General features: G+C 35.2%; 6 protein-coding genes across 7 annotated transcripts; 1 reads left to right on the top strand and 5 right to left on the bottom strand.

Annotated features, from left to right (window-relative positions):
- Positions 1–1,004: 1,004 nt before the first annotated feature.
- Positions 1,005–2,932, bottom strand: LOC115962180 (serpin-ZX-like). Its single transcript, XM_031081071.1, has 2 exons — positions 2,503–2,932; positions 1,005–1,824 (listed from the first exon to the last, which is right to left on the bottom strand). The coding sequence occupies exons 1-2, from the start codon at positions 2,911–2,913 to the stop codon at positions 1,024–1,026; spliced, it is 1,212 nt and encodes a 403-aa protein (XP_030936931.1). The 5' UTR covers positions 2,914–2,932; the 3' UTR covers positions 1,005–1,023.
- A 12,195-nt stretch (positions 2,933–15,127) lies between these two features.
- On the bottom strand, positions 15,128–17,093 carry LOC115962269 (serpin-ZX-like). The gene is made up of 2 exons (XM_031081174.1): positions 16,674–17,093; positions 15,128–16,023 (listed from the first exon to the last, which is right to left on the bottom strand). The coding sequence occupies exons 1-2, from the start codon at positions 17,055–17,057 to the stop codon at positions 15,223–15,225; spliced, it is 1,185 nt and encodes a 394-aa protein (XP_030937034.1). The 5' UTR covers positions 17,058–17,093; the 3' UTR covers positions 15,128–15,222.
- Positions 17,094–19,834: 2,741 nt separating this feature from the next.
- LOC115960633 (protein HSH49) lies at positions 19,835–23,307 on the bottom strand. 2 transcript variants are annotated; one of them, XM_031079572.1, is made up of 4 exons: positions 23,126–23,307; positions 22,058–22,269; positions 21,440–21,608; positions 19,835–21,339 (listed from the first exon to the last, which is right to left on the bottom strand). In XM_031079572.1, the coding sequence occupies exons 1-4, from the start codon at positions 23,157–23,159 to the stop codon at positions 21,170–21,172; spliced, it is 585 nt and encodes a 194-aa protein (XP_030935432.1). In that variant the 5' UTR covers positions 23,160–23,307; the 3' UTR covers positions 19,835–21,169. The 2 variants fall into 2 exon arrangements, with proteins under 2 accessions (XP_030935432.1, XP_030935433.1); XM_031079573.1 differs by having other exon boundaries at positions 22,058–22,143; positions 23,126–23,291.
- A 2,098-nt stretch (positions 23,308–25,405) lies between these two features.
- On the bottom strand, positions 25,406–41,388 carry LOC115959457 (TMV resistance protein N-like). The gene is made up of 7 exons (XM_031077863.1): positions 40,596–41,388; positions 34,356–35,454; positions 33,946–34,221; positions 30,873–33,854; positions 29,700–29,836; positions 26,336–26,421; positions 25,406–25,834 (listed from the first exon to the last, which is right to left on the bottom strand). Exons 1-4 carry the CDS (start codon positions 41,141–41,143, stop codon positions 30,966–30,968), a joined length of 4,812 nt encoding a protein of 1,603 aa, XP_030933723.1. The 5' UTR covers positions 41,144–41,388; the 3' UTR covers positions 25,406–25,834; positions 26,336–26,421; positions 29,700–29,836; positions 30,873–30,965.
- A 2,485-nt stretch (positions 41,389–43,873) lies between these two features.
- On the top strand, positions 43,874–47,549 carry LOC115960002. The gene is made up of 2 exons (XM_031078695.1): positions 43,874–43,892; positions 44,788–47,549. The coding sequence occupies exons 1-2, from the start codon at positions 43,886–43,888 to the stop codon at positions 47,547–47,549; spliced, it is 2,769 nt and encodes a 922-aa protein (XP_030934555.1). The 5' UTR covers positions 43,874–43,885.
- A 1,581-nt stretch (positions 47,550–49,130) lies between these two features.
- On the bottom strand, positions 49,131–49,933 carry LOC115959455 (26S proteasome regulatory subunit 8 homolog A-like). The gene is made up of 2 exons (XM_031077862.1): positions 49,854–49,933; positions 49,131–49,398 (listed from the first exon to the last, which is right to left on the bottom strand). The coding sequence occupies exons 1-2, from the start codon at positions 49,917–49,919 to the stop codon at positions 49,138–49,140; spliced, it is 327 nt and encodes a 108-aa protein (XP_030933722.1). The 5' UTR covers positions 49,920–49,933; the 3' UTR covers positions 49,131–49,137.
- Between the last annotated feature and the right edge of the window lie 22,156 nt (positions 49,934–72,089).

Below are 72,089 nucleotides of genomic sequence, written 5' to 3'. Positions count from 1 at the left end.
CCAATTTTAATCAAGGTACTACAAAATTCATATAAATCTAATTAAGGATAAAAAACACTCATGGCCAAAGTCGATGTTTAAAAAATTAGTGCTCTAACAACATTATCTGCTAGCACTAGATCCACAGGTTTCCAACTCGAATATATATAAATATATCTACTTTCTGCCGTTTTTGCACAACCATTTTTGGGTTCTAAATAATTAATTTATCACTTTTTTGCTAAATTCTCTAATGGCATACATCCATGAGAGGAGCTGCTAGTTTTACAAAAGATTAGAATTTACTCCCTTCTTAAAAATCTTTCCAGGACAACACACATAACCAACCAAATATCCTCATCTTATTCTTTCTTGGACTACTTTAAATAATTGATAATTTAAAGGGCAACGCAAATTGACAACAACATGCAAAAAAAAAAAAAAAAAAAACAACATGCGGGATATGGCCATGGAACAGAGGCTCCAGTACTCCATAATTAATCTCACAACGAAGTTATTGCTTCTCATAATTAAGGGAAAAAAATAAATCAAATAAACTTAGATTGCTGTTGGGAAGATGATGACAAGTGAGAAGAGAAAGAATACGGTAAAAATGGAAAGTGGGGAGAGTTAATGCTTTTTATTTATTTAATAAGAACAATTAATGGCTTAGATCACTAATTTCTAGGAAAAAATAAAGATATTATAATAAGTATTTTTTATCGCTTAGATCTAATATAAATTATCAATGGTTCAAAAGAAGTGTAACTATTATAAAATTACTTAAAGTGTAACTTGAATCCAACTAGTTATAATTGGTATAATTATAAGCAATATTACACTAATATTACACAAAGATAATATATTCTAGCGGTGGATTTATCAAAATTCATAGTTAATTAAAATATATTAGGTGCATCAAATGTAATTTGAACTTAACCAATAAAAATCACAAAATAATGTATCTAAAATTTGAACTTACAAATCCAAATAAAATTAAATTTGAGGAGACTCAATAAGCCCCTTAACACAAACAAATATCAATTATCCTAAAAGGGGGTTAAGTACAACTCCAACAAAGAATATGATCCCAGATATCTCTTCTCTAACCATGAAGATGAATGGATGGTTTGCCACAAAACTTGGTCGTGGAGGTGAGGGTGAAACTGAATACCATGTACAAGCAGAGACACAAGTAACAGCAGCAGCCTCTGTACCTTCCTCATTGACTTCAATACAAGATTTTTGAAATATTTTGGATACAAAAACTTTGTCACTTTCAAGAGAATAATCAATCATTTCTGTGAAGTCTGCAACCATCGTATCAAAAGGCAAGGTCAATTCTAGATGTTTTATGATTTCTGAAGCTTCAAACTCGTATGAAAACTTAAACTTTGGAATCAACATCTTGGAGAGATATACTTCTTTTAGTTTGAAGCAATTATCTAATAACTTTGGGGAGGAATTGAACTTTTGAATTAGATCTTGTAACCCATCTATCATGTTGGGGAGGAAAACATACATAGAGAATTGCCTATTGTCTTGTCCTCCATGATATGGGATCTTAAGAACCTTAAAATCCTTAAAGCATCCATAAAAATGTTTCTCCTTTGTGTCTCCGTTCATAAAGGGAACTTGAATTGGTTCTCCATCATGGGGATAAAAATATTTATGTCGAGTCAATTTCGCATCAAAAGCATTTAACCAAGCTCCCTTGAAGTAGAGTGCATTGGCAAGGATGAATACTGTTTTATGGTCAATAGTGTCAGGTGGGAGAACCTTTTCGATGAGTCCCTTTGTCGCATTCTTAGCCCATAAGTTCACTTTATTCGTTACTATCTCAGCCTACAAAAGTATTTCAAAGTCAAGAAATTGCGAATTATAAAAAAGGACACCAATAATGTACGGATAGATAATGCATCATAGGCAGCTAAACCTTAATTCTCATGCATATGTCTCGTATTATTTGGTATGTAAAAATAATTAGATACTAATGAGAAAACTGAAAGCAAGCCATGATCCCTAGAGGCTCAATATATTTTGAACTACATTAAGAGTTTATTTGGCAAGCTATAATACTCACTTTTTCTTTTTATTGGTGCACCTACACGAAAAATAAAAAAGAAGGGAGTTTTCTTCTTTTTCAATACTTTCAAGTTTCATCAAATAAACACTTAAGAACTCATCCAAACACACGTTAATTATTAGACTTGACACAAGCGATATGAACTAGAGATATATACTATTTTCAACTATTATGAATGAATGGTAATCAACATGCAGTTTCCTATTGTAATTCCAAAAGTACAAAACAAAACGTTTTATAATAATAAAACTATTTCAAACAGTATATATCCTAAACTCAGAAAACCCTAAAAGTCTAAAAGACTGTGTAACAAAAATCTCAAAAAAACTAGTAATTATACTACACTCATATCATTATCATTCTCTCTTATACTTGAAATAAAATAACTTGATGTAAAACCAAAAAGTACAAAGATTGTGATGAGATGAATTTTATACCTCATTCACAAAGTCCACAGCGTTTGTTTCTGCTCCGAAAACGGTTTCGGCAATCTCCTTGAAGGAGGGTTTCATAGGGAAACGTTGATCAATCCAAACCCCGTTAAGAGAAGACAGAACCAGACCTTCATTGGTGTTGGTGTTGGTGTTCTCAACGGGTGCACCAGCAGACATCATTAGAGAGACCTTGGCTTTGAGATCATCAATGTCCTTCGCTTCAAGGAAGTCCAGCAATTGCTCCAACGTGCGACCTCGTGAACCAAAAGCCAGAATGCTCAATGCAACGATGATTGACATTGGAGACATCACGAAATTTTTGTAGTTGCATCCTTCCCTGTTCTCTTCGTTGTTGCACCCTTCACTGATCTCTTTGAGCGTGAGTTGACAAGCCATGCGCAGACAGTTCTCCATCCTTTCCTTTGAGTCTTGACCTTGGTATATGCAACTTGCTTGGGTTGTATTCTAGTATAATTCTTATAAGAACCGAAGGTTTGTAAATGTCAATAGATTTCCGATGTGGGTTTGTGTGAGCTAAATTGTAAAAGCATAAAAGCGTATCTGATTTTGAAGATTTTATGTAAGAGCATATTAAGTAATAAGTTAAATGGTAAATTACACCCTTAATATTTTGAGTTATTTGGATTTTACATTCTTAAGTTTCAGAATTTTGAATTTATGCTTGAAATTTGGGGTGTTTGGATTTTTATACCATAACGTTGCAAAATTTGGATTCTACATCCCAAATTTTGAAACTTTATGATGTAAAATTCAAACACTCTCAAATTTTAAGGGTATAAAATCTAAATGCCCCTCAAATTTAGAGAGTAAAATTCAAATTTTGAAATGTTAAGGTGTAAAATTCAAACACCCTCAAACTTTAGGAGTAAAATTCAAATCATGAAACTTCAAGGTGTAAAATCCAAATATCTCCAAACTTTAGGGGTGTAATTTGCAATTTACCCTAAGTAATATTACAGACTTTAATTTCATAAGTGTTTTATAGTCTGATGTGTAAACATTTTATATTGAAATTTGCAATAGCCTTGATGAGAAATGGATATGCTCTCACCACATTAGTTTTGAGATCTGTGATATAACAAGGGCATTTGTATTTCAATGGAGATTCTCAATTTATGTTTCTAATTCTATTTATTGTACTTTGTAGGGGCCTTTTACGCTATCTGCTGTGGGTAAGGAAGTCGGCCGACTTGGCTCTCTTTTCGTAGAATTTACTATAGCGGAGTTTAGCAAGAGGTTGGTTATTAATTGTAATTATAAAAGCATGTATTATATTGTTGGGGTCTAAACCAAAATGATGGCATATCAATGGTGCTAACTATTGTCATTCAAAACCTGTAATGCATATCAATGGCGCTATTGTTGGACCTTTAATATACTTTTTTCGGAGCTAAAAAACTTGTTGGAGTTTTCATACATTCTTCAATCTTCATATATATATATATATATATATATATATATATATATATCCATGTTGTGTTTCGAAAGAAGAATGCGAGACACAACGTCAATAAATTATAGGTGATTATATGGTTATATTTTGACCTTTTATTTTTCAGTTACAATTCAATATGCAACCGTAATAAATTTTTTTTTTTTAAACAAAATAGAATTCTGCACTAACTTAATCTATATGTATATGTGTGTGAGTCTTCCTTCGGAAGACTTAAACCCCGACTCTTCCTCCCCACACTACACAAGTACTTAAACTTATAGAGTGATCATCATGCTAAAAGTGCGCGGAGATATAATAATTTGTTACTCCAATTATATATTACTTCATTCATAAATCTTTTTTCTTTTGTCATTTTAATAGCAGTGATCAAGGTTGTCAAGATTGGGATTTTACATAAGATCGTGGGAGGTAGGTAGGATCGTAGATCGTAAGATCGGTTCGTGGATCGTAAGATTCTACTTATTTTCAGATTTTAAGCAAAAATTCTATTGATAGTGACTTTGTATGTTATATAATCACTTAAAACCATGGCTAAAATGTTTTACCTCTTTATAAATCTATGAATTTTTACTACATATGGATTGTTTATGTAATAAATAAACTAGATTCTCAAAAAAAAAAAAAGTTATGAATAAACTACAAGTAATAATTGAATATCATATGAACCAATTTAAAAACTTATACAACCAAATTTCAAGTCTATATATAAATATATATTTTTAATATATAGTATTATATATAATTAATTAGAACTCTCATGTTAACGAGTTTGTTCATGAACACATTATTATGTTTGAGTTTTGTTCATTTAATAATCGAGCGTAAAGTTGGGCTTGAGTTTGACTTGTTTACTAAACAAACGAATACAAATAAGGTTTTTTCACGAGTAAGGTTGAAACTCTCTAAAAAAAAAGCTCGAGTTATTCATAAACAACTTAGTTTATTTACAACCCAATATTTTAAGAATGTTATAATGACTTAAAGCAATTATGAAAAGAATTACTAATAAGGGATATATAGTTTTTTTATTTTTATTTTTTATTATTATTATTTTTTTAAGGAAGACATTGAGTTATTTTATTCCAAAATGGTGGCTAAATAAGCGTGAATAAAAGAATAAACTGATGGTGAAACATTCTCCATCCATATTAAACGGTAGCTAAATTAGCCTGAACAAAAGAATAAACTGATGGTGGAACATTCTTCATCTATATTACATTATCTGGGTAATTTACTACTAGTTTAGCTAAATAATGTGCAACTTTGTTATCATCTCTCTTAACATGAGAGTAGGATAATTTAGAAAAAAGGTTCTCAAAAACACATGCATCCAAAATAAGCAAACCATAGGAAGACAAGCTCGTCTTCAAACCTTTCATCACGAAGCTTGAGTCACCCTCAACTACCACTCTATCTCAGCCCAGCTCTGCCACGAATTCTAGACCTCTAATTGCTGTCATGGCCTCCACTTCAATGGACTTATACACTTGATTCAATTGTTGTGACATTGAATCGATGACCTGCCCATTGCAGTTTCGAACAACGACTCCAATACCCAACTTGTTTGATTCCAAGAAAACAGCACCATTGCAATTAACCTTGAGGACCTTCGCTTGGGGTGGCTTCCATTTATGCCGCTGAGTTGGAAGCTGAAGGGGTGCAGCGATAGCAGCAGGTCGGATAGCTTAAAACAAGCAATCAACCGTAGCTTCTTTCAATGATTCTAGGACTGGCGAGATAATATTGGGAGGGTGTTTAATTTATGGGCAACCAATGGTGCTGGGTGGCGGAAATTTTTTGTCGTTGTAGGACAAAAAGCATGTCTCGGCTTGGGGCATCAGAGGATATGTTGAGTCGGGTTTGAGTCTCAGTTAGGGAGTCCACGTGATTGAGTTTTGATTCTTGCACTATGATTGCACTTAGGACCCTGCACTTGATCACCCTTAACACCTTGCACGTGATCAGAGTAAGTGGGATAATTGTTATCAGACCTGTAACTTCTCCCCTTATTATCTCCTCGTAAGTACGTTACCGAACCAGCTGGTTTTGAAGAAGATTTATTATCCTTGAAACTCAATCCCGGAATTTTAGGAAGAGTAGAATCCAGAATTGAGCTTTTATGATAATAAAGAGTTTCCGTTTCAGCCAATCTCTTCGGTTTCAGCCACCTTTTCCAAATCAGCCGTTGTTAGGTGTCTTGATATGGAGCCAGAATTAATGCCATCATCAATTTCGGCTAACGTTGACAAAACATCATTCTCAATTAATATCAATCCCGATTTTTTAGGGAGAGAAAAATCCGGAATTTTGATATTATGAGAATTAATTCCTTTCGTTGCACGCTCCTTTCTTATTTCTGCCGTTACCATGCCTTTTAAATTAATTTCAGCATTAATTCTCTCATCATCGTACTCAGTTACCGTATCAGGTTTCCCTACCACTGCAGCAACCGATGGACTTTCCTCCTTTGATGAAAATTTCTCAGTCGTTAGCACTTGACCATAGTACCCAGGCACCAGAATTACCCTTCTTCCACCTGTTTGATATGGTGTTGCTCTGAGATAGGACCCGAACTGTTGTTTATCAGTGGTTAGAGAGCTCTTGCTTCGAATCCAGAAAACAATCAAACTCAGTTGAAATAATTTGAACGACTAATTCAAAAGAAATAGGAAAAAAACATTTAACCAAACCTAAGGATAATTTATCTCTAGTTTTCTAAAATTGAATCTTTTAGCACGACTTGATCCACAGCCATAGAGAGGAAGATGATAAAACATGAGATCTCAAGACACTAGCTAAAAGCCTCACTAATACATATTTAACAACATTCATTAGAGTCGGAAAATTTGATTTGAATTAGAGAGAAACAGGGTCACAAACCTATAAAGGCTCAAACATTTAGAAGAAGTCACTCTTTCACTCATTAGCAAACTTAAAATTAGCTAGTCATTGTAAATACTTTTTTGTTGGTCGTAAATTAATTTGCTCGGTACATATGGAAGTTTCAATTAATTTATCTACATAAATATATTTATACATAATAAAAGTTTCAAACATTATAAATTACACAAATTTTATATAAATATCATTTTATTACAAAGATGAAAGAACTATAAGAATTAAGTCCCATGCCTTCTTTGAAGGGAAATTAAATCTTAATCTCTGTGATTCTATTAAATTTATAGGAATGGTAAATAGTAACACATTAATTTGCAGTACTATTCAAACTTATAACCTTACCCTCCACCTATTTTCATGAGAGTCAGAATTGTCATTTGACCCAAAGTTCATTGGGTTAGTGATAAGATGATCTTAAGCTTAAGCCTATATATATATATAAAGAATGTCATAAAAAGTACAAACAAAATAAAGTATCTAAAATTTGAATTCACAAATCCTTATAAAATTTAACTTTGAAGAGACTCAACATACCCTCTTAACATAAACATATATCAATTAGCCTAAAAGGGGGTTAAGTACAACTCCAACGAAAAATATGATCCCAGATATCTCTTCTCTAATCATGAACATGAATGGATGGTTTGCCACAAAGCTTGGTCGTGGAGGTGGACGTGAAACGATTTGCAGAGAGACACAAGTAGCAGCAGCAGCTTCTGTACCTTTCTCATTAACTTCAATACAAGACTCTTGAACAATGCTGGAGACGAAAGCTTCTCCACTTACAGGAGAATCAATAATTTCTGTGAAATCCCCAACCCTCTCAAAAGGTAATGTTAATCCAAGATTTTTCACAATTTCTTTAGCTTCAAACCCATATGAAAACTTGAATTTTGGAATCAACATATCAGAAAGATGTATTTTTTGTAGATCAAAGCATTTATCTAATAAATTTGTGTTGGAATTAAACCTTTGAATTACATCTTGTAACCCATTTTTCTCCTCAGGAAGAAAGACATACATAGAGAATCGCCTGTTGTCTTGTCCTTCCTTATATGGGATCTTAAGAACCTTAAATTCTTCGAAGGATCCAAAAAAATGTTTCACCTCTGTTGTGCCGGTCATGAAGGGAACTTTAATTGGTTCTCCAACAAGGGGATAAAATTTTTTTGGTCGAGTCCTTTTAGCTTTAAAAGGATATGACCAAGCTCCCTTGAAATAGGTGCATTGGCAAGGATGATTATTGTTGCCCCACTAACAGCATCAGGTGCGAGAACTTCTTTGATGAGCCCTTTTGTCGCATTCTTAACCCATAAGTTCACTTTATTCCTTACTTCCTCAGCCTGTAAAAATATTTCAAAGTGGATCATTTAAAAATATTTCAGTTTTCAATTTTTAACAATAAGTGTATCCAAACACTCCATACAAGTCTCAAACTTTAGTAATTATACCAACATAGCTAACTGCATCATCATCCTTTTCATATACTAGTAATATTAAAGTACTATATGTAAAAAAACCAGTCTATGCATGCACAGCACAAAGATTAATTGCGATGAAAAAGATGAGTTTCATGCCTCATTCACAAAGTCAACAGCGTTGGCTTCTGCTTTGAAAACGGTTTCGGCAATCTCCTTGAAGGAGGGTCTCAGAGCGAAACGCTGATCAGTCCAAACCCCATTAAGAGAAGACAGAATCAGACCTTCTTTGGTGTTCTCGACTGGTGCAGCAGCAGACATCATCAGAGAGGCCTTGGCTTTGAGATCATCCATGTACTTTGCTTCAAGGAAGTCCAGAAGTTGCTCCAGCGTGTGACCTCGTGAACCAAAAGTCAGAATGCTCAATGCAACGATGATTGACATTGGAGACATCACGAAATTTTTGTTGTTGTACCCCTTATTGATCTCGTTGCGCATGAGTTGCCGAGCCATGCGCAAACAGTTCTCCATCTTTTCCTTGTGTCCTGACTTAAGACCGATGTGTTTGACAATGAAGGGTTTTGGTGGAATTATTATATGTAGGGGTGTCCAAGAGACCTGGTGACTCGCTCAACCCGGCCAACCCACCTGAGTCCGACCCGCCACCACCCGATCCGACGACTCCGGCAGTCGGACGCGGGTTCCGAACTGTCAAACCCAACCCCCGGTGGGTCGGTTGGCGGTTTTGCATTTCAAAACCTGTGAAACTCTACCCGAACTGATACCTTTAACGTTTCCGGCGAAATATTACGCAACCCAAACCAATCTCCGATACCTTTAAACATTTTTGGCGAAATATTAAGCAACCTAGACCAAATCTCCAATACCTTTAACGTTTTCGGGGAAATATTCAGCATACTAGATTAAATACGGTGAGATCTCGACGTTATCCGACGAAATCTAGGCTAGATCTCGACGAATCCAGCCAGATTTTGGCCAGATCTCGTCGGATCCGGCTAGATTTCGACCAGATCTCGTTAGATCCGGCCAGATTTCGACCAGATCTCGTTAGATCCGGCCAGATCTTGCTGGATCCGGCCAAAATCGTCCTCGGCAATGAAACCTGAAACCGACCCGATACAACCCGAAACTGACAAGACCCGAACCGAAAAATCCGGCCAGTCGTCCGGGTCGGTTCCAAGTTGGGCACAAACCTGACCCGGCCCGACCCGTGGACACCCCTAATTATATGAACAGAAGGTATGTAAAAGTGAGTTAAACTTCAGATGTGGGATTGTGTCCGCTTAAATTATTTTGTTGTCCCACATCGGTAAAGGGCGAGAGAAAGGTGTGGTCCAATTCCATATATTTAATTCAGTCCATTTAATCAATTTCTATCTACTTTGGTCGAATTTGGTCCATATGGTATATTTTAGTCTACGTTGGGCCATTCCAGTCCAATTCAGTTCATGCTGGTCCAATTTAGTCCATTTAGTCTATTTGATCCACATATGTTCATTCCGGTCCAATTCAGTCTATTAAGTCAAGTTCAGTCCACTTTCATTCATTTTTCGGTGAGTACAACTAAAAAAAAAAAAAAAAATTGTTATATTTATTATCTCTTGGTTGTTTAAGCGAGAGTAGAATTGAACCCTTTATCAGTAGAGCTATAAGTTTCTTAATTAGTTTTATTTATGCCTTTCAGATTTTGTTGTTTTGTCTTTTAAACTAATAAAAAATATGGCTCCAAGGGCATTTTCTGTGGATAACCTTCAACACCCCGATTGTCAATTTTTGTACCGTCAATTTTCTTTTTGGAATATAATTTATGTGGAACATGATGAACCTCTATAGTGTACGTGACAATCTGTACACCTTTCAATTTTCGATGTTTAATTACTACTGCTCAGTGCTTTCATTACGGCAAGAGTGATTATATTTAGATCTTTTGTTCTGCTAAAGTGATTATTTAGATCTTGAACCAACGGCCATGCATAGAGTTAGATAGTAGGACACATTATTGGAATTAAGTATATCAAACTATTAACAAAAGAAAGCTTTTTTTTTTTTTGGGTGTAGGGTAGCAATCCATTCAGCTATGACTATGGCTTATGGCTTTTATGTACCACTACGAGTATATATGTTCCCACACGAGTACAACATCCCAAATGAAGTGTATACTTCATAGTCGGTTTGTAAGATTTATGTACCTATTAAATTTGATAAAATAGCTGTGAACAGTTTTTAAAACTCCCCCTTGCATTCATTTCATCCAACATGCATCAACAAACAAGAATTTATTTCCTATCTGGGTTCTTCAGAAAAAGAAAAAAGGAACTTTTATTCTGTTGGGTCTTGGGAGGAAGACCTGATAAATTATTTGAGGGAAGCTTGGTCTAACGATGAGAGAAAAACTAAGAATTTTGGTGTGCGTTTAGTTTCATTATGTTATGTGTGTCTTGTATGGGAACATTTGTTTATCTCTTCTCTAACAATAGATCTTAAGAACCTTAAAATCGTTAAAGGATCTATAAAAAATGTTTCTCTTCTGTGTCTCCGACGTTGAAGGGAACTTGAATTAGTTCTCTATCATGGGGATAAAAATATTCATGTCGAGTCAACTTCGCATTAAAAGCATTTAACCAAGCTCCATTGAAGTAAAGTGCATTGGCAAGGATGGATATTGTTTCTTTATCAATAGCACCAGGAGGGAGAACCTCTTTGATAAGCCCTTTCATCACATTCTCCGGCGGCCCATAAATTCACTTCATTTCTTACTATCTCAGCCTACAAAATATTGGCAAGAATGAGCATCGATCGCTTATTTATTAACAGCATCAGTTGGGAGAACTTCTTCGAGGTGCACTAATCACATTCCTATCCCATAAATCACTTCATTTCTTACAATATCAACCCTCAAATATTTCAATGTTAACAAATTAGAGAGCCATTGTCATAGCTATGTTAACAAATTACAATATCAACCCTCTAGTCTAGTTGACTCTATTAATTAAGGATGTTGTTACACTTACAGTGACTTAAATTAAAGCTTAAAAAAAAAAAAAAAAAAAAAAAAAACTAAACTAAAAAGGGATATATAGGTAATGCACCATCAGTGAACATTAAAAGTCTCATGCATATATATAGTTTGTATTATGTGGTGTGTGACAAATTATTAGATTCACTTATCCCAAAAGAATTCAAAACTCAGTTGCATTTAACAGCACCAAAGGATAAATTTTCTCAAGTTTTCTAGAATTGAATCTTTTAGCACCATTGTGATCCACAGCCATAGAGAGGAAGATGATGATAAATCATGAGACCTCAAGACCCTAAAAGCCTAACTAATACATATTTAACAACATTCATTAGAGTTGCAAATGTGATTTGAAAATTAGCTAATCATTGTACATACTTTTTAATTAGCCATAAATTTGCTCCGTATGTAAGAAGATTTCAATTAAATTATCTAAATAAATTTATTGAAAAAAAAAATACTATTTTGGTTTTTATATTTTGTGGTCTTGGTCAATTTGGTTCTTACATTTTATTAACAGTCAATTTAGTTATTGTTATTTTCAAATTGCAGTCAATTTGATCCCTATTGTTAAATGCTAACGGAAAATGTTTAGGTGATAAATAGTATGAATTATTGGCACATTTAAAGTTGATATGGCTTCTAAAATAATAATAATAAATTGCCAGATCAGCATTTGTATTAAAAATATATATATATATATATATATATATATATCAATTCTAAAGAAATTAAAAATAAAAACTAAAATCCCAAAAAAAGAAAAAGAGTTCGGATCTGGAAAATCCTAAACATGAATGGACATGAACCTAGATAAAACAAAACCCAAATCAACCTTTGAAACTCATATACCAAAATCTATATATTGGAATCATTGTAAACTTGTTTGAATCACTCGAACCAAGAGCCTATGAAAATTTATCCAATGGACTTTGTGAGACAAAATGGGCTTTTGCCCTTTTCGGGCAAATTAATTAGCTTTATACCCTCTTTCTCAAACTAGGTAGAAAAATGCCTCTTTTAAAACTCGATTTATGATAAATTGAGTTAAAATTTTTTTTTTGGAAGCCCTATAACGTTGTTTTAATGAGCCTATAGTGACGTTTTTAAGACCTATAGTGACGTTTTTTAACTCGACTTCAATGAAATCGAGTTATAGGCAATTTTTTACCTATAACTCGATTTTATTGAGGTTGAGTTAAAAAACGTGACTATAGGACTTAAAAAACGTCATTGTAGGCTCTTTAAAATGCCACTATAGGGCCTAACTCGATTTATCATAAATCGAGTTTTAAAAGAGAGGTATTTTCTTACTTAATTTGGGAAAGAGGGTATAAAGCTAATTAATTTTCCCGAAAAGGGCAAAAGCCTATTTTGTCCGGATTCTGTGTCCCAAATGATCCCACCCTACCAATCTTTTGTGATGTACCATTGATTGCTTCAAATGATTGACGAAGTGGAATATTTAAAATGGCTGGACATACAACTGAATGGGAGTGTTGTATTTTTGTGCTTTGAAGCTTACGATTTTACTCAAAGAAGTAGTTGAAGGATTTAGCTGTAAGGTTAGAGAGAAGTGAGCAAAGGTTCTTGTGGGTAGTTCGGAGTCCACCTACAAAGGACCAAAGCAAAGAGTCTTTGCTAGCACCTGACCCCGATTTAGATTCATTACTCCCTAAAAGGTTCTTGGATCGGACTAGAGAGAAGGGACTCGTGGTCTTTTTATTTTTTATTTTGATGAAATGGATAAAGAGAGGGGACTCATGGTTGACTAAATGTTGTTTTCGGTTTTAATTTTTCTGGCTTTATCTTCGTCTATGTTCAAGATTTCCCAGATTTGAACTCTAATTTATTTTTGATTTTTAATTAATTAATTAATTTAAAATTAATAAATTAATTTTCTAAAATTCAAATGCTGATGTGGTAATTTTTTATTATTCTTTCAGTAGTCACATCAGCTTTAAGTGTGCTAACAATGCACACCGTTTACTACCTAGACATTTTCTATTAATAGTTAATGACAAGGACCAAATTAATTGCAATTTGAAAATAAAATGGACCAAATTGACCCCAAATTGTAAGGGCCAAAATAATATTTTCACCTAAATTTATATACATAATAAAAGTTTCAAACACTCTAAATTACACCAACCTTATGTCAATATCATTTTATTACAAGAACTATAATAATTAAGTCTCATGCCTTCTTTTAAAGGGAATTAAATCTTGATATTTGTTATCAGTACTTGAAATAATAACGTTACCCTCCATCCTTTTTATGAGATTAAGAATTGTCAATTTACCCAAAATTCATTGGGTTAGTACAATGATTATGAGAGAGAGAGAGAGGGGTTCAAATTACATCTGGTATAACTTCACAATAGTTACACATTTTTTGCACAATTTGTTTAATACAAGATAGAAATTCAACTCTAACCTAATTTATGTATATATGTGTGTGAAATTCTCTTCTGGAAACTTAAACCCGACCCTTATCCTCTATGCTCTACAACCACTTATATTTGTGGTGTGACCACATTTTTTGCGCCATTGATTTCTGTTATATCTAAGAAAGAAAAAGCATTCATGGTAATGTTATTATTGTTCTATAGAAATTAGTGATTTAAGCATTAACTCTTCTTATCAAAGCGAGGAAAAAAAAAAAAAAAAAACTCTCCGCTTTCCTTCACATTATTATCTTCTTCCTCTCATCCTCTCTCAGATTTTTTTTCTTGTACTGGAAAATTATAGAAATACATGGCAAAAGAGTATTGGGAAATTTTAGAAATACATGGAAAAAGTCACAATTGTTTTAGATAACGATGTTGAGTAGTATTTCTGAAATACTCATGGCCAATTTTAATCAAGGTACTACCAAATTCATATAAATCTAATTAAGGATAAAAAACACTCATGGCCAAAGTCGATGTTTAAAAAATCAGTGCTCTAACAACATTATCTGCTAGCACTAGATCCACAGGTTTCCAACTCGAATATATATAAATATATCTACTTTCTGCCGTTTTTGCACAACCTTTTTTGGGTTCTAAATAATTAATTTATCACTTCTTTGCTAAATTCTCTAATGGCATACATCCATGAGAGGAGCTGCTAGTTTTACAAAAGATTAGAATTTACTCCCTTCTTAAAAATCTTTCCAGGACAACACACATAACCAACCAAATATCCTCATCTTATTCTTTCTTGGACTACTTTAAATAATTGATAATTTAAAGGGCAACGCAAATTGACAACAACATGCAAAAACAAAAAAAAAAAAAAAAAAAAAAATACAACATGCGGGATATGGCCATGGAACAGAGGCTCCAGTACTCCATAATTAATCTCACAACGAAGTTATTGCTTCTCATAATTAAGGGAAAAAAATTAAATCAAATAAACTTAGATTGCTGTTGGGGAGATTATGACAAGTGAGAAGAGAAAGAATACGGTAAAAATGGAAATTAGGGAGAGTTAATGCTTTTTATTTATTTAATAAGAACGATTAATGGCTTAGATCACTAATTCCTAGGAAAAAATAAAGATATTGTAATAAGTATTTTTTATCGCTAAGATCTAATATAAATTATCAATTGTCCAAAAGAAGTGTAACTATTATAAAATTATTCAAAGTGTAACTTGAATCCAACTAGTTATAATTGGTATAATTATAAGCAATATTACACTAATATTATACAAAGATAACATATTCTAACGGTGGGTTTATCAAAATTCATACTTAATTAAAAAATATTAGGTGCATCAGATGTAATTTGAACTTAACCAATAAAAATCACAAAATAATGTATCTAAAATTTGAACTTACAAATCCAAATAAAATTAAATTTGAGGAGATTCAATATAATAAGCCCCTTAACACAAACAAATATCAATTATCCTAAAAGGGGGTTAAGTACAACTCCAACAAAGAATATGATCCCAGATATCTCTTCTCTAACCATGAAGATGAATGGATGGTTTGCCACAAAACTTGGTCGTGGAGGTGAGGGTGAAACTGAATACCATGTACAAGCAGAGACACAAGTAACAGCAGCAGCCTCTGTACCTTCCTCATTGACTTCAATACAAGATTTTTGAAAAATTTTGGATACGAAAACTTTGTCACTTTCAAGAGAATAATCAATCATTTCTGTGAAGTCTGCAACCATCGTATCAAAAGGCAAGGTCAATTCTAGATGTTTTATGATTTCTGAAGCTTCAAACTCGTATGAAAACTTAAACTTTGGAATCAACATCTTGGAGAGATATACTTCTTTTAGTTTGAAGCAATTATCTAATAACTTTGGGGAGGAATTGAACTTTTGAATTAGATCTTGTAACCCATCTATCATGTTGGGGAGGAAAACATACATAGAGAATTGCCTATTGTCTTGTCCTCCATGATATGGGATCTTAAGAACCTTAAAATCCTTAAAGCATCCATAAAAATGTTTCTCCTTTGTGTCTCCGTTCATAAAGGGAACTTGAATTGGTTCTCCATCATGGGGATAAAAATATTTATGTCGAGTCAATTTCGCATCAAAAGCATTTAACCAAGCTCCCTTGAAGTAGAGTGCATTGGCAAGGATGAATACTGTTTTATGGTTAATAGTGTCAGGTGGGAGAACCTTTTCGATGAGTCCCTTTGTCGCATTCTTAGCCCATAAGTTCACTTTATTCGTTACTATCTCAGCCTACAAAAGTATTTCAAAGTCAAGAAATTGTAAATTATAAAAAAGGACACCAATAATGTACGGATAGATAATGCATCATAGGCAGCAAAACCTAAATTCTCATGCATATGTCTCGTATTATTTGGTATGTAAAAATAATTAGATACTAAAGAGAAAACTGAAAGCAAGCCATCATCCCTAGAGGCTCAATATATTTTGAACTACATTAAGAGTTTATTTGGCAAGCTATACCTACACGAAAAATAAAAAAGGAGTTTTCTTCTTTTTCAATACTTTCAAGTTTCAATAAATAAGCACTTAAGAACTCATCTAAATATACGTTAATTATTAGACTTGACACAAGCGATATGGACTAGAGATATATACTATTTTCAACTATTATGAATGAATAGTAATCAACATGCAGTTTCCTATTGTAATTCCAAAAGTACAAAACAAAACGTTTTATAATAATAAAACTATTTCAAACAGTATATATCCTAAACTTAGAAAACCCTAAAAGTCTAAAATTAAGACAGTATAACAAAAATCTCAAAAAAACTAGTAATTATACTACACTTATATCATTTTCATTCTCTCTTATACTTGTAATAAAATAACTTGATGTAAAACCCAAAAGCACAAAGATTGTGATGAGATGAATTTCATACCTCATTCACAAAGTCCACAGCGTTTGTTTCTGCTCCGAAAACGGTTTCGGCAATCTTCTTGAAGGAGGGTTTCATAGGGAAACGCTGATCAATCCAAACTCCGTTAAGAGAAGACAGAATCAGACCTTCATTGGTGTTGTTGTTGGTGTTCTCAACGGGTGCACCAGCAGACATCATTAGAGAGACCTTGGCTTTGAGATCATCAATGTCCTTTGCTTCAAGGTAGTCCAGCAATTGCTCCAACGTGCGACCTCGTGAACCAAAAGCCAGAATGCTCAATGCGCTGATGATTGACATTGGAGACATCACGAAATTTTTGTTGTTGCACCCTTCACTGATCTCTTTGAGCGTGAGTTGCCAAGCCATGCGCAGACAGTTCTCCATCCTTTCCTTTGAGTCTTGACCTTGATATATGCGACTTGCTTGGGTTGTATTGTAGTAGAATTCTTATAAGAACCGAAGGTATGTAAATGTCAATATGATTTCCGATGTGGGTTTGTGTGAGTTAAATTGTTAAAGCATAAAAGCTACGTGCTTTTGCAGATTTTATATAAAAGCATATTAAGTAATAAGTTAAATCGTAAATTGCAACCATAATATTTGAGGTTGTTTGAATTTTACACTCTCAAATTTTAGAATTTTGAATTTATTCCTGAAATTTGGAATGTTTGGATTTTTACACTGTAACATTGCAAAATTTGGATTTTACTCCCTAAATTTTGGATATATTTGGATTTTACACTTCAAATTTTGAAACTTTAGGATGTAAACTTTAGGATGTAAACTTTAGGATTTTACACTTCAAATTTTCATCTCATCATAAGTGTTTTATAATCTAATGTGTAAACATTTTATATTTAAATTTGCAATAGCCTTGATGAGAAATGGATATGCTCTCACCACATTAGTTTTGAGATCTATGATATAACAAGGCATTTGTATTTCTATGGAGATTCTCAATTTATGTTTCCAATTCTATTTATTGTACTTTGTAGGGGCCTTTTACGCTTTTGGGCTAAAGCTTTAAAGCTTTTTGCTGTGGGTAAGGGAGTTGGACCTGGCTCTCTTTTCGCATAATCTACTATAGTGGAGTTTAGCAAGAGATTGGTTATTAATTTATATTGTGGGGTCTCCCTTGTGTGTGTATTTGTTTCTCAAAAAAAAAAAAACTATAGTCATTCAAAACCAATAATGCATATCAATGGTGCTATTGTTGGAACTTTAATATACTTTTTTGGGAGCTAAAATACTTGTTGGATTTTTTATCCATTCCTCAATCTTCATACATATAAATATAAATATATATATATATATATATATCCATGTTGTGTTTCAAAAGAAGAATGCGAGACACAACGCCAATAAATTATAGGTGATTATATTGTTATATTTTGACCTTTTATTTTCCGGTTCCAATATGCAACCGTAATAATTTGGTACTCCAATTATATATTACTTCATCCATAAATCTTTTTTCTTTTGTCATTTTAATAGCAGTGGTGATTTCATTAAGTTCTAACTTGGAGTGAATTTGGACCATAAATTAGATCTTATAACCCATCATTTTTACAAGAAAAAATATAAAAGAAAATTATCAATTATCTTGTCCTTTTCAATATACCATTTTATTAAACTGTTTTTGTAGGATTTATAAAAATGCTTCTCTCTTTTATCATGCCAATCACCAAGAGCCTTATAGTTCAATTAGCTAGCACCACCGTCATTATAATTATCAAATTATAAAAAGAAAAAAAGTATAATTTATTCCGATGGAATTGTTCAATTTAACCAGAAATGACTAAAGTTTGAATTCTTCTTATTCTGAAAGAAATAAAGTTTGAAATGAAAGAAGAGTTTAATATGATTTTTTTTTTTGAGTAAATGCATTTGTACGTTTGATTAAATCAAACTTGAAATTTCCAAAATATTTTTGTTTTATACCAAAAACGAGAGTTTTCTGAAAAAAAAAAAATACTTATATACAATACCGCACACATTTTAATATAGAAAAAGAGAAGACACAAATTTTAAACAACAATACATCCTACTTTCCTCGTAAAATTAATCTACTTTGTTGAATCTACTGTAGGCCAGGAGAACAATCTGCACATTCAAGTTCTGCCATTTTTTCCCTCCCCCAAAATAAAACACCTTACCAATAAATAAATGTGCTCACTGCTCACATCCCCCAATTCCAAATTATTTGAACAAGAACAAGACGGGTGCTGTTTCTTAATTTTCACTTTTAAAATTCTGTCCTGTAAAATTTTTGTTATAAAATGAAAATATATTTTTTAGTTAAATAGTCACATAATTGAATCTTAAGAGTCGCACACAAAGAACAGCATTTAAAATACTGTACTTAAGTCTTGTTCTTTGAACAAATACTTGATTATTTTCTCATATTTTTTTATTTATCAAATGTATAGTAGCAATATGAAATCTTATTAAAAATGGTGCTGTCCGGACAATTCACTGACGCGATCACCAACTACACAACGACACCACGCACAATAATTTGACAAAACAAAAGTTTTCATTTTTCTTCTTCAGAGGCCTAATAGCCTTGCCCATGGATCCAATGTGCTTCCAAAGGACCAGAAAAGAAAATGCATGATATTTTCCATCTTCAAAGAGAGCTGCAAATCTTCTATGGGCACAGGCAGCACGCCGAACTTGAGATTGCATGGCTCATCAATTTTGTGCTCTCTTGGCATATATTTATTGTGAGAAAAAAAGGCAAAAAGATAGGACCCATATAACATTACCATGTGCTCAAAACAGGGAACTTAAGACTACCCCATAACAAATCATGAAATGAAACGCTTAAAATACATAGCAAGTTTCCTGGCCAAGTTACCAAATATTGCTCCCGCAAACTTGATTTTCTGCCAAAGATCTAACCATCCGGTGCCTCACATCCAAAATAAACCAACTTATGTGCCTCCAAATGTAGAGTTAGTGGCTAGGCTTAGTGCCTTGAAACAAATATGCATTGTCCAAAGCACCCCATATCAAATATATATATATATATATATATATATATATATTTTTTTTTTTCTTTAGATAATAGGTAGTGGGGGATGGGGGTGGAGTTCGAACCCCATATCAAATTATACTAATGTTGATATATGGTATGGATGCTCTGGAATAACAGCAAGTAAACAAAAATTCCCAAAGAGAGAATTATATTGGGTATAGGATGCCTCAAATTCTTCTAAAAAGTGTACAATTACTAACCAACAAAAAATTCTCTCTCCGAACTGAGTGCAGTGAAACTTGAAATGTCTACCTTGGTCTGGTTGAATAACAGACATCCACAGAAGTAAAACAAACAGTCACAAAGTATACAGGAAATGTATTAATTGATCAACAAAAATAATAAAACCACAGTAACCTTCTTGGCTGACTTGGCACGTGGGTATCGGGTTGGGTTGGCGACTGAACCATCAGATCATTCCTGCTCGCGCATGCATGCAATTTTTTTGGGGAGATTATTTTTTTTGGGAAGGGGATTGGTAAAAAACTAAAAATGAGAGAAAAATGTGTACCTAAACACATTTTTGTTTCATACAAGTCATTGAAAAGGCAACATTAATACCATAACCAATGAAGAGCAAGAGTAAACTATAGTAAAGCATAAAGCTACATATCCTTATTTATTTTTTGATAAGTACATAAAGCTATATCTTCACATCACAAAAACCCAAACATACATAAGGCTAATTTTAAGTTGGGATGCTCAATCCATCAGGTCAAACAGGTAATAGTTATTTTGTCAGTCATTTTCCAGATTCCCAAAACAAAAAACCCACATAAATCCGAGCTACATCTACCATCTGGCAATCTTTCCAACATAAACGGACATGGGTCCTGATCAGTGAGTTGGTACAATGTACAACTCAACAAAAATTCCTTCTAAATTTAGAGGCTAAAAGCAGGAAATAGCATTACAAGATCAGCAATGAAGGTAATTAAAGCATTTACAGGGTAGAGAATTATCAATTTCTGGGGTTGGTGGTGAGGAAAAGAAAGCAATTAAAAAAAATTACACAAAAGCCGCCAGAGATCCACCACAGACTCTTAACCATCCATTTGTTTTCTTTGACAAAATTGTATGACAATTGTACACATTAATTGATAAATAATATATCAAAGACATCAAAAGTTCATACATGTTCAACGGAAGAAGCTTGCTACTAAATATTAATCTCAACCTAGTAAAGGAGAGTGACTATTAGATTAAACCACAACATCAGATAGTAAATAAAGAACTACACTCATTAAGTCCATGTGTAGGAAGGGGAAAAAAATACAAACATACTGGGTACAACCTACAAACATAGCTTAGAGATAACACAAATTAACTAACTGCAATTTAGCATCCTCCACTATCCTTTCTACACACCTGAAACAACCATACTACTTATGTTTGATTAAATTATCAGGAACTCACCAAGGTGGGAGTTGGATCTCTAACAATCTAATAATAATTATCAGTACGATGGATAGAAGATTGGGTTACTTGAATCATAACGCTGTGACCTAAAATGGCTAATGTTATCCAACGTTGCCCCCAAAACTCTTCGACTGTATTCATAATTGTTGCCATTGAAATGTGATCCATACCCATTAGATTGATTAACTACACCTGGAGGGGCCGGCACTGTATTAAAAGGAAGCTCTTTTTCAGAACCAATAATTACATTTTTTGGCGTAGAAGGATAAGCAAAGAAGGAATTAGTGAAAAGATGAGAACACATCACCTTGAGGATGATTAACTTGGTAAGCAGAAAAACTTGGCTCTGATAACCTTCCTGAGTGCTGAGACATTTCCATATTGTTAATTGGCACGGGGTGAGATCTTGATTTATGAGATGAATTTGGTGTGGGTGTGGTTGCCATTGGAGTTGAGGGCTTGTCTTGCCCAGATATCTGTTCACCATGTACTGATTGTCATAATCAAGAGCCTCAACCAAGATTGGGTTCTAAAATTCTTATTATCATTCAAAACTTCTACTTAATTAGGCTCAATTTTTCAAGCTAATGTTGCAAAAGTCAGTCTACGCCAATCACTGAGAACCCCACCATGAGCAAATTTGACTGCCATTTCATCAAATGTGCACCAATCAAACTAAATCTGACTGGGTTAACCGAGAGGGATTGTCAGTCATGATGGATTGCACACTAATTGAACACAAGCTTGACAGTTCAATTATTAAGGAAAAGAACTCAAGCCCATGAAAGAGCCAGGGAACTTAAGAAATTAAGTAAACTAAATTGAAAGAGAACGAAATAAATCCTAGAAGAAAAATTATTTTGAAGCTAAAGTGGTACTCAACAAAGCACAGCAAGTAGAAACCATAGGTAAAACAGGGACGTACCGCAAATTTTAGCGTTCGATTGTAGAGGGACACAAGGCCAGAGAAAAGCCGGACAGCATAGTCTGCAACCTCTGCAGATTCATATTCTGCAAAAGCAAAACCTTTAGGTTTATCTGTTTCCTTGTCTCGGGGAATGTACAAGTCTACCACCCGCCCTGCTTGAATCAATATATCATACAAGACCCTATCGCTCACCCTCTCATCCAGATTACCTTTGTAAGAAAACAAATAATAACCACGTTAGAACAAAGGCAAGAGAAGCCCCGCTTCACTAACAATTTGAATCAAATACACTTTTTTCATATCAACTTTTTTTGATAGGTATTTTTTTTCATATCAATGAATGTATCAGAATAAAAAAACCATACAAAAAGCAGGAAAAAAATTAAGAATATCACAGGCTTAATGCTTTATTTGGTACATCTTCAAAAACTACAAAAATAAACACCTGCATTCCACCCAAAAACTTATGTATAGACAGCACTTACATTGACACTTAGATGATGCGCACGCACGTGGATGAAATAATCACATAATTAAGGTGTGATAAACAGACAAATTAATTAATAACCAAAACAAAAAAATTAATTAATTAATTAAATAAAAGTGTTGTGTTGAAGTACATCAATACATATGATTCTGACTAGATATAACACAACTAATGATATTCAATTGATAACAGAGAATCCATTAACTAGAAATAATTTAAGGAAATAAATCAATAACACATGGCTTTACTCTACAAACTCAAACAGAGCTCACTTTTCACACACATACACACAGATTTCCACACTAAACTTCATATCTAAAATCAAACAGTTTAAATGAAAACAAAGAATAATGAACTAAAAGTTTCAAATTTTGAGACCCAGAAACCCAAAAATAATAAAAGCACTCAAATCAAAAGGAGCCTAATGAACTATTACATGCACAATTCAATTTTAGCAATTTGGTTTTTCAAAAACCAAAAATCAAATATTTTAAAGCTTTCTAACCAACCCAAGCAAAACAAAATTAACAAAATTCAATAAGGCTTTCGGGGTGAAAGGGAATTCAAATGGAACTTACCAACGTAAACTTTGCAATCTGAGTTTCCTGACATGGTTAATGCACTTGGATTTGAATACGATGCGAAACCCTAGAACGAAACGACGCCGTAGAAGCACGAGAGATTATTCTGAACTGGAAGCCTCTGAATCCAATAATTATAGTCTAGTCTCATCCAACTTGAGCACGTCGTTTGAGATACACATATAAAGAAGGTAGGAATCACCGACATTGGGTTTAGATGGATTTAAATACAACCGTGTTGCAGCCTATAGGAAGCCAATACGTCGCGGGTTGTCCAGGCTCTTGTTGTCTTTTTCTCCTTTTTCTTTTTTATGATAATTGAGAAGTTATCTTTTTCTTTTTTTCTTTTTCTTTTTTTCTTTTTAATGATAATTGAGAAGGAGTAATCCGTATTTTAGTTATGTTTATTCTTTTGTATTTTTTTGTTTCAGGGAAAAGTTAATAGATGGACATTGTTTTATGAAATATTATTTAAAATTTTTTTATGGGTTAAAAAAAATTAATTTTTTCAGTTTTTTATATTTCTAATAAAAGTAATATAAAAAATTTCTAAAAATTGTCAATTAATAAATAACTTAAAGGCACCAACCTTTTGTTTAATAATAGGATGTATAAATTTAAATTTTAAAGCTTTATGATTTATCGGGACACTATTTCTAAACAAAATGTCTTAGTGCGTGTTTGGCTCGAGTTAAAAAAATCAGTTTATTTTACTATTCAACTTTATTTTTACTATTATTCATGGATTCACTGCACTTTTTAGTACTATTCATAGGTCCTATTGTACTATTTCAACTAACTTTTACATTTATCTAGAATACTTTTAACAAAAAATTTTCAATTTCAAGAAAATAAACAGATTTTAAATAGACCCTTAATGGACTTTGTATTTGTGGCAGCCTAGTGCCAACGAGCCAACTAAGACTTAGCCTATCCTAACCTCTGCCTCTAGCAAGATGCTCGACTCGGCCCACTTGACCTCCACCCAACAATTTTTTCAATTAAGTAGTTACCACTTGTAAAGATAATGATGATGACAATTGACTAATTCAGTTGAAGCAATTTTGATGCAGTGCCAATATGTGAGGCGGTCTTAATGATCACGGATGCAGCGGGACTGTTATTAGATGATATGATAACTACCATGTATGAAAGAAAATATGTCAACTGTATTAAGGAGAATTTTATTATAATTCATTCAAATAGTTTTCTATATCTTTCCCTAATTGTGCTCTTGCCATATTCAAGTCCTAAATTATCCGGATTTGATTTGTTGCATGTTGATTTTGTATTGATAACATAGGTTGGCAACATATATCATAGTATTCACAATAAAATTAGTGTGCAGAGGCAATGAACTTCAAAAATAAATTACATTTTGTTTCTTTTGAAATTATTACCTTTAGCCTTTTATGTATCTTAATAGCTTCTTAACACCAGTTAAAACCATCAACAGACGAGACATTTTATTTATTTGCTTGTTTTGCCTTTTCAGCTGAGGAAGAAATTAGTTTAGGAAATGCTAACCAAGCGTTACTCCTATACAACAGCTACTGCCAATTTACGCATAAACAAATTTTGGCAAGGGGAACATGCAAGTCTAATATCATCTTAATAGAGACGATTTGATTTTTCAACACAAGAAGCAAATTAAATTATAGAACATCTCTGGAGTTGCCGAGTCCACAGCAGCTGTAGAACCTTTAAGTTCATGAGTTTCAGACATAAGCCAATCTACTGAAAAATAGACCAGGTATTCTATGGGGTTAACTGGAAGTCCAATTTGTGTGCAAACATACACAATACAAAAAGACATTGTATGCTGATGGAATAAAAGCCATAAAGGAAATTGATGTGCTTGAACAATGAGTTTACAGATTTAGACTAATAAACTCAGAAGGCCACTTGAAATATGGTGTATTTTGAATGGGCACTATGAGGCAAAGGGAGCAGCATTCAAGGGTCAACAATTCATTTTCTATTAGAGTTCGCATTACATGACCCTCCTCTTCTAGGTATCTTCCTGGCCAAACAACTATTTAAACTAAATTGTTAAACCATATACTAATATATTGGTTGTTAATGAGAACAAGCAAATTGAAGGAAAAGTTTTAATTTTAGCGGCTAAAAGAAATTGCACTTTGCTCCTACTAAAATTTTAAGCCTTTAGCTTTTCTGCATCCAAATAATCTCTTGAAACTATCACCTGCTGGGTTTTGCCTTTTTAGCTGGAGAAGAAATTAGATTTTGAGATGCTAACTAAGCATTACTCCCATATAACAGGCACATCAGCAGGTGGAACATATAGGTCTACCATCAACATAACATAAACTTGATTCAATTTTCAATACAAGAAGCAGATTAAATAATAGCACACCTTTGGAATTGCCTAGTCCACAGCAACCATAGAACCTTTGAAGTTCATATGATTCAGACATTATTTGGTATACTGAATCTCAAAACAGACCTGACAATACTATGAGGTAAAATGGAAGACCAATACAAAAAATGATGAAGTTCCACAATTATCGACCTTCCAAATGACACCTCAAACACTATGTTTATAGTTTAGAATCTCTTGATTAACACTATGTATTCTACAAATTCACTCGAACAAAAAACCAGAACACAAAACTTTAAGACTCAAGCTCCACTTCCTGCATTTTCGTGCATTACAAATCCAATTCCATGTTTTGTCATCGGATCCTGAAATGCAAGCAACTTCAAATTTCAATATTTGAATGAAAAAATAGTGAGAATGCAGTGCAATGTAGAATATACAAGCAAGAAACTCCAATAAAATAACAAATTAGATTATAAATAACTAGTCATTATTATAAATTAGTGTAAGTACTTATTAAACCTGAAAAGGAAATGTCAAAAACACCAATAACATTCAACTTTGTTAACTTGGCAAGGCCAAGTTTCACAAAATCAAAAGCCAGAAATGGAAATGTTAAGATAAAATGAAAATATTTGAAATTACCATTAAAGTTAAGAGAATTAGGATACCATATGCATTAGGTGTAAGCATCTATAAGTGGACTATAGATCATAAAGTAACTGCAACTAACAACCCATCCAATTTTAATTATTTTACAATCCTACAGAATTAATTAGTGATGCATGCAGCCCTTGAAGCATTTAGGTCTGCTAGATATTACTAATTGCACCAAGAGGTGGTGAATGTGATCAAGAATTTGATACCTGCCAAAATCATCATCTGTTACACTAGTAGGTATTTTAGCAACAAAAACTCAAGTCCCACCCTTGGAAGTTAATACCATTTTTTCCTGTTGAAAACAGTGAGCAAATGTTCTATAAAGACAAGTGAAGAAGAGAGCTTTTTCTCATGAACATATTGTAAAATTCAATTTCAAGAGTTTTATATATATAAATAAATAATCAAGAGATTATCCCAAGAAGCTACAAATTATCTCGGGAAAATAATGGCAAGGGAAAAAGGCAACGTCTACCCCATGGAGTAAATAAGCATTAGTGCATTAACATTATTATCATACAAGCAAACTGCTATAGCTGTGTAATGGAAAAACCAAATCAAATATTTCTTCAACATTTTTTTTTTCCTGATAAGTAAATAACTCATTGATTAAAAAAGGTGCTACCCTAGTAAAGGGGCTACATACATAAGAGTATTACACAGAACAGAAAATAAAAGAAAACTAGGAAAGCGAAAAATCAAAACTAATAGAATACAAAACTGGTGAAAGCTCAAAGAATCCAGAAATTCTAGGAAGCCTGCAACAGAGAATGAAGAAGATGGTGAAGAACAGTCAAATAAGGATAGTCATCAAATGGTGTTGGCAAAGGCTACGAGCTGAAAATTTGAGTTTCTCTTGATACTCCTATGAGGATGTCTAGCGATAAACAACTAACAAATTATGTTGTGATAACTCAGTTTTCCATGAGATAAAGAGACATATCAATGCAGATGATCATCACTTAGTATTGGTTTTCAGCATAGAAATTTAGAAACATACTGAGCTTATACCCTTGGGCTTAAATGGATTTATATTTCAAGCCGGCCATTGTAGATACAATATGTCCAATCTATTGTAAAAATTAGGGGGGTTCTGGCCAAGAGCAGTGGACTCACTGCAGAGATGCTCTAGGGGGATTATATGCCTACATAGGTCTTGGTACTTTTTTTTATTTTTTTTGGTGCTGTTTTCCTCACCTTCTATGATGTATTTTCCTTTGTTTCTTATTGTATCCAGAATAGAGGTCCACTTGAGGCTAGCTTTTCTTTAGTATTGTATCTTTTATACTCTCTTTTAAATAAACTGTGTCATAGACTTAATATATTGTACAATTAGAAAATAAATAGAGAAAGTTCTTTGGTAAGAGGCACCTTATTGATCTTTGTAACAAATTGGTCATGACATGACAGATATCTATGAGCCAGCTTCAAGAGCATGGAGGAAGAATTTTTTTAATTTAACATAGACTATACAGCTTGTTCCACAAAAAGTCCTATGTTTGAAAGAAATTCAAGAGCTCCTCACAGTATAAAATCAGAATGGTAAAAGTCAACATGAAGATATTAGGCAATACTTTATAATGTCGATATAAGTCTTAACACTTAATCAGAAGGATCAAGCAACGCAATTTACAATTATTTGAAGTTCAATCAATTAATTTTCAATTTCAAAGCAGACATAGCTTTTGTCTACCAGCCCAGCTACCAAAGATTTTTTTTTTTTTTTTTGGTGGCTACTAAACATAAGTTAAAGAAGGAAGTAAAAAGAGTTGGGAGTAAAACAACAGGCCAATCAAGTTTAAACACACATGCATTGACTAAGTATAATGCAAAGATAATTTGCACAAAACTAAGGTTTTAGGTTCTTTACTCTTACGTAAATCAAACGGTTGGATAATTAAGACTGTAACTTGGGCTCTTATATTGAGCTATGGGCAACTAATTCTGGGCAAGCTTTGTTGCAGAAAACAAAAGGAAAAAACTTAAATAAATACTAGTAATCTCATTTTGCTGACTGAGGACTCCTATAGTGAGGAGGCAACACAACTATAAGATCCACCTCTAAATAACAACATGCCCAATCATCCAAATATACAGCCAATCGATTTTCATTTTTTTTTTCCTTTATAAAATTAAATCACAAGATAATGGGAACAGAAAGCTGTAAAACCAAAGATTTGGAACAGAATACAGGAGGTAACATCAAGAGTGTAATTGATGGCATCCTGATGATATTCGTCATCACCAAGTATGCTCACAGAGTAGTATATGATGTTGCAATTAGTCTTAAGGCAAAAGTTTCCAGTGTATTGGTGGAATCCTGATGATATTCTTTATACCAGGTATGGTTACAGAGCAGAATATGATGTTGCAAGTAGTCTTGCAGAAAAGTTTCAATTGTATAGCAGGAAAAAAGCTATGTCTGGAAGCCACTTAAGTCTAATTCTCTAGTTTCTATACAAAGCAAACTTCCTCTCGTGGATATTTGAGAAGTAGATAGACCTATTTGGGTTTCTGCCAAGGGAAGCATTTATACCTGCTAAAAAACCTGGAGTCCAATTCAATTGAGGTTGTCTGAGGTTAATTGGTGGAAGCTAATCTGGTTTTTTTATGCCTTTTCAAGACATGACTCATCACTTGGCTTGGTATGAGAAAAAATTATCCATTTGGGATAAATTGTTATAGTGGGGGTACAAGGGGATATTCTGTTTGCATTTTGCAGAAGTTGCATAAAATGTCCAGACCATTTATATTTTAAATGCAGTTTGTCAAAAAGATTGTGGAGGGAAGTAATGAAGAGATGCCTCATTGACTCTCTTGAAACAAATTGGATTAAATAGGGGTTGGAAAGTTTAAAAGGTAAGCTGAAAGCTTCCTCATGTAAGTTAGCATGGGGGTGTGGTTTACCATTTATGGAGTCAGAGAAATGCAAATTTAGGGAGGGAATATTTTAAGTGAGGAGTAGTTGTAGGAGAAATGGAAATTGGTGTAAGGATGGAAGCTAGATGGAATTTCAAATACTCTAGAATGAAGAGATATCTGTGTATTAACTGGAATATTCCATTATCTGTTTTCCAAGTGAAGCCATTTTTTGTATGTGATGTCCTCATAAGGGTCAAGATGTCATTAGGAAAAGTTAGAAAATGTTTCTTTAGTTTGACGAAAGTTTTGTTCTGCTTCAAATTTGTGTGTGTTATGACTAGTTGTTCTGTTGTTACTACAGCGACGTTGTGTGTGGACCTGAACTGATTGTTCTCTTAATTATATATTTCATTCATCCAAAAAAAAAAAAAAAAACACCTGGTCTAAGATCATGTAGGTATGCAACTTTGGAAAGTTTAATTGACAGGAAATTTAAATAAAGGATAATGCCTAATTTTGGTATAAATTTCTGTGAACTGTTAAACTCAGAAATTTTGGAAAAAAAAAAAATTAAAAAATTGGGTAGTGGTAATGTGAGTTGAAGTTTTGCATGGGAATGTTACATCTAATCAAATCACAAAGAAAACAGGAAATAAATGTGCTATTTTTATAAATCTATGACAGAAGACTATGGGGTGAATGACATACCATGAACTTAGATATGAAGAGCTCAAAAGTAATAAAGGCAGCAGTGCAAGCAGAGGAGAGGTTATTCTACTGCTCATTTTCCCGTCTTTAAGCATGGAATCAACGGAACACCAAAGCTGATTTGAATTCCATATTACCTATCAAAACAAAAAAGAACTTTCTCATCACAGCTTCTAATTCTACCAGGTCTTGCTTTACCATTACAATTTTGCTTATTTCTTTCTCTATTGTTAATCATCAGTTGACAAATGAAACCCAAATTATCAGATTATGAATCCATGAAGTGACAAAGGCCATACTACACGTATTGATTCAAACATTCTAGAAATAATCTCACGCAATATGTAGGACAGCCACATCAGTGCACCTAGATGGAACAACATGACACCCAAATGACAAATATGACAATGAGAAGTTTCTAATTCCAAATTGTCAAGGATGATAGCTGCATGATCATAGACTGAAAAAGAAGCACATAGAAAACAGGGAAAAAAAAATAAAGCAAAAGTTTCATACTGATTGCTGAGTACATCAATAATCTGATTTTGACCAGCAAGAGCACAACAAATGATATTCAATAGATGGTAGAGTAGCCATCTATTGCTTATATTCCAATTCCAAAGAAAATAATCAACAGAGCCAACTTGTCATACAGACACACACATTAGGAAATCTAGACAAAATTTCGTCCTCAAATCAAATTGTTTAAATGAAAACAGAAAATAATGATATTTTGTAAGCTTGTTATAAGAAAAACAAGTCAGACCTCAGGAACCTAATTCAACTATTTCAGACCTAATTCAAGGATAAACTCATCACAAAATACAAATACCAAAAAGGAAAATTTCCATAGCTTTCCGATCAACCAAACAATGGGTGGTGTGGTGTGAAGTTAAAATAAAAAAAGAGAAAAGAAGGGTCCTTTAAGTTTTAAAATAGTTGTCAGACTTCTAAATGATAAAATAGTTGCATTAGTTCTATTGTAACGTGACAGTTTCTCCTTTTCATTAAAGTCCAAATAAATTCTTCTTTGTATCCAGTATGAGGTAGCTAGCAGAAATTAGAAAACAAATTACCAAACTAAAAGAACTGCCAATGAATTTTCAAAAAGAAAAAAAGAAATATACAACTACAAACAATCTCACGTAAGAGGAAGAAAAGATGGTGACTTACAAAAAATGAGAGAGAAAAAAGTTGATCAGCAGTGCAGATTCCATAAAAGCTATAACTTTCATTGAGATTCCTCTTCTCACAATCAGAATTACCTCATCCTTGTGTGTGTAAATTCCCAAACCAATTTTCAATTAGATCAGGGTGCCGTATCCACTTCAGGTGTGGTGGTTCCTCATTACTAGGTCCAGCCCCTTCCCCATCAGAGTCATCACTGCTTCGCTTAATTTTGTTATCTTTTTCTGAATCTTCAAAACCATCCTCATTATAAGGAGTGATGATGCAGTTGCTAGACCCAGCCTTAGTTTGGTTTAGATCTTCAATGTCTGTCTCGAATACCAAATGGGCCCCGCATTTTGTAACCTCCAATCCTTGAACAGCAGATTCAAATTTAACTTCAATCTGGCTGAATCCGTTAGCGTCGACTTGATTCAATTTTTCTTTCCAGCCCGCTCCAAGGGATGCAGAGGGAATATATCCCAGCCAAAGCTGATACGACTTAATCTTACCAAATTCCTCATAAAAAGAATGGCCCACTCGTCTTTCTCCACTAACGGAACACCAAAGTCCATAATCTGTGAAATGAAGTTGGTGAAGTGGATGATGCTGGCGGAATACAAAAACAGCGCACGCAGCGATTCCCATCAATTTGTTACCTAAATTTGAGGGCACTTGTAGATTTACTGAATCCCCCACATTTTTGTGGCTAAACCATTTCGGAATTTCACTTCCAGGGATCACGACATGATAAGCAGGATCAAAAGAATAATCTTGCTGACTCTGAAACATACAATTCATGATGCTTAGAACTTCACATGAGAGAGAGAGAGAGAGAGAGAGAGAGAGAGAGACCTGGTGATTAATGATATAACGTCTTAGGGTTGTTGAAAACAGGTCACCGCAACCTTCATATATCAATTTGTCGCGATTGAGAAGACAAAATTCCGGCCGAAAATTGTATTCTGGTGTTAACGATAATGTTTCCAGTGAGGTACACTCTGTTGCATCAATATAGATAATCTTGAATGGAAGCTCGGGCAATTTTTGAAGATGAGTGCAACCGCCCAAAAAAAGTTCTGTCAGATTAGATAGTTGAATGATACTTTCAGGAAGGGAAACAAAATTATTTCCCCTTAGATATAAACTTTCTAAAGATGAAAAGCACCCAAGAACATTAGGAATTGTCTGAAGATCGCAATAACTTAGATCAAGTTTGGTCAAAGAGCATAAGCCTATTAAAGAACGCTCTAGCATGCCCGTGGGATCTGGACTTCTTCTAAGTTGCATCAAAGGAAACCTTGTAAGCTTATTAGATGATAGCCCGACGCATCCGGAGAGAGATAGTCCTTTGAGATTTTTTAAGTGAACAACGAATGAAGGTAGGTCCGTTATAGCAGTCCCACTCAAGTCTAACTCTTCCAAACCTTCGATTTTTCCCAAATTTTTTGGTAATTCATCGAGTTTTGAGCACCCAGATAAATTAAGACTTTTTAGAGACATTGAACTATAACAACCATTCGGAAGACTTGAAAGGTTTTTGCAGTCTCTTAAATCCAATTTAATAAGGCCAATTAAATGCTCAATTGATAATGGTAGCCCCGTTATAGCAGTTCCACTCACGTCTAACTCCTCTAGAGTTTTGATATTCCCCAAATTCTCTGGCAATTCATCGAGTTTTGAGCACCCAGATAAATTAAGACTTTTTAGAGACATTGAACTATAACAACCATTCGGAAGACTTGAAAGGTTTTTGCAGTCTCTTAGATCCAATTTAATAAGGCCAATTAAATGCTCAATTGATAATGGTAGCCCCGTTATAGCAGTTCCACTCACGTCTAACTCCTCTAGAGTTTCGATATTCCCCAAATTCTCTGGCAACTCATCGAGTTTTGAGCACCCAGATAGATCCAATTTAATAAGGCCAATTAAAGGCTCAATTGATAATGGTAGCCCCGTTATAGCAGTTCCACTCATGTCTAACTCCTCTAGAGTTTCGATATTCCCCAAATTCTCTGGCAATTCATCGAGTTTTGAGCACCCAGATAAATTAAGACTTTTTAGAGACATTGAACTATAACAACCATTCGGAAGACTTGAAAGGTTTTTGCAGTCTCTTAGATCCAATTTAATAAGGCCAATTAAATGCTCAATTGATAATGGTAGCCCCATTATAGCAGTTCCACTCACGTCTAACTCCTTTAGAGTTTTGATATTCCCCAAATTCTCTGGCAATTCATCGAGTTTTGAGCACCTAGATAAATTAAGACTTTTTAGAGACATTGAACTATAACAACCATTCGGAAGACTTGAAAGGTTTTCGCAGTCTCTTAGATCCAATTCAATAAGGCCAATTAAATGCTCAATTGATAATGGTAGCCCTATTATAGCAGTCTTATTCAAAGAAAGTTTTGACAAACATGACATATTTCCCACAACCTCTGGAAACTTCTTTAGTCTTGAACAACCAGAAAGTATAAAAGTTTCAAGAGCTTCCAAGTTGATCTTGTGAGGAAGGCTTTCGAGACATTTGCAACCATCCAAATCCAATTCAATAAGTAGTTTGAGATTTCCAAGAGATGCATGAATCTTAGATAGGCTTGTACAACCTTGAAGAATCAATTGCCCTAGGTTTAAGGGAAGCTCTGGCAATGATTGAAGACTCGTGCAACCATTCAAAAGAAGACCTTTTAGATTAGATAGTTGAATGATGGATGAAGGTAGTGCTTTTATAGCAGTTTTACTCACATCTAATTTCTCTAGGCCTTTCATATTCCCCAAGTTCTTTGGCAGTTCATCAAGGTCTATGCAACCACTTAGATTCAATTGAATAAGTCGTTTGAGATTTCCAAGAGATTCATGAATCCTATGCAATGTTGTACAGTCTTGAAGAATCAATTGCTCAAGATTTGGAACTCCACTCAAGTCCGGGATCTCAATCAAGTTTGTCGAGCCTCTCAGGTCAATATATTTTAACTCGTCACAACTCTGTTATAAAACAACAATCAAACAGAGAAATTAAACCCTTATAAATATAACTGATGTTAAAAAAAATTATTTGCATATGTGAAAATCTTACCTTGAATCCTTTCCATAGTTGTTCGATAAGGCTGCACCACATAATGAGTTCAACAAGTTTTTCTGGCTCAAAACTAGTTGGCAAGGATTCTAAAGGATATCCACCCCAATGAATTGAACGCAACTCACTAGAAAGATAATTGAGGCCTTGAGGAAGGTGCACATTGTTGATTTTTAATAATCTCAAGTTTTTCATCTTTGAGAAGGCTTTAACATTCAAGTGTTTCTCTTTTTCGGGAGGTGACCAAAGGAATATGCCTTTAACTGATTTGGTTCCCTGGTAATTAAAAAAAAAAAAGTGTACTTTTAGATTAACAAAATCTTATTTGATTCTTTATACATACATGCATATACACACACACATATATATATACCATTAAAAAAGTTTTAGATTTTGTGTGATCAACTTACTGAATTTTCTTTTAGTACACGTAGGACATCCTCACTATGCCACAACCTGCTGCGTTTACCAGCCTCTTGAGGAGATTCACGACGAACAATTTCCCTACCTAATTCTTGTAGTAAATCATGCATCTGAAAGTATCCACATGATATGGTTATAAGAGATTTTTTCAATAGAACATCTATATCAATGTCTGGCTTGTCATAGAGAATTTGTAGCATTTTTGTTACATAACCTCTGTCATTCCCATTGAAGAAACATGCTATATCTAAAAATATGTTTTTCTCTCTTTCCTCTAGGTAATTATAACTTATTTGAAGCACATCTAGAATATCTCTTGGAGGATTGTCTTTATACTGAGCTAGCTTACTTTCCCATAACTCTAGACTTCTATGACGTAGGAAAGAACCCAAAACTTTAAGAGCTAAAGGAAGACCAGCAGCATAATCTATAAATTTTTGAGAAATCTCTTCATAACCTTCTAGAGGATGGTCTTTCTCGAATGCTTTTCGACTAAAGAGCTCAAGAGCTTCATCATTGTTCATTTCCTTAGCTGTGTACATTTGAGCTTCAGGCACTTTATGGCTGATTAATATATGTTGATCTCTGGTTGTAATAATAATTCTACTTCCTTCACCAAACCAACTTTGCTCACCAGCTAATGCTTCTAATTGATCAAGCTTATCCACGTCATCAAGAATGACGAGAACCTTTTTACGACATAATCTTTTCTTTATCACATTACTCCCCCATCGAAAATCTGGAAAATCAAAATTCGTTTCAATCAATATATCAGAAAGAAGTTGTTTTTGTAAATGAACCATACCATGTTTTCCACTTTCTTCTCTAATATTGGCAAGAAAGCTGCTGCCTTGAAACTCATAACGAAATCTGTTATAAACAACTTGTGCTAAAGTCGTTTTACCCATTCCACCCGTTCCCCAAATCCCGATTAAGCGAACCTCATCCGACACCATGTCTAGCAGATTTTCCAGTTTCTTCAAACAACAGTTTATTCCAACAAGATCCTTGTAATCAAATGAGTATGTAGATTTCAATTCAACTTCAATTTTTTTAGCGATATCTTCAATAACTTTTGACTCAGGTCTGCAACGAAGACAACATAATAATTTTGTAAAGTTATCATTGGCCATAAAAAAATAAAAGTTAGTAACTGTACAATGTTTAGACTTAGAATTAAATTGAACCTTAAAGTCTTAAAATTTTAGGTTTGATTTTTAGATTCAAAAAGTTTCAAATTAAACCTTGAAATTTAAAGTTGTTACAAGTTTTTTTTTTTGAGAAAGAAGGTGTTACAAGTTAAACCTTATAACTTTGCTTGTATTAAATTGAACTTTAAAGTCTTTAATTTTTGGTAGTTTGATATTCAGATTTAATTTGGGGGCTAAAATTTACATGATTTTGAAAGTCCAACATTTAATTTAAAACAGACATGACAATAGGTTTTTTCTAACTATAAGGTTTATTTATTTTTTTAATAAATACGATAGTATTTCAAAGTTGTGGTGTACCAATTAAGTAATAGCTTAAGTAGTAATGATGATAGTTTTAGTGTAAAAAAAATAAATAATTAGTAGTAACGTTTTTTTTTGGGGTAAATTGCAAAGTATACCCCTAAAGTTTGGGGTTGTTTGAATTTGACACCATGAAGTTTGATAAATTGGATTTCACACCCTAAAATTTGGTTTTGTTAGCAAAACCCCACCCTCCATTAGTTTAAACTGTTAAGTGACATGCTGGCGTGCGGATGAGTATATATATATATAGGGTCAAATCGGCCTCCTAAAACAATGTTGTTTTGGAAGCACCACCAACAATGCTCTTTGTTTTAAGTGAAACGAGATCATTTTGGGAGGCTGATTTTGCCCAAAAAATAAATAAATAAAAATACACATAGCATACCAACGTGTCACTTAATTACCAAAAATAAAAAAGAGTAAGGTTTTGCTAACAAAATCAATCTTTAGAGTGTAAAATCTAAGCAATTCCAAACTTTATGGGTGTACTCTGCACTTTATTTATTTATTTTTTTGCCTATTTTCTAAACTTTGAGTTTTAACTAAAAAATTTAAATGGCCCCTTATTTACCTATATTTAAATTCTTATCAATCTATATATATATATATATATATATAGCCAAAATTGAGAGAAAATTCAATTAGATTTCAAATTAGAATTCAATTAGACTCAAATTTTGTGCCACGTATCCCATCTAATCTAAGTTTTTAAATTTTTGTGCTAAGAGAGTTAATTGAGTGTAAAAATTAGATTTTAATTAAAGTTTAATTTTACGTCACATGTCCCATATAATATAATCTTTTTTCTTTTTATCAAATGAGTCAATTCATTGTAGAAAATGAGGAGTCCAATATAAATAAACCATAAAAAAATAAAAAAAAAACCTAATCATATATCTAACTCTATATATAAAATTAGAGGAAAAGAGAGATTAAATGATTTTATATTTATGAGCCATTTTTTTGCGTAGCAAAAAATAATTCAAATTTAAAGTTATTTATGTAACATACCATAACTAATTATCTAATGAGCATATTTTTTATACTGTTTCTATTTAGATATTTGTATGCAAATATCTTGAACTTTAAAAAATGCAATTGAGTTGAACGATCCCATACACCTACCCTCATTCAATTTAGGAGATACTATTGGACCAATCTATTCTTTTTATTTTGTTTTGTATTTAGTAGAATTTCATGTACAACAATTGTGAATTGATATTGTATATATAGTATCTAATAGGGATTTTCAAAATATATATAATAGCAATGTAATGAGAAACTTAGCGTAACTAATATCATGAAAATTACAAGGAAAAACCATTTTAGTACCTCTAAATGTCCTAGTTGAACTAGCGTTTAATAACCCAAACTAACATCAATAACACCACTTCAATTTATCATTCCCGTGTATAAGCACAAGTTATATACTAGTCTATATATATATATATATATATATAGCCAAAACTTACAGAAAATTCAATTAGATTCTACAATTGAAGTGCAATTTTGTGCCATGTGTCCTAAATTATTTATTTTTAGAGAGTTTTATTTCTTAATTTTGAAGTAAAATGTGGGACCACATCATAAATATTCATCCAAGTGAGTTATTGAGTACAAAAATCAAAGAATCTAGAATTAATGAACTGTAAAAAAAGAAGAAAAAAATATCAAAAATTAAGAATTAATAAATTTTAAAAAAAAATATGGACAATTTATATTTTCTACCTAATAAAATTCTTACAAGATTTTTTAAAAAATTAACAAAATATAAAAATGACTATATATCAATAGTATGTAAATTATATATATACATAGGAATTATACTATACAATTTAATGTATATCTTTTAAGTATATCTATGTATATACATGGGGTTACAAGCTAATCTATATATAAAATAATAGGTGAAGCAGAGAGAGTGTGAAATTGAATTCCAAATTAGAACTCTAATTTTGTGCCATGTGTCTAGAATCTGAAATTGAAGTTGAATTTTGCATAATGTGGCTAAATGTATGTGGGTTCATTTTCATTAAAACCACTTCTATGTATCGGGTCAAGTAGGTTACTATGCTAATTAAGTTTTTTCTTGATTTTGTAGTCAAACGTGAAAATCAAAGAGATTAATATCGATGATAAGAACTTGGTTTGGGTACATTGCATAATTTCCAAAAAGATAGCAAAGCAAAAGTTTGCATCTTTGTTATAAATTGCTTACAAAGTTTGCATCTTTACATTTGCACTGAGTTTCGGATTAAAATGCTTTCTTCTTGGTTCTGACACTGAGTTTTGTTTACTATTTACTTACAAAGTTTGCATCTTTACATTGTTATAAATTGCTAATATGTGATTAGATGCACATTATGCCTAAAATTCACTATCCTTATATTTGGCTTTTTGTTCAGGTTGGGCACCTATAACAATGAAGAAAGCACTATTGTGAACCGATGGATGATACTTTTTGTAGGCTGCAAAGGAACTTAGTGATCAATGGAATCTCACGCGAATTGGAGAGGACCCGGCTGTAGATGTCTGGATGACAGATGTGAGTCACTATGTTTTTAAAATGTTCAGTGAAGATAAAGATTATGAACAATGTAAATTTTCCGGAGAGAGATTTATTATTCTATATTTACGCAAGTTTGGTCACCTTCTTGGAGTGGATCACTCCACCCTGTCTTTCTACTGGAATTTTTTATTTAGATTGTTGCAATTTAATTCGAAATTTTATTTGAATTTTCTTATTGTTGTTACTATCATATATTATCATTCCAATTGTTCATTCCAATTTTACTATACACGTGTACAATCTAATTATTTTTAATTTTGCTATCATGTGTAGAAGCCAATGAGATGAAATTAATAACACATTAAACACTCATGCTTTGGGAATCGGTAGTACCAATCTAAATCCATGGGACCTGCTTCGTGATAATACAACTATGAAGGATGTATAAAAACACGCACAAACCCATCTCTCTATAAAAAGAGATTGGAGAGAATTTCTTTTATCAGCCATGGAACTTCAGAGGTTTTTTTTCACACAAACGCCTATCATGTTACAAAATGACCCATTGTAAAACTACAAAATGAGTACAACTCTGAGGATTTTTTTTTTTTTTTAATTTTAAATTTTTTAAGCTGCGAAAATTTCAATCACCAATAGAGATTGAAGATTCAAAAGCGTGAATGGATCTTTTGGATAAACATTGTCACCAAGGTTCATCTTTCTGTGTAAAATATATATATACTGCTAAGTTTTGTTAATGAAATTTTCTGATTAATAATATGAATTTAGACTTAACTAAGCCTTTTAAACATGAATAAACTCATGATTAATAATATGTTCATTCCTGTGCGGTAGCACGGAGCTACATACTAGTATATATTAGTAGGCAAAACTGAAAGGATATCCAATTAGATTTCAAATTGAAATTTAATTAGAGTCTAATTTTGTGTCATGTGTCTCATCTAATCTAAGTTTTTTAATTTTTGTACAAAGTGAATTAATTTAGTATAAAAATTGAATTTCAATTAGAGATTAATTTTGCACTACGTGCCCATCTAATCTAAATTTTTTTAATTTTTGTGCCAAACGAGTTAATTCAGTGTAGAAAACAAAAAGTTCAATATAAATAAACCTAGGTAATATATATATATATATATATATTATCGGATCGTGAGTTGTGCTATTCCACCTCAAAACCAGTTGGTGATGAGGAAGTCATACTCAAATATTTTATTGCTTTCGACATCATTCCACGTGGGTCTATTTTTTTTTTTTACTAATGAATATACTTTATATATTGTTTCTATTTATATATTTTGTACATGAAAATTTTGAACGTAATAAATTATAATTGAGTTAAAAGATCTCATGTACCTATCCTCATTCAATTTAGGAGGTACTATTGAAACAGTTTATTCTTTTATTTTGTATTGTATTTAATTAGTAGAATTTCACGAATAGTGATAGTGAATTGATATTGTATATGTAGTGTCCAATATTGATTTTCAAAATTATATACATAATAGCAACGTAATGAGAAACTTTGCGTAACTAATATCATTAAAATTGTAAGGAAAAATCATTTTAATAACTTCAAATGTCCTATATATTTAATAACTCAAACTAATATCAATACTCAATAGTACCACTACAATTCATCATTTCCGTGTGTAAGAACGGGTTACACACTAGTTAAACATAACATAAGAGTTTTTTTTTTTTTTAACCTTTATATGTTTACTTTGTACGTGCATTATAAACTCACATATTATAAATGCGTTTGATTAACATATGTCCTTAGGATATATTAACCATCTATTTTAAGAAATTTTTTATAAAAAATTGAAAAAACTGTGAAGTCAATTAGTTACTTTTTCATTGTTTGATAACAAATTTCTTAAAATGGTTTATTAACCGCATGCTCGTAAAATCCATTATAAATACACAAAAAGTGACAAATGTTGTTTTGGAATTAGTCAAAAGTGGTTGGTCTTTGAGTGATAGACATAACAGATGGCGTTGAGGCATTCGTCTATTGTGCTCTTAAGAATTTTTTTCTATCTAATTCAGAGACGATATCAGGTTAACATACTTTGACAAGAAGTTTCCTATTGTGCTTATATATAATAGAAAGTAACCATTAATAACGATCAATGACAATATTTTTAAATTAAAAGATAAAAATAAAAATAAAAACTTACTTATTACTGTCTAGAGTCCATCCAGCGAGATCGGCAACTTTTGTCAAAGCAGCTCTCCACCGTTGCAAATCCTCAGTGTTATCTTTGCAACGCTCATTATGTTTCTCAAACGCTTCCCCAAAAGTACTCCTTTGATTCCTCACATCTCTGGGATCCACATAGTGGAACACGGGCAAAACTCTCAGCTTCTTCATTTCCATGCATTCAACTATCTTTGCAAGTTCAGCCAAACACCATCTTGACGAAGCGTAGTCACTTGAGAGAATGACGACAGCAATTCTCGATTCTTTAATTGCTCTAAAGAGCTCTGGGGCAATCAACGTTCCTCGCTCGAGCCTCTCATCGTCCCTAAATGTGAATATGCCTTTTTGCTTCAACCTATTGTATAGATGGTCTGTGAATTTGTTGCGGGTGTCGGTGCCTCTGAAACTGAGAAATACTTCGTATTCGTATTTGCATCCAGGAGTCGAAGAAGAAGGAGGAGAAGGAGGAGGAGGAGGAGGAATAGATGAGGAGGAGGCAGTGTTTTCTATGGCCAGAAAAGCCATCGGAAATGCACTAGAGATATATAAAAATATTAATATATTCAACTAGTTTAGAGGAATTTAACACACAAAAGGAAAATATAAATTAGGGAAGAAGAAAGAAGATTTGATGTGGGTTTTTTTTTTTTTTTGAAGCGGAAAAGAAGTAGAAAAGAGATAGAAGGTGCTTGAAAAATGAGTTCACAGATTTACGAAATTGGAGAGAAGACGGAAAAAGAATTTTGAAATAACGCTGGAATCAGAGGCAGAGCATCTAATGTGTCTTTATAAATAAGAAGGAACGGGAACGGGCACCTGAGAGGGACAGGCATATTATACAGTAAGAAATCACGAGGTACCATCCTAGCAATGCAGTAGGAAATCACGAAGAAGCCCTTCCAAAACATATCTTAAATTTGTACTATCATTTAAAATATTTATGCCAACTGAATTTTGTCACACCATTATAAATTTTACTACTATATAAGTTTAATTTCTTTTTTTGATAGGACCATATAAGTTTATTAATTATAAAAAAATTAGAAATACTATTGTTGTAAATTTTTGTTCTATAACTTTATTCTTTTTTTAAATAAACTCGTTGTCACAATTTTAGAATGTGATAATGTGTTAAATTATTGATAATGTTAAAATTAAATTTACTCATTTTTTAAAAATAAATAGATAACATCATAAGATTCTAAAAATTATCTAAGAAATCTTGAAGATTTTAATGGTTAAAAAGTTTAATTTTAAGTAAGGCTATAAGTGAACCAAGCAAAATGTTTGTTTATGTTCATTTGTTTAGCAAATAAGACAAGTTGAGTCAAAGTTTAGGACGACTATTAAACGAGTTAAACTCATATATAATAATGTGTTTGCAAACAAGTTTGTAAATATAAGGCTCTATTTAATTATATAAAATATTATATTTTTATATGTATACTTGTCAATAAATATACTTATACAGAGTTGAAATTTGATTGTATAACTTATATATATATATATATGTGTGTGTGTGTGTGTGTGTGTGTATAATTTCAACCTATGGTGTCTGCTTCTAATGATTGTACTTTTTATCATCAAATAAAAATATCAATCGGTTTTTGGTGTAAATGAAGATTAAATCTCAAATCTCTCTTTCAACCATTAGAAACTTTACTAATTAAACTAACTGGAACTCACTTGATTGAGTTTCCAATTTTGTGTGTGTATATAGATAATAAACATATAATTTCATTTTATTGCCAGATTGAGTTTTACTTCTCTCTGTAGGCTGTGTTAGTTTCCTATCTAACGTAACCAACGAATCCAACATTCAGACTACTGATAGTCTGGTTTCTCAAAAAAAAAAAAAAAAAATCCAACATTCCTCCACACGGAATTCAATTCCAATAAGTTCCTCGATCGTATAGCTACTCACTTTAATTTCTACCGGTCTTTACATGTTAGTGTTACCTATAGTCTGTTTGCGGGGCTTCCTCGTCTTTTCCTACATCTTTGCTACGAGCCTACGATATTTACCTGGCGTCGGAGGCGAGGACACCCACTTCGTTTGTTTACAGTTTTCACGTATTGGAAGTTAATATAAAAATTCAATAAGAACCCATATACATATATACATATATGTATATATATGTATATGCCCTTTCAATAATTCTAAGTCTTTTTATTGGGGGTTAAATTCAATAATTCTAAGTCTTATTTTACTAGGAAGATACCTGGAAGATGAGAGGCCACTTGCAAACTGATTGATTGATGTTGAAAAAAATTGAATACTTGACACGTGAATGCTGTACCTTTTGTCTCACTTGTTTTCTTTTGGTTAGTCAAGACTCAAGACAGAAATCACTGATCAATGAATGATTATTGGCGAAAATGGGTAATTACCCATAAAACCCCAACTATTTAGTTAGTAGGGTCCGTTTGGAAACATATTGGCAAACTAGCAACTCGAGCCTCAGAGGTTCGATTTAGGGGCCCAAAATCGAGCCTCTGAGGCTCGGTTTACGTCCTTTGACATGGCCTTGATGTGGCAGGAGTCTACGTGGAACTCGAGTTTTTAAGTCTCGAGTTCCACGTAGGTGCCACATCCTAAACTCGAGTCTCTGAGACTCGGTTTACGTAAAAAGTTAAACCGAGTCTCAAAGACTCGAGTTTCAACCAAAAACACGCGCGCGTTGAACTCGAGTCTTTGAGACTCGGTTTTAATTTGGAAACCGAGTCTTAGAGACTCGAGTTTCAAACCATTATTTCCCCTCCTGTCTGGTCTTATCAAGTGTCTTTGCTGTCCTCTGTGCTAGGAATACGTGCTCTGTGCTAGTCTATTAGCTGATACGTGCTGTGCTAGTCTATTAAAGCTTATGTTGAAGGACATGTTTTGTCTGTTGCTTGTGCTAGTCTATTAGTCTATTTTGGTGCTTTTGCTAGTCAACACAATCTTTGTTGCTTCCTCCAGCAGGTAAGATGAGTACGTTGCTGACCCATGTGAATATAATTTGTCTGTTTTGAGACATATTCAAAAAATATGTTAAACTAGCACAAGCACCAAAAACTTCTCTCAGACTATGTTGAACCTAAAAAAACTCTCACACAACTCTCTCACATGAAGAACAACTTGCCTCAACAACTCTCACCTTCAGCAACTTCAATCACAGAACCTCTCTTAAGAACTCTCACAGAGACTCAAACTCTCATACATATTTAGCAGCAAAACATTGCTCATTTCACTCTCATACAATCTCAGCAGTACATTTGCACATCATTATGTCAAGTAAGAGTCTCCTCACTCTCTAATTAGTTGTTTAGTGTATATAGCTGCTTTAAAAAGTGTTGCTTGCATTGTTTTAGTGTATATGCCATTTCCTAATAAAATATTTGTTTGTATTAGGCAAATATATTTGTTTCCTGATAAGATATTTGTTTGTATTAAAATATGTATATTTGTTTCCATATAAAATTTATATAAATATATTTATATTTATATTTATACAACTATATAATTAAATATTTATATATACATATTTTTATTTATATATTTATAAAACTATATAATTAAATAATTAAATATTTATATAAATATTTTTATATTTATACAACTATATATATAAATACTTATATAAATATATAAATATTTAATTATATAGTTGTATAAATAGGCTAAATATATAAATATATTTATATTTATATATTAAATTAGATGATATGTCTAATTTGATTGATCATGATTATATTCACATTAGTGTTTTTCTTTTTCTTTTTTTGTCTGATGAACCCTGCTCTATGTTATTTCATCAATAGTAGTGTAATAGGGTATGGCATTAATTTAAAATTACTTGAATGATGTTGTTACATAATTGCACTCATTCATTTGCACATCCTCATGACTTTTGTTGTTTGGTTTGATATTTTTATTTATATTTTTGTTAGAGCTGAGTTTCAATTTTGTAATGGGGGTGAGTTTTGTCTTCAGTTTTTTTAGTTGTTTGAGTATGAAATTATAATGATTGAGTGTGTTTGTATGTGATGTGGGGTGAGTATATGCAATTGTTACACTTTTAGAAGTTGTGATTCTTGTACTTTGAGTAGATAGAAAAGGTTTTGTAATTGATGTGAAATGAAAGAGATCAAATATGTCACTAACATAAATTTAGTTGGCTCTCTAATAGGTTCACAATCTTTGAAGAATATTGACATAAATGTATACTTCGGTGGACCCCTTTACAATCCTGAAGGGATTGACGGATTCCCATTTAGAGGGGAGGGTATCGAATGCTACTACATGATGTTACGTCGTAAGTTGAAGACGTTGACTGATTTGAAGAGGAAAATAATGGACGAATTGAAATTGAACCCTGCTTGGTATGACATCAAGATTATTTATCGTTGCCCACAAGAAGTTCTTCATGAACGGATAAATTATGGGTATATGGCGATTAAAGAAGATAAACATGTAAAGATGATGTTTAATAGGATCCAGAAAATGCCCCAAGTAAATGCTGCTGAGTTGTATGTAAGTTTGGAGGCGAGTGTAGACAACAGTACTGAGGTGGTGCAAGAAACATCTACGGCTTTACAATTTACAACCCTAGATGATGGATGCACTACAATGGGAGGGTATGCAATGGGAGGTTATACGCTGTCATCTCAAGATTATGTTGCGAATACTGGTGGAACCCTCTACTCTCAAGAGACACATTTAGAGGAGGAAGACGAAGACGAAGACGAAGATCATGCTGCGAATGATGGTGAAAATAATGATGATATGGATCAGTACGAAGAGAGGATTGAGCGAGGTGACTTTGAGAACGATGTGGATGAGCATGAAGTCGTTCCTAATTTTGAAGAGGAAAATATGGAGTACCATGATGAAGGTGATGCAGATGATGATGATATTGGTGTCCAGCATGATACAGATACGACCACTGGCTACAGACCTCCTGCGGACTCATTCTACGCAAATACTTGGGAAAATATGGTTGATCCTTCACGTCTTCAGATACCATATCTTTGTACTTGGCAAGATGGGATGCATTTTTGTAAAGGGTTGACTTTTGCAAATAAAGCTGCGGTGAAGCGTGCATTGATAATATACGCAGCAAAGGATAATAGAAATTTCTCCATCCAAAGGTCGAGCACAACTGAATTGTGCGCCGCATGCATTGACGACAATTGCAAGTGGTACGTTGGGGCATACATGAAGCCTAAATTCAATGGTCTGTGGATGGTCACGTCTTATGTGGGTCCACACAGTTGTATACCCTTTGGGCTGCGAAGAGATGGTAGAATGATGGATTCTAATTTTGTTGCATCAGAAATTGTGGGAAGATTGCGAAAAAAGCACACTGCTACTGTTGATGAGCTTTGGGAGATCATCCGTACTAAGTATGATCATGAGCTTTCTTACTATAAAGTATGGGACGCAAAACAAAAGGCAATTGCTAAGATTTTTGGGGATTGGGAGGAGTCTTACCAAAGGTTGCGAAAGTTGTTGTTGGCATACTTGGATCAGGATTCGGGTACCCAGTATAGCTATCACACCATACCTAAGCCATTAGAAGGTACTACGTTACTGCGCTATGTATATTGGGCATTCGCTCCATGCATTGCTGCATTCCAGTATTGCAGGCCAGTGATCAATATTGATGGAACTCATTTATATGGTAAATACAAAGGGGTATTGATGATTGCAATGGCAACCGATGCTAATCAAAAGGTTTTGCCTATCGCCTTTGCTGTTGTGGACAAGGAGTCAGGGGCTAGTTGGGGGTGGTTTTTAGAGTGTCTCAGGACTTCGATAGAGCGTGTTATTGAAAACAAGGATATTTGCATTATTTCTGACCGACATAAAGGTATCAAATGTGCCATTCGAGAGTGGCCTAGAGGGCAAGGCGGAAGAGAACGGGTATATCATCGATATTGCCTTCGACATGTTGCTAGCAACTTCAACACACATTTTAATAACCCGACTCTAAAGGCATTGGCCTTGAAAGCTGGATATGCGACTTGTGATGCTAAATTTGTGTCTATAATGCAAACCATTAAGGAGGCCAAGATTAATTTACTGAGGGGTGTAGACCCTACTGATCGCCGGATTATACGTTATATGCCATACACATATCTAATGAGTGAGGATGTAGACAAATGGACCCAGTCACATGATGGTGGAAGACGTTACGGGGCAATGACAACCAATATCTCTGAGTGCTTTAATGGGGTTCTTAAAGGTGCCCGCGGTTTGCCCATTGCTGCAATGGTTGAGTTCACTTATTTTAAACTTGTTGCATATTTCCACAATCGACATAAACAAATTACTTCTGATCTCTCTCGAGGTAAGGTGTGGAGTGATTATGCAATGGAGATCTATAACAAAAATGAGCAGAAAATTGCAGGACACACTCTGAGGAATTATAATCATGCAGAGGGTATATATCAAGTGGTTACCCCGTATAACGACCATAGAGCTGGAGGGAGAAATCACAGTCATGATGTGCGCATATTTGATAGAACCTGTGGTTGTGGAAAGTGGCAAAACTTGAAGATCCCTTGTTCACATGCAATTAAAGTTCTTAAAAGTCTGCATCTTGATGCGCCCAGCTATATTGACCCATGTTACAGTCTGAACAATGCCATTCTCACATATTCACATAATTTTGTGGTGCCAAAGTCAGAGTCATTATGGACAGACGTTCGCGGACCACGGTGGGTGCCTGACCCACGATTGTTGCGGGCCAAAGGTCGTCCTACGATGTCAAGAATAAGGAATGAAATGGATGGGGTACGGCGAGAACGGGGAAGCCGGAGGGAAGATCCGGAGTTGAGGGAGATTCAACCGAGGCAACGATGTAGAGTGTGTCATCAAGAGGGGCATAACCGTAGATGCTGTCCCAATTCCCATGGGGCTTCGACAAGTGGTAGTGCTATGAACTAGGCAAGTGCCGTCACTGTTTTTATATAATATACTCAGAATGTCATTTGGTTTTTGTTCTTTGCATTTGGAAACTAATAACCGTATTTCATGTTTGTCAGGCAAGCGGAGACTTGATTTTCGTAAGTGACATTGTACGTGGGACTTGTCGTTATCTTCTGTATGGACAAGCTAGGTGATTATGTAGAGTATGTTGTATCAGTATGGAGAAGTGTTAGGTGACTATGTATAATATGTTATATCCGCTAGGTGTCCATCTGGAGACTATGTTGTATTAACTTAGTTGTTATTTTGTTTATTGTTGTAAATTACGAATAATTGAACTCTTTGCTATCCATTTTACTCGTTACATTAGTTGCGTGATGCAGCTTTTTCCTATAATACGAACAATGATATTACTTTGCCAAGTTCAACCACAACGCCCTTCTAGTATTGAACTGCCATTGTGTGCTAACTTTTGTCCAACAATAATTTTATTGAATAGTTACTGTTTTAATTTGGTTGTAGAACTTTAATGTATGCTCCCTTCGCCTATTATATGCTGGTATGTAGTTGTTTGATGTGTTCTGGACCCTGGAAAATTTGCTGCAGGGGAGAAAACTAATTCTGGTCCATGCACTTGCGGCAAAAAAAAAAAAAAAAATCCATCCAAAAGAACTCAAGTATCTAAGACTCGATTTCTATTTATGGAAACCGAGTATAAAATACTCGAGTTGTATTGGGATTTTTTTTTCCTTTTTTTTTTTTTACCCCAATTTGAGAACTAAAAAACGTAAGAAGTGTGGTAAATAATTCTGGTCACCTGCGGCCAAAAAAGAAAAAAAAAATTCCCAGTGGAACTCGAGTATGTTATACTCGGTTTCCATAAATGGAAATCGAGTCTTAGAGACTCGATTTCCATTTATGGAAACCGCCTATAAAATACTCGAGTTCTACTGGGATTTTTTTTCCTTTTTTTTTTTTACCCCAATTTGAGAACTAAAAAACGTAATTAATGTGATAAATAATTCTAGTGACCTGCGGCCAAAAAAGGGGAAAAAAAAAATTCCCAGTAAAACTCGAGTATCTTATACTCGGTTTCCACAAATGGAAATCGAGTCTTAAAGACTCGATTTCCATTTATGGTAACCCATCAAACTAGAGTTCTACTAGGATTTTTTTTTCAAATTTTTTTTATTACCATTGAGAACTATTTTCAGGTAATTTTTTACTAAACCACCAACATCGAAGAGTAAATACCTTGTAAATCCAAAAATATAACTGAAATGAACAAAATAAAATTATACAATCTGGTTTTTTAGTTTTCAATTGCCAACATATAAGTAACCCAACCCTGTAAATCCAAAAAAAAAAGAAAACGAAAAGAAAATCAACATCTTGTTATGGAATTAACAAGACTATACTTATCATTCTATCCAAATCCATCCAAAAGAGTTGACATTGTTTAAATTCAATAAAATACTGGCAATATTTACAAGAATGAAGCTTATTTTTGACATGCTTGCCAAATACTTACAATAAGGTCCAAAATCTGGTTGAGAAGCTCCAGCATAGTCCGCTGCACTTCACTGATACCATTGCCACTACCAGTTTAAATGCAGAAAGTAAAAGGGTACACGAGGCAAACCTCCTTTATCTCTTTAATTTGCTGGTCAAGACCGCCAATCATGTCATATGTGGAATCTGGAACCTTTTCAACTTTCATGAGGTTGACCAATGGATCAACTTTGCTTTGCAAGATTAAATGAAGCACATAACTGTCATTACGGAGAGCAACTCTTGTTGATGGAGTTATGTTGGTGATATCGATATTTTTATCAATGTCAACAACATATTTCCGTTCAAGATGAACCTGGGAAACAAGATGAGATTGTTTAGATAAACATGTATTCAAACTGTTTTCAAATCATCTCTTATTAACAAAAAGGCACTCCTAAGGCACTCCTTGTGCATGTAATAGTCTATTCTCTTGCTAAAATATCATTACGTTTCAAAAAAATAAATAATTAAGGCACAGCTGCAAATTTACAATAATTAAACACATATTACATAAAAATGTATCACAAAAGAATATTTAACAAAATAAACAGAGATGCCAGTGGTATTTAAAAAACTTCAACAAAGTGTAGGCACCCCCATGTGCTTCATAATCCATACAAAGAACAGAGCTGTTGGCTGTGTGTGAAGAACAAAGCCACAGATCAATTATATTCAGGGTGGTGGAGTGAAACAAAACATTAACATGGACACACACTACTTCCATAGCTTCCGCAATGACATGTTTTTCTCAGTCTCCTTCTTCATTACCTTTGCCACTACCATCTCAAAATCTTCTTGTGTTACATCAACCCTCCTCTCCCACAGAGCAAACATCCCAGATTCTGTGCACACAGGCTGCAACCAGTTTAAAACGAAAAAAATCTGTGACAATATGATTATGCACAGAGAAAACACACAATCTTTCACTTCTGAAGACTTTAATACAATGTGCAATAGGTTGTTATGGAATTAACAAGACTATACTTATCATTCTATCCAAATCCATCCAAAAGAGTTGAGATTGTTTAAATTCAATAAAATACTGGCAATCTTTACAAGAATGAAGCTTATTTTTGACATGCTTGCCAAATACTTACAATAAGGTCCAAAATCTGGTTGAGAAGCTCCAGCATAGTCCGCTGCACTTCACTGTCACCATTGCCACTACCAGTTTAAATGCAGAAAGTAAAAGGGTACACGAGGCAAACCTCCTTTATCTCTTTAATTTGCTGGTTAAGACCGCCAATCATGTCATATGTGGAATCTGGATCCTTTTCAACTTTCATGACGTTGACCAATGGATCAACTTTCCTTTGCAAGATTAAATGAGCACATAACTGTCATTACGGAGAGCAACTCTTGTTGATGGAGTTATCTTGGTGATATCGATATTTTTATCAATGTCAACAACATATTTCCGTTCAAGATGAACCTGGGAAACAAGATGAGATTGTTTAGATAAAAATGTATTCAAACTGTTTTCAAACCATCTCTTATTAACAAAAAGGCACTCCTAAGGCACTCCTTGTGCATGTAATAGTCTATTCCCTTGCTAAAATATCATTACGTTTCAAAAAAATAAATAATTACCATCCTCAGCTGCAAATTTACAATTGAGTGCATTCATATAGGAATATTACTTACCTTACCTAAAACGTTATTCTTCCCCATTACTTTGACAAATACTGTGTACATATATAACTTTAAAATGGCGTCAATGTTAATATAAATGTGCTAATTTCGACTTTCAACATTTAAATGAAGTTAATTTTATTCTTAGAAATTGGTTTTAAAAGTGTATGAACAAAATTGATACAACTAATAGTTGGGGAAATTGATTTGAAAGTCGAGGGACAAAATTGATACTATTAAATGTGTGTGTGTAGATAACGATGCTCTAAATAGCTAAGGTTTAGGAACTATTTTTAAAAGCATTTGATAAAAAAAATGGGAGATACTTTTGAGGCATTCAAAATGATTTGGTAACAAATAATCTAAGGGCATCTGTTAACAAGACCTAACTAAAAGTAAAACTGCGACAAATTTATAAAAACCAAAAAATTGTAGTTTGGCCATTTTACAAATGCAGCAAATGAAAGGCAAAAAAAAATGGCAGAAGAAGAAAGGACAGAGTTACCTATAGAAGAATTAACATATAAGTGCCTATATCAAGTCATTTTTGGACTTGTCCTATCTTCTCCTATCCACTCTTTATGGTGTCCTTTTCACAATGGGCAACTACGGATTGCAACAAATAGGAAGTACTTATCAAATTGTCGCCATCTTCATTGACAAGAAACACATCACTAAGACAAAAAGTCTACTTGCATCTAGATTCAAACTTTTAAACCTGTAACACCAACGCCTTATAATTAGCAACTATAATTTCAAGCCATCCGTACTAAGGATAGAAGGTTGCATAAGTTATAAACTTATAATGGTCACGTTTCTACCACACTGAAATGAAGGAGTTCCTTCTGTAGGCCTTTCTCGAAAGTGTATCCATGTGTGAGAATTTGCTTGAGCACAAAATATACTTCCCTACATACTAGAATTTGATATCTGGTTTAAATGAGGCCAACAAAAATAAAATAAAACAGTAAGAAAACCATCTCCTTACAGGGGAAAAAAAAATCAAATTTTCTAATCACATTTCATCACTTGGCAATGACTTATACATAGCCGAAACATATAAATAAACACTGAGAAAGAACCATGGTAGGCATTCGAGTTGTTTTCTTTATATATGACTGAGCTTTGGTGACATTTTTATACTTCAATATGGTGTTTTGATTCTCCACCCAATAAATTTCTGTGCGTGCTGGATATAACCAGAATATTTTACCTCTATAACAAATTCAGTACAGAAACCAAAATAGAAAAAAAAAACAAAAAAACAAAAAAAAAACGAACTGATTACATTGCAAAATGCATAGGGGACTCACCTTTTTTTCTTCTTTTTCTTTCAGATGGTGGAGACTGAGTTACAGCGAACAGGGACGTGCGACAGTGGGTCGGTGAGCGAGAGAGTGAGAGGGTGACTGAGTGGTGAGGCTGAGAGGGTGAGTGGGTTGGGGCCGGCGTCGGCGTCGGCGACGGTGACGCTGAGAGAGTGAGAGAAGGAGAGGGTGAGTGAGAGTGGGTCGGAGACTGAGAGAGGGGTTTCATAGGACCGGTGAGGCTGAGAGGGTCAGTGGGTGAGTGGGTCGGCGTCGGCGACGGTGACGCTGAGAGAGTGAGAGAAGGAGAGGGTGAGTGAGAGAAGGAGAGGGAGAGTGGGTCGGAGACAGAGAGGGGGTTTGACTGATGAGGGAGAGTGAGATTGGAGAGCGTTAAATTCAAAAAACGCCTATTAGAAATCGAGTGCCTGAGACTCGATTTCCATTTTGGAAATCGAGTCTTAGACAGTCGATTTCCATGTGTAGTCCACGTGGAAATCGAGTTTTAGACACTCAATTTCCACGTGTACTCCAACGTCTTTTTTGCCATGTCAAAGGACGTAAACCGAGCCTCAGAGGCTCGATTTAGGGGCCCAAAATCGAGCCTCTGAGGCTCGAGTTGCTAGTTTGCCAATATGTTTCCAAACGGACCCTACTAACTAAATAGTTCGGATTTTATGGGTAATTACCCATTTTCGCCAATGATTATTCGTTATAACTTTTGAAAAAAATGTAACATATCAATTATCATGCTACCTTTTGAAATTGAGCTCATGTGCACATTATTTAGGACAGTTGTCACTAACCAATACTTTCCTACAAACCGGATTCGGATTAACATTTTGTTATTTTATTGGTATGTTTGGAATAGTGTATTTGATTTGATTTGTTTTTTATTAGATATTTCATGTTGGCAGATTTGAATGTAGTTGATAAAATAATATTAATGGTGCGTTTGGAGCTAGCCAAGGGTTTTAATATTTTATAGCTCAAAAAATTAACATATCTTTTTTATGAACTAAGAGGAAAAGGGAGAAAAAGAAAAAAAAGATAATAGAAAGAGAAGTTCTTTTTTAACCCAATTTATCGAGTTTATTAATTAGGCAAATTACTGAAATTTAAAAGAACCTAAGGAACAATAATAAAGTGAAAATACTATGACAAATGTGCTCATTAAACACGTTGGAGAATGTGCCCTCAAGAGTTTTGTTTAGCAAAATTTGTTTGATTTTTGTTTTTTGTCTCTATCTTTTTTTTTCAAAATTTACCAAAACCTCTTTTTTAAATCGTAAAAATAAGTTAGTAATTTTTAATTTTTTATCACACATTTAGTATAAAAATTATAAAAATATATTTTTTTAATAAATACTTTGCTTATAAACTATAGAAAGCCATGAGATACCAAAACTTACACATATCGTTTGGCTTTTGGCTATATCATAACCGTTTGTCTCAACATTTTATTTTACTTATTTATGCAATTCTAGAAAATATTTAAATTAGGTTACAATTGTAAACCTGCCATTGTTATAATTTATTTTCCTTAACTTATTTTAATTAAAGACATTAATTGAACAAAAACATATATTAAAAAAATAAAATATATAATACTGTATATAAAATAAATAAATTAAATGAAATCAAATAAACTGTTCCAAATATATTATTAAGAAGTAGAAAAAAAAAATTCCAACCAAGTTTCGGAGGAAAGCATTGAAGCGACAAAAGTCCTCGTCTAATGTGCGCAAACGACAAGCTATCATGATTAACGTTATTTTATTTTACTTTATTATTTTTTTTTTTTTCCAAAAAGTTAGAAAAGAATAGAGAAAGTCATCATTGGTGGAACCGTGGAAGTGATTTCTGTCTGCATGAGCGTGATCTCCGCATAGAAGAGTTTGTAAAGCAAGCCAATAAAGGATCTGACAAGTGGATAATTATACATTAATAATTAATAAAGTGATCTTCGCGTAGTCGTAGTCGTGACATCAATAATATCTGGGTGTATTTTCGCATGGTTGTAATAAGTAATTCTCTTCTAAAAGTTCTTTAGTCAAAACAGCGTACGTGTAAAGTTCGAATCTCTGTCCTCGCCTCTGCCACCAAGGAACCATCCTAGCAATGCAGTAGGAAATCACGAGGAAGCCCTTGCAGAACATATCTTAAATTTGTACTATCATTTAAGATATATATGCCAACTGAATTTTGTCACACCATTATAAATTTTACTATTATACAAGAAGAAAAAAAAAATTAGAAATATTATTCTTGTAATTTTTTGTTCTGTTCATAACTTTGTTCTTCTTTTAAATAAACTTTGACCATCACAATTTTAGAATGTAATAATGTGTTAACTTATTGATAATGTTAAAATTAAATCTACTCATTTTTTTAAAATAAAAATATATAACATCATAAGATTTAAAAATTTTCTAAGAAATCTAGAAGATTTTAATGGTAGAATAGGGTAATTTTAAATAAGGTTACAAGTGAACTCAGAAAAATGCAAGTCAAGCACTCAGCTAAAGTGTCCCTCCCTTCTCATCTTCTCGTTAAAAAAAGAATGGGCTTGACTACTTGAGTTTTATGCAATTTCCTTCTGAGACAAGGCAGCGTATGTGTAAAGTTGAAGTGGGTGTCTTCTTTTTTAACAACGAAGAATTATTGTAGCAGTGAAATTGGAGGGCCTTGAAAACATATCTTAAAATCTCAGTAACAATTATTCTAAAATATACCGATTGGATTTTGTTACTTGTTAGGGAAAGTGTGAAACTATTCTGAATTATTGTTGTGTCGGTGAGTTTGTTTCTCTTTTAAATAAGCATTTACCATCACAATATTATAATTTGATAGTATGTTAAATAATTACAAGAATCTGTTAAAATCCACTCTATTCATTCAAAATAGAATGATAAGATTTTTAAAATTTTACGGTTATCTAAGAAAGCTATTAAAAAAAAAATCAATAGTAAAAAGGAGTTATAAATGAGCAAATTGGAGTATAAATAAGTATTTCTTTTCTCAAATTTGTAGCCATGATGGTATGAAAAGCAAGTATAGTTATGTGGAATAATAAATGCACATTCTTTTTATATATAAATAAATAGTTCCACCAAGAGAAGTTGTAAGGACAGAAATGGGATTAGGCCCAAAATAGGATTGGGTTCTAGCCCAGGTGGCTCGAACAATAAATTTGTAAAGCGTGGATGAAAGAACTAGACCTAATCTAAAAGAAAAATGATTGAATTCGGTAATTTGAGATTGTTAGACACACGTAAGATGAGAAAGTCTATCATTGGAGTAACTCCAAGGGTTCATATTATATTGTCCTTGTTAAATAATAAGATCATCCAACAGTTTTACCGTCGTCCCCTTTTCTTGATTTTTTCCAATGTTATATACTACAATCTTGGTATCATTCCCACCACACACGTGTAGATCAGATTCGGGGAACTCCTTCCTGTCCCATCCAACACTTCCTAGAACCATCAATTAGTAGCTGTAAGGTTGCTTGATCACTGTTCAAGCATCATTTCCAAATTAATGCGGTCAGAGAGTTGGTTGGGAGCCATTTAATGCGGAGGCAGCAGTTTTTCGAAGATATTTGTTGCCCTTCTCCTTTCTTATCCCTTGTTCAGTGTCTAACTCTTAGTGGTGATGTAACTTCGAAGAATGTTCATAATGATATGGCACACTTACTGACCTCGGAAACTTGTTGCCAAGATGGATTTTATCCTCGGACGCTCGTTGGACTTATCTCATATTATCTCTACTCTTCTCTTTGCTCTGTTCTCCTTATAGTCTTATCTAGTCCTCCTCAGATTGTCAAATGTCCTCAGATTGGGCCATAAGCCCAGTTAGTACGTCCTTAACAGTACCTCCTGATTAACTGGCCCCCACAGAAGTTTTTTTTTGAAATAGTTATTGTGGACTACTAAATTTCTCAGTTTGAAATAAGTCAAACAAGTAAAATAGTTTCACAAATACGAATTTGTATTGACGATTGTGTGGTACAATTCTCTGTAATTACAAAAGAGTTATCCTCTGATTCGATCTCCTTAAAAGACTTGTTGATTGGATTTGTAGTAATGTGATTTTGATATGAACACAAGATATCCTTCAATTTGGCTGAAGAATGGATCGAAGATCTTTGAAACAAAATTACAATAAATTTCTGGCCATGAGCATGTTTAGAAATTCTTTGTTCTTCATGTTCTTTGTGTTCTTCGTGCGTTCTTCCTTTTTGAGGGTTTGTGGTAGAAGTTCTTCAGTGCTTTAGAGGCTTGAATCCATAGAGCTTCACTGATTTGTGGTTTATGAGATTTCTGGAGGTTTTTGAGCTTGATTCCAATGAACTTTGAGATCTAGGCAGGTGGTTTGGATGATTCTACTTCGAATATTTTTCGTATTTGAAGGTTCTCGTGGTGGAAGTTCTTCGGGGCTTTGGAGGCTTGAATCCGTAGAGCTTCACCAATTTGTGGTTTCTTGGAGTTTCTGGAGGTTTTTGAGCTTGATTCCAACAAACTTTAGGATCTAGGCAGATAGTTTGGATGATTCTGCTTCGAGTGTTTTTCGATTTTGAGGTTGAAGTTCTTGAAGGATTTGAGGCTTGATTCTTGCAGAACTTTTGTACTTCTGAATCATGGTCTCTCCAAATGCCTTAAGAAGGCTTCTATTTATAGGAGTTTAGGGGTGGGTGAGCGACACGTGGCGGAGTCTGATTAGTGACACATGTCATAGCTTGATTGGTCTGCCTATTTCATCGCTTACACGCGTTGGATTGCTTGTGTCATCGCTTACATGCACTGATGTGTGATTGGTTTTTTGCATGACACTTGGCAAATTTCTATTGGTTTCTAAGTAGTAATAGCAAAACCTAGCAGCAATACGTGGCACTTTGTAATTGGCTATATTTTGCGGACTTGGTAGTGTGACGTGTCAGCTTGTGATAGGTCGAGAATTTTCCTTCTTTATAGTTACAATATATTGCTAATGAGAATATTGAAACCCTTTTATTGAAAACAATATAAAGTATTAGTTGAACTATAAAACTAAAACAAATACAACCATTAAACATGTTAGAGAATGTGAAAACTAAAAAGATAGGCACTAAGGTTATGTTTGATAACAATTTTTGTTTTCTATTTTCAAAAACTTGTTTTTAGGAATATAAAGAAAAAAACAATTTTCTTGTATTTTTGAAATCAAAAATATGTTTGGTTAGTTGAAATTAAAAAGATGGTTTCTTGAAAAAAAAAATATAAAATACTAAAATATGTTGCTACTAGGATTTGAACTCTAATGCTAACTCATTAAATGAGATAGATTCATTAAATTAAATGCATGTTTTCATTGATTTTTGAAAATTAGAAACTGAAAACAGCATTTTGCATGTTTTCAGTTTCTTTTACAAATTGAGCTTTGAGAACAATTTTTATTTTTTGTCCATTTTAGATTGCCAAACAAATTTTTTAGTCTCAAAAATAGAAAATTGTTTTTGGAAACAAAAAATAAAGGGAAAAAATAGTTACCAAACGTACCCTTAAGTAATTTGCAAGGTAACTCAACTCTTTTTTGCACATGGGAATTTTTTTTTTTTTAAAAGAGTTTCAACCTATGGTGTCCACTCTTGATGATGCTCTTTATTATCAAACCAAAATACCAAATAGTTTTTAACGTAGGCAAATTATATACTCGAGGCAAATTATCTTTTTTTATTTATTCATTAGAACTACCAATGATATAGCATAAATCCGTACTCACATGCATAATTTGTAGTTAATCTTGTGAATAAATTTTGATGTGGCAAATCAAAAGCTTTCTAGTGTATTTGAGTGATTGCTTGGAACGTATTTTTAATAAAATTAAATGTTGATAGTCTTTTCTTTTTTAAAGGTTTCATAGAAGTATGTTAAAATATGGTCGTTTTTTCTGAGTACGTGTATCTCCATCATTTTTGTTCGCCTCCCTCAAATTATGAAAATATAATTCCTACCTTTTTATATTGAAACTTTGTTCTTCTTCAAATAAAATTAACTTGAATGTGATTATGTAAACATGGTGCTTTCACTTAAGTCTTGACATTGTGGTCAAATGAATTGTTTCTAAAACTATTCTTTAGTTTTTGGTCTGCTCAATTAATAATTTTTTAATGAATATTTTCTATTTTGCTTATAGAAAAAAAAAAAAAAAGGGGGGTACGCCATTACTGGTAAATTTCTAAGATGTTAAGTTACAACGAAAAACCGATATAACAAATAGACCAAATAAATTGCAGGACATAGTCGGGCTTTTGGCCTACAATTACTATCTGCCTGGACATCATATCTTGGTTATCAATGCGGTTCTAGAAAAAAAAAAATATAAATTAGATAACAAATGTAGAATGTTGTGAAAATATTATAGATGCAGCACATTTCGTATAAAATTTGTAATGTGAGATGTGGGAATGCTGGAGAATGTATATAAATTTTGGTTAATGGTTGAACAAAAGAATATGCACGATAACTAGAAAAACTAGAGGGACTCAAGATGCAACATTAATCCTCACTCACATGCACAATAAGCTCACGCGTAGTTAATCATTGTAGTAAAGGATGCAACTATGTTCTTTAAATTTTAAGAAAATTCCTTGAAAACTTTAACTTGTCTTTACAACCCTCATAATAATTGCCTAGCGCTCATGGGCCTTGTTTTAATGATAACTTTCATGTAAACAAGGTTTGGTGTGGCACATCTGAAGTTATATTCTAAGTCTAATTGAGTAATTGCCTGGAGTCAATAGATTATGGCATCATTTTTACAAAATAATGTATCAAACCTTGAACTCTTTTCTCTTTTGCAAAATGGTATGGAATGCCTTGAAATTTCTACAGGTTTGATACTTTGATAGTGTTTTTTTTTTTTTTTAAATTTTTTACTGTATGTTTCCTTTGGCAGTCAAGTCAAAAAAAAAAAAAATTAAAAAAAAAAAAAAACCTGCCTTTATTTAATATCCACCACCGACCCTTTCCCTCCCTAGTCCCCACCTTCAAAAGAAAATAAGAAATGTATACTCGGCTTATGAATAAAAGATTGTGATGAGATATAAAGGTGCTAAAGTGGGAAGACAATGACAAATGCAACCATCAAACATATTAAGAAATTATAGTTTTATATATCTGGTCTGGGTACTTCTCCTTAGTCCTTACTCTTCAAGACTCAAAAGATTGTTGCATCCACACAAATGAATGGCATCGACATTTTTTTTTTCTTTTTTTGATAATTCAGATATTTTTAATGATATGAAACAAACCAAAATACAAACAGAAAAAATTGGAAACACCGAAACCTCTGCTAGTCCAGCACAGCAAGGGCAACTGCCCTGACATAAACTCCCTAATAAAAACAGTGTGACATTATCCCAACCCGGTTCTATACAGATTGCTGAAACTTACAAACAAACCAAGTACAAACTCAGCTACTAGCAAGCTATTGAGCAGAATTCATGAGCAATGGAATGAAGTATACCCCTGTTAGAACTGAGAACTGTGTTTAGGCATTGCTGAAATTACCAGCAGTATTAGCAGTACAACATTTAATCACATTTCCCGATAACATCTACTAACACACCTTCTGCCCAAGTATCAATTGTACTTTTTGAGAGGCATACTACACTGTAATTTCATCAACAATTGTCACAAAATTGAAGCCCTATGACATGTTTTTCTTTCATCAGGAAGCAGAGTGCATGAAGATTTTTTTTTTTTAATGAATAAAAAATAGGTAGAGGGGGCAACCTAAGTTGGAGTCTCCCTAAGAAAACATTATGTAACATTTTATTTGAACTTTCTTCCCATGTTTAATGTTATATATCTGTAAAGTACCAATTAAACTCAAAATGACGTAAATGTAACATAGTTTTGAACACATGAAAAGAATATATTTTTTAATCTATATTAGTATTATTATTGTGGAATTTTCAAGACGAGTATATGAATATTGAATTTGAGGCAAATGATCTTTCTTTATTCATTGGAGGGACTCAAGATGCAACATTAACTCACACTCACATGCACAATAGGCTCGGGTATAATTAATCTTTGTCATATAGGATGCGACGTTCTTTAAAGTTTAAGAAAATTCCTTAAAAACCTTAATTCCCATATATGGCTCTCATAATAATTGTATCACTGATGGCCTCGTTTTACTAGTGACTTTCATGTGAATAAGGTTTGATGATAGAAAGAGAAGGAAAAGGCAAACAAATAAACAGAGGAGATTGTCGGAGTAGGTGTGTTTATTTATTTATTTTAATATATATATTTTAAGTCACTACTACGAAATTTCTAAAAAGGTATGTTAATGAATGTCATTACTTCGAAATTTCTAAAAAGTATCCTAATGCTAATGCTAATGCGTTTTATTACAAGTTTCCTTTTCTTTTTGAAGTCAAGTCAACAAACCAGTTGTATCAAAAAAAAAAAAAAAAAAAAAAGTCAACAAACCAGTGTTCCATTCCATTAAATTACCATTTACATGATTCTCACTTAAATAAATAATACCATTTACACTTTTTTTTTTTTTTTACTAAAACTGTAAGGGCACAATTTTAATGGTCCAACCCTTGTCGTTCAAGTCTTGGCTCTAGAAGTCGCACACAATGAATTTTTTGTAGAGTATGGGTCAAAGAATTTGATTTCAGTTAGCTTAAACGGTTTGTTGCATGAGTTAAGGAAATACAGAAACAAGAACGAACAAGATGGACATGAAGAGAGATCCCTCTTAAATGATCAAGCTCAAAACTTTATTCATAGGCATATATTCATACAGTAAAATCTCTCGTGTGTTCCTTCCCTCTTTTTTCTTTTTTTTTGTCCCCCTCTCTTGGGGAACTTTTACATATTATATAGGCCCTCCCCCATCATCTGGGCTTTACACTTGTTGATCATCCAAACCCCTACTTGAGCACCTATCCCATCAGATACCCTTATCAATTCTTTGTGAGTTGCAGTGACCAAGGTAGCACTGTTCAGGGGTCTTTTCCTCATTAATGCGGCCAGGAGAGTAGTTGTGATGCATTTAATGTGGTGGTGGCAGCCTTTGCTAAGATATTTCAGGTTTCCTTCCTTTCTACATATTTGGAGGATGGACTACAGTGGCTAGGATGCACCTGTAATCCAGATTTTGCAATGTCCGAGGAGGAATTACTCCTCGGACACGTACTCTTTGCCCCCGTGGGCCTAAATAAGGATTTCCTAGGCCACGATGCCTCCTTAGACGGACAAGTCCTCGGATGGGCTCAGGGCCCAGCCAACCTATTATTCGAGGCCGGTCCCCACAATAACCCCTTAAAACTCCGATTTTTGATCTCCTTTCGAGGAGAAAAACGGGGTTTTGACTTTACAAAGGATGAAACTAGTTAGGTCTTGGTTCACGCGTGTGGGGGCAGTTACTTTTGACACGTTACAATTTACAAGGCGCGACAATTTACAAGGCACGACTATTTACTTTAGGTGGCTTTGTGTCTCCCTTATTCAATGGCGAGGCGTAGATCTGACGGCTAGCGTTCTTCCTCGAATTCTTTAACAGGAGTGATTTTCTTTTTTCCCTCTTGCTATATAAAGCCCTAGGGAGGCTCATTTTTTCTATTTTTATTTGCATATCAGAAGTCCAGAGAGCTCCAGAGAACTCCAGCGCCTAGAGATCTACGCACACTCCCGTTCTTCAAATTTCCATAGCCGTTTCTGTGAAGCGTCCTTCGTCGAAGAGATTTCCAAGCATCTTGCTGATCATTTGTGAAGATACTTGTAAGTTCCGTGCATTTCGCTACTTCAAATTTCTCCTCGGATTTCAATTTTCTCGATTTTTATTCCCGTCCCTCCAGTTCAACTTAGATGGGTAGATTCAAGGATCTAGTAGACACTCCGGCTGCCATGGAGGCTTTTAGGGCGAAATACCACATCCCGCAGGGGGTGGTTCTGCGGTACTGTCCCCCAGAATGAGTATTAACAGATAGAGATGTGGGCGAAATTGTCATTCCTATGATTGCCTTTATAGAAGGAGGAATGACACTCCCCATGCGTAGGATTACCCGGGACTACTTGCTCCACTATAGGTTGACACCGTACCAGTGGGCTCCAAACATGTTCAGGATACTAGGCTGCGTAGATGTCCTGAATGAGCGAGTGGGTGTAGGCCTCACCTGGTATGATGTGGTTCATCTGTACACGTCGAGAAGGGGGGGTATTATCTTAAGTCTCGGTCCGAGATCGTTAGGCTAATCTCCTGTCTCCCCATATCCAATAAGACTATGAAGGAGGATTTCCTCATTGCCTCAGGAGAGTGGAGCGATGGTATTCATTGTCCAACTCGGGCAGGAATTCCAGGTGCAGCGCCTTTTAGGGCCAATCCTTTAGGGAAAAGGGCTTAGCTCTTTAGATTCATTCTTCTCACTTTTTCTTTAGAATCAAAAAATTTTATAACCTAACCATACTCTCCTTCTTGGCTATTTTGCAGATAAAGCTCAAGTTGCTCCTAAGCTGAGCCACGTAAACATACAGGCCTTGAATTATCTGTTAAGGTCAGAAATCTACGTTACCGAGGATGGGCAGCTACGCGTGGCTCATTTGGTTTTGGGTTATCAACCCCTAACCCGTTCTTTCCAAGCCATTGGCCATGCCATAAGGGATGGTAGTCCAAGATTGGCTAGGATTGACGTATCCAAGCCCAAGTTTCTAGCCCGACGAGATCTCAAGCCAGTCGTGCTACCTGGTGTTCGGGATCTCCCAGTTGCACAATTGCCTCCACCAGACAACTTTGAAGTTGCTGCGCAAGCCGAGGGAGAGACCGAATCTTCTCGTCTTTCTCTTGAGGAGGAGATAGACGAGTTTTATTTTGAAGAGGAGATTCCCAAAGCTCCTTTGATTGAGCTTTCAGACCCTGAGGGAGAGCAGGATCGAAATTTTGTGGTCGGCACCCCCATTATAATAGCCTGCTCGGGAGACTCCTCAGAAGAAGAGGTAGATAACATGGCTTCTGGCAAGGGAAAAAGCCTACGAGAATTAGTGGCCTCCCGAGGCAAGGGCCAATCATTGAAGGTGCCTGTTCAGTCGCAGACCCAGTTCCTTTCTCCAGTTGCTCCTCAGGTCCCTTCTGACCTCGGCCTGAAGGTTAACCCGGACCTTAAGAAGAAAAGGCCGGTGGATACTTCTGAGGAAGGAAAGGTGGTTTCCCGCCTGGGTAAGCAGCAAAAAACCACCCGGGAACAGAAGAATAAAATGGCTCCCTCTGTGGAAAGCCGGGATGAAGAGAACCGGGCTGAAGTACGTGTTCACCCACGCACTTGGAGCCCGAAGTTGGAGGTAGATGGGGTTGCTATACCCTACACTGCCTCGGTCCGAGAATACAATAGGGGCCAAGCAGGGTACATAGCTGAGGCTTTGGAGCAGCCAGTACTCCTCCCTCGGGATACGGAGGCCTACAGGTGGTTCTCTCAGCCCAAGCTTTTTCTATCCCTCAAGAGGGACCTTGCAATGGTAAGTGACTCTTCTACCCTTTCATTAAATCATTAAACCTTGTTGCATTCTAAGATAGTTTTGTTTTGTGGGCAGATCACTTAGCAGGTGTTTGTGGCTGAAGAGTACTGCCATAGCAATCGCAACTTAGTTGAGGCCGAGGCTCAATCTCGTGTCGAGGTTGAGAGATCTATGGGGTCCCTCAAACAGGAGAACCTTGAACTTGCGGAGAAGTTCAAAGAGGGGGAGAGAGGCCGCAAGAGCGCTCTAGCCAGACTTAAAAACGCTGAAACTCAAGCCAAGGACCAACGCCAAAAATTGTACGTGACCGAGACCAGCCTTGCCACTGAAAAGCAAACAGTGCTGGATCTCAAGGCCGCGCTACAAAAAGCTGAAGGGGAGGTCCGGCAGGCTAAAAAAGAGGCTCAGCTAATTTGGGAGGCTGCCGAGGCTGAAAAGAAAGCTGCTTATCAGCTTGGGACTGAAGAAACTGAAGCCAGGCTCTTCGAGCAAATTTCGGAGGTGTCTAGGGATTATTGCAGCATCTTATGGGCTCATGCCCTTGATGCTGCAAGAATTCCTGTAGACTCGGTGCTAAGGTTGCCCGAGAAGGTCTTTTTCCCACCGGAGATCTGAGAGAATCTTGATGGCATTCCTGAAGCTTCTGAGCAGGTTATAGCTATTCTTGATGCCATCCCGCTGCTTGATAAAGCCAAGGACCCTACCAAGGAGTCCATCTCCGAGGTTCCTCCTCCTCAGCCAGAGCAGAAAGAGAATCCTCCCGCTGAGGCTTAGCTTTTAGGTTTTTAATTATTGTACTTTTTTTTTTTTTTTTTTTGGAGAACGAGAGTTGTCTTATTTTTTTGTTCTTTTGTAAAAACCTCTCTTTGTATTGACCTCGGCTTATTAATATAGAATGTTCTTTTTTCCATTTTCTTCTGATGCTTACTAATGCTGTTCCTTTATTTAACGTTTGCAACAATATAAACAAATATAAATGAATAAGAAAAACGAATTCCGTGCGGCAAATTTAGAATGACAGTTGCAATTATACTAAATTACGCACGTACCTTGAAATCGCACAAGAGTTCTAAGTTATTAATTTCCCCTAAGTCTGTGGTCCGAGGAGCCATGCAAAACTTAGGTTCTGTTTAAAACTTGTAGAGATGCCATAAGTTATTAATTTCCCCTAAGTCTGTGATCCGAGGAGCCATGTAGGACTTAGGTTTTGTTTAAAATTTGTAGAGACACCATAAGTTATTAATTTCCCCTAAGTCTGTGGTCCGAGGAGCCATGCAGGACTTAGGTTCTGTTTAAAACTTGGATAGATGCCATAAGTTGTTAATTTCCCCTAAGTCTGTTGTCCGAGAATCCATGCAGGACTTAGGTTCTGTTTAAAACTTGGATAGATGCCATAAGTTATTAATTTCCCATTAGTCTGTGATCCAAGGAGCCATGTAGGACTTAGGTTCTGTTTAAAACTTGGATAGATGCTATAAGTTATTAATTTCCCCTAAGTCTGTGGTCCGAGGAGCCATGCAGGACTTAGGTTCTGTTTAAAACTTGGATAGATGTCATAAGTTATTAATTTCCCCCTAAGTTTGTGGTCCGAGGAGCCATGCAGGACTTAGGTTCTGTTTAAAACTTGGATAGATGCCACTAGACCAAGGGGTGTGCGATGATCATGAAACAAAACATAGGCAGAGCCATTTTCATTAGTAATAATATCTTCTTAGATTATTTACATTCCATAAGCGAGGTACAGTTTTTTCAACTAAGTCTTCTAGGTAATATACACCTATTCCGGCCACAGATGTGATGCGGTACGGTCCTTCCCAGGTTGGTCCCAGCTTGCCCCAGGAAGGGTTTTTAGCACTGCCGAGAATCTTTCTCATCACGAGGTCACCTGAACTCAAAGGTCGCAGCTTTACATTAATGTCATACCCCTGCTTTAGCTTCTGGTGATAGCAGGCCATATAGATCATTGCTTTTTCCCTTTTTTCCTCGACTAAGTCTAGACTTCTCCCCAATAACTCGTCATTATTGTTTGGGGTAAAGGTGTTAGATTTCAATATGGGGAAGCTGTTCTTGATTGGGAGTACAGCTTCAGCCCCATAAGTCATTGAAAATGGGGTTTCACCCGTTGACCGCCGCAGCGTCGTCCGATAGGTCCATAAAACATGTGGGAGCTCTTCCACCCATCTCCCCTTTGCCTCATCCAACTTCTTTTTCAGTCCACTCACTATGACTTTGTTCACAGCCTCAGTTTGTCCATTTCCTTGGGGGTAGGCAGGAGTGGAATACCGGTCAGTGATCCCAAACTCGCAATAATACTCCCTGAAGTTCTTACTATCAAATTGGAGACCGTTGTCCGAGATAAATGTGTGTGTGGAGTTTCGAAGCGTGTAATAATGTTTTTCCAAATGAATTTCTTGGCATCCACGTCCCTGATGTTGGCCAAAGGTTCAACCTCTACCCATTTGGTGAAATAATCAGTTCCGACTATTATGTATCGCTTATTCCCTGCTGCTTGGAGGAAAGGACTGATAATATCAAGACCGCACTGAGCAAACGACCAGGGGCTGGAGAGGGGGTTAAGGACTCCTCCGGGTTGGTGGATATTTGGGGCGAATCTTTGGCACTGATCACACTTCTTTGCATATTCTTGGGCCTCTCTTTGCATGTTCGGCCACCAGTATCCTTGGGTGAATGCCCTGTACGCCAGCGATCTCCTTCCGGTATGACTTCCACAAATCCCCTCATGTAACTCTTCAAGCAAGAACTCGGATTCTTCTGGGTGCATACATAACAGGTACGGCCCAAAATAGGAGCGCCGGTATAGTTTGTGGTCTTCTAATAACCAAAACCTAGGAGCATTCCTCCGTATCTTCTCGGCCTCTAGTTTTCCTTCTGGTAATGTATCGTCCTTAAGGAAGTTCACTATTGGGTCCATCCAACTAGGACTCTTTCTAACCTGATGGACCTGAGCTCTCTCTCCTCCAATTGAACTTGTCTGGCATAAATCCTCAACAAGGATTATTCTTGGCAGGTCGTGCGGAGAGGATGTGGCTAAAGTGGCCAGGGAATCTGCATGTGTGTTCTCGCTTCTAAGAACATGCGTCAGGTTAAAGGATTCAAAGTCTGACTGCAGGCGTTTGACTCGGTCGAGATATTCCTGCATTCTAGCATCTCTAGCTTCTATCTCACCCATCACTTGGCCAACGACCAATTTTGAGTCTGAGAATGCTTCCATTGCCTTCCCGCCCAATTTTTGAACCATCATCATTCCCTGAAGTAAAGCCTCGTACTCGGCCTCGTTGTTCGTAGCCGAGAACCCGAGTCTTAGTGATTTTTCAATGGCAATACCTTCGGGCGATATTAGAACTAGCCTAATTCCAGATCCTCTTTGGTTGGCCGCGCCGTCCATGTAAACCTCCCAACGCAAGATCTCTCGTGCTGAGATTGTGTCAACCGATTTTCCATTCATGTCCTCCTTCTCGGTTACTGTTTCTACAGAAGGTTCAGCGAATTCTGCGACCAAGTCCGTGAGGACTTGACCCTTGACAGAGGACCTAGGCATGTATTTAATGTCAAAGGCACCCAACAGCGCGCTCCACATGGCGATCCTTCTGGTGTAATCGGTGCTTCGGAGCACCGATCGCAGGGGAAGCTGAGTTAAAACAATAACCGTATGTGCCTAAAAGTAATGAGGGAGTTTCCGTGTAGCATGCACTAGCGCCAGAATTGCTTTCTCCAGTGGTAAGTATCGCACTTTGGCCTCCTGTAATGATTTACTTACGTAGTACACTGGTCACTGTACTCCATTGTTATCCCGTATCAGTACCAGGCTTACAGCATGAGAGGCTACGACTATGTATGCAAACAGTACCTTATCTGCCTCAGGGCTAGACATGATGGGTGGTCGTGACAAGTATTCCTTAAGTTGCTGGAAGGCTCGAACACAATCCTCCAACCACTCAAATCCTTTCCACTTATTTATCAAGAGGTAGAAAGGTCGACATTGGTCTGCAGATCGTGATATGAACCGGTTTAATGTTGCGATCATGCCAGTGAGCTTCTGCACTTCCTTTGGATTCCGAGGAGCCTGTAGGCTGTTAATCGCTTTGATTTGATCTGGATTTACTTCTATTCCCCTGTGGGTTACCATATAGCTTAGGAATTTCCTAGATCCGACCCCAAATGAACACTTGGAAGCATTAAGCCGCAACTTGTGCTCTCTTAAGATGGCAAAGATGATCTCCAGGTCTTTCATGTGCTCGGACACCATTTTACTTTTTACGACCATATCGTCTATGTAGACTTCGATAACTTTGCCTAGTTGTAGTTCAAACATTCTGGTCATCATCCTTTAGTAAGTTGACCCTGTGTTCTTTAGCCCGAAAGGCATGACCTTGTAGTGATAGTTTCCGACGGGTGTCATGAATGCCGTCTTCTCCTGATCCTCTAGTGCAAGGGGTATCTGATGATAGCCCTGGAAGGCGTCTAGGAAGCTCATTCGAGAGTGGCCTACAGTTGCATCCACCAATCGGTCAATCCGAGGTAAGGGTAATGGGTCTTTCAGGCATGCCTTATTCAAGTCTGTGAAGTCCACGCAGACCCCCCACTTCCCCGTTTTCTTTCTCATCACCACCGTATTTGCCAGCCATTCAGGGTAAAAAACTTCTTTAATAGCTCCCGCCTTTTTTAGCTTCATCACTTCGTCTCTAATGGCACTGGCATGTTCCTTCGAGGGGCGTCGGGGTGGCTGCTTCTTTGGAATAGAAGACGGATTAACATTCAGGTAGTGACAAATGAGACTAGGGTCAACCCCTGGGGCATCGTAAGCGTCCCATGCAAAAATATCAACATTTTTCCTTAGAAATCCGACCAGTTCCTCTTTTTCTTGAGGTGGTAATTCTGAGCCGACCTGGAAAAATCTCTCAGGATCATTTTCAATGGTAAACTTTTCCAAACTTTCACACCTTATCTCCTCGACTAGCCCACTGTTTTGTCCTGTCGAGGTAGTTGATTGTTATAAGTTTTCAGAAGTCGAGGTCTCAGCATTGGATTGGCGCGAGATGGCAACCACCATACATTGCCTAGCCATGGCTTGATCTCTGCGAATCTCTTCCACTCGGCCTCCAGAGGGGTATTTCACCTTTTGATGAAGTGTAGAACACACGGCATCCAGAGCATGGATCCATGGCCTGGCTACTATCAAAGTGTAGGGCGAGTAAGCATCGACCACGATAAAGTCCACCTCTATCACCTCTGACCCGGTTTGTATGGGTAATCTGATTTGCCCCTTTGGTACAACAATCTTCCCTTCGAAGCTGACAAGGGGAGAGTCATAAGCCGTCAAATCTTCCGGCCTTAAGTTCAGCCCCTTGTACAGATCGGGGTACATTACCTCTACTGCGCTGCCTGGGTCTACCAGTACCCTCTTCACATCGAAACTTCTGATTCTCAGTGTAACCACTAAGGCATCATCATGAGGTTGGATAGTTCCCCTTTTATCCTCGTCCGAGAATCCCAATATCAAAGGGCTACCCTTTTTAGACCTTTTAGATCCTCTTTCCCTGTCCTCGGTGGATAGCCGAGCCATAGACAGCACCCTGGAAGGGAATGACCCGGCTCTTCTTGGAGCGGCAAGGATGACGTGTATCGTCCCCGCAGGATGTCTTAATGATTCATCCTTTCGAGGTTCTTACGTTGCCTGGCCTAGATGACCGCTTGAGGGGTGTAAAAGGTGATGTAACTTTCCTTCTCGGACTAGCTGATCAAGGTGATTCCATAGATTCCTACAATCCTCAGTGGTATGCCTATGGTCCTGATGATAATGACAATACAGGTTCTGGTTGCGCTTCGCAGGGTCCCCATCCATTTTTCCCGGCCATCTGAAGAAGGGTTCATTCCTCACTTTCTCCAGAACTTGTTATACTGGCTCTCTGAACACGACACTAAACGTTTGCATGTTGCTTTGTCCAGCCTGTCTCGAAAAATCTCTCCTCGGCTGGTTATGGTTATATCGTTCCGACCTGAAATCATTCGCTTTGGGGGGAATGATCTTCTCCTTTCCCTTTCCTTGTAACTGATCTTCTTCCACCCTTTTGTACTTGTCAATTCTATCCATCAACTGATAAACGTTGGCAACTGGTTTACCAGTGAGAGATTTCCTTAAGCCATGCTCGGTGGGGAGACCGCTCTTGAATGTGCTGATAGCGACATCATCATGGTTCTCATCCAACTCGTTATACATCTCCTAATACCTATCCGAATACACCTTCAGGGTCTCTCCCTTGTGCATGGATAAGGACAATAACGAATTTAGGGGTCGAGGGACTCGACTGTTTATGATAAAGCGAGAACAGAAGGCCTGAGTGAGCTGCTTATATAAGCCTATGGAATTTGTCTTCAGGCTGTTGAACCATCTCATCGCCATTGGTCCCAAGCTAGATGGGAAGACTTTGCACATTAGGGCCTCATTTTGCGAGTAGATAGCCATTTTTTGGTTAAATTAACTCACGTGCTCCACTGGGTCTGCTCGGCCGTTGTAGATAGCAAACGTAGGTTGATTGAAACGCCGAGGTAATTTAGCCCCTTCTATTCTGTACATGAAGGGTGATCTTGAAATCTGGTCTAGTGTCCTATTCATAGCATCGTTTCCCAAACCCTTGCTGGATGGGCTCTCATACTTTCATACAGGGTGAGACTCCTTCTCGTAAGAAAAGGTTTCGCTTGGGGGTGTTCTGGACTTCCGTCGATAACTTACGTCCTCCTCGTTAGAGGATGCATCTGAGCTGGGGGGAGATTGCTTTCGCTGCGCACGTCACAACTTTCTTTTCAGGTCATCTATCTCTCGCTGCATGGCTTGATGGTTGTTTCGCCTTTGGGATACGTGACTACCTATTTAGGTGCAACTTTGGCTTGTCCGGGTAGTATGTACGCTTCCCTCATGATTCCTTCTGTTGCTTGGGTTCGAAGGATTATTTTGCTGAGATTCCATGGGTTCTATTTGTTGAGGGTTAGCTTGGTAGGGATTCTCCTGGTGTGGACCCAGTCCTAACATGCTTAACCGTTGTGCTTTCTGACACTCAAGTTCTCCCCACAAATGACGCCAATTGTAAGGGCATAATTTTAATGGTCCAATCCTTGTCGTTCAAGTCTTGGCCCAAGAAGTCCCACACAATGAATTTTTTGTAGAGTATGGGTCAAAGAATTTGGTTTCAGTTAGTTTAGATGGTTTGTTGCATAGGTTAAGGAAATACAGAAACAAGAACGAACAAAATGGACGTGAAGAGAGATCCCTCTCAAATGATCAGGCTCAAAACTTTATTCATAGGCATATATTCATACAGTAAAATCTCTCGTGTGTTCCTTCCCTTTTTTTTCTTTTTTTTCGTCCTCCTCTCTTGGTGAACTTTTACATATTATATAGGCCCTCCCCCATCATCTGGGCTTTACACTTGTTGATCATCTAAACCCCTATTTGAGCACCTGTCCCATCAAATACCCTTATCAATTCTTTGTGAGTTGCAGTGGCCAAGGTAGCACTGTTCAGAGGTCTTCTCCTCATTAATGCGGCCAGGAGAGTAGTTGTGATGCATTTAATGTGGTGGTGGCAGCCTTTGCTGAGATATTTCAGGTTTCCTTCCTTTCTACATATTTGGAGGATGGACTACAGTGGCTGGGACGCACCTGTAATCCGGATTTTGAAATGTCCGAGGAGGAATTACTCCTCAGACACGTACTCTTTGCCCCCGTGGGCCTAAATAAGGATTTCCTGGGCCACGATGCCTTCTCGGACGGACAGGTCCTCGGACGGGCCCAAGGCCCAGCCAATCTATTATTTTGGGCCGGTCCCCACAAAAACCATTTACATACATAAAGTTTAGTCACTTATCATATATCCCTTAATCTTTAAATATATAATTTGGACTAATAACATTATGTAGTATTTTATTTGAACTTTCTTCCCATGCTCAACGTTGATAAATAAGTAACGTATCAATTAAACTCAAAATGATGTGACTGTAAGTTGTAACATGCTAACACTAGTCATTTTGAACACATGGAAAAAAAAAAATAATCAAGATTAGTATTATTATGAGAAATGATATGTCCACAACATTTTTACAATATTTTTACAACAAATCTTAGTTGGCAGGTTGTTACTAATTGTTATTGTTGGAGCAAAAAAATAATTTTAATATTAGGTTCAAATTTAAATCAATTATAACTAACCACTTATGATTTGTTATAAAAATATTGTAAAAATATTGTGGACGTAATACCTCTCATTATTATTGATAATTTTGCAAGATGATTATGTGAATATTGGAAGGACCGTCAACTTCTTCTTGTCCATGCACTTGACGATCTTTGCTAGTTCGATCAAACACCAACTCCATGAAGCGTATTGTTTGGATAGAACGACAACAGCAATTTTTTTATTAATCTATTGCTCTAAGGAGCCCTGAGTTAATCTTTGTTCCTTGCTCGAGCCTCTCATCGTCCCTAAATGTGAATATGCCTTCTTGCTTCAACCTATCGTATAGATGGTCTGTGAA

Source organism: Quercus lobata, chromosome 9 (assembly GCF_001633185.2).
Source record: "Quercus lobata isolate SW786 chromosome 9, ValleyOak3.0 Primary Assembly, whole genome shotgun sequence".
Taxonomy (NCBI): Eukaryota; Viridiplantae; Streptophyta; class Magnoliopsida; order Fagales; family Fagaceae; genus Quercus; species Quercus lobata.
Note: the sequence above shows the minus strand (reverse complement) of the source record. Positions and strands in the feature narration are given on the sequence as shown.

Bases quoted from the DNA above. Each gene is read 5' to 3' on its own strand.
- LOC115962180 (XM_031081071.1), bottom strand. From the start codon at position 2,913: ATGGAGAACTGTCTGCGCATGGCTTGTCAACTCACGCTCAAAGAGATC. The intron at 1,825-2,502 runs GTATAAAATTCA...ATACTTTTGTAG, and splicing joins CTGTGGACTTTGTGAATGAG to GCTGAGATAGTAACGAATAA.
- LOC115962269 (XM_031081174.1), bottom strand. From the start codon at position 17,057: ATGGAGAACTGTCTGCGCATGGCTTGGCAACTCACGCTCAAAGAGATC. The intron at 16,024-16,673 runs GTATGAAATTCA...ATACTTTTGTAG, and splicing joins CTGTGGACTTTGTGAATGAG to GCTGAGATAGTAACGAATAA.
- LOC115960633 (XM_031079572.1), bottom strand. From the start codon at position 23,159: ATGTCAGGAAACTCAGATTGCAAAGTTTACGTTG. The intron at 21,609-22,057 runs GTACGTCCCTGT...CATGGTGAACAG, and splicing joins ATCGAACGCTAAAATTTGCG to ATATCTGGGCAAGACAAGCC. The intron at 21,340-21,439 runs GTGATGTGTTCT...CTTTTAATACAG, and splicing joins CCAAGTTAATCATCCTCAAG to TGCCGGCCCCTCCAGGTGTA.
- LOC115959457 (XM_031077863.1), bottom strand. From the start codon at position 41,143: ATGGCTTTTCTGGCCATAGAAAACACTGCCTCCTCCTCATCTATTCCT. The intron at 35,455-40,595 runs GTAAGTTTTTAT...TCTTCGTTGCAG, and splicing joins TGGACTCTAGACAGTAATAA to ACCTGAGTCAAAAGTTATTG. The intron at 34,222-34,355 runs GTAAGTTGATCA...TTTAATTACCAG, and splicing joins GTGTACTAAAAGAAAATTCA to GGAACCAAATCAGTTAAAGG.
- LOC115959455 (XM_031077862.1), bottom strand. From the start codon at position 49,919: ATGTTTGCTCTGTGGGAGAGGAGGGTTGATGTAACACAAGAAGATTTT. The intron at 49,399-49,853 runs GTAATGAAGAAG...CTTGTTTCCCAG, and splicing joins TTGAGATGGTAGTGGCAAAG to GTTCATCTTGAACGGAAATA.